Source organism: Rhopalosiphum padi, chromosome 1, assembly GCF_020882245.1.
Source record: "Rhopalosiphum padi isolate XX-2018 chromosome 1, ASM2088224v1, whole genome shotgun sequence".
Classification (NCBI taxonomy): Eukaryota; Metazoa; Arthropoda; class Insecta; order Hemiptera; family Aphididae; genus Rhopalosiphum; species Rhopalosiphum padi.
In genome coordinates, this window is record NC_083597.1 from 80,892,854 (window position 1) to 80,964,942 (window position 72,089).

Sequence of the window (72,089 nt, forward strand, 5' to 3'; positions counted from 1 at the left end):
TTCTTCTTCGCCTTTCTCTACCAACTACGTCGGGCAGGCCATCCTCCGCCTATAGCTCCAATCAGTTCAATCTAATAAAAGTAAATAAATAATAATATTCGTTCAACAACCAATAGTAGGGAGAAATCCTTTCAGTTTTATGTACATTTAATACACATACGCATAACGCAATAACATTATATTGTGATATCGGTATTAGAAAAGCACGCAAGTACAAGACGAAAAAAACGATTTCGTAATATATATTTTGTCTTTATTATACAATCTAATTTTTATACACATTTCTACGAGATAAATCACATCACAGTTGCTGCTGATGAGGATATACCTATATATTATATTTTTATTGTCTATATCGTTTTATATAATATAATATATTGTAGGATATATGCCTAAGCTGTCGAGCGAATTAAAATCTAAATGTATCAAACACACATCATACACAAAAATTATAATAATAAGTAACAACAAAAATATTCAATTTTTAATTACACACTATCTAAATCTATATCTATTTAATATAATATGTATATAATAATACTATTGGACGTGTTTTGTAAAGGAAAACAAAATAATTGACTAACTACGCGAAGTATCTATCTACTTTAATACTTATGAATTAGGCGTATAAATAATTTAACTCATTTTATCATGTATAATTAACGTAAACCATCTATGACGGATAGTTAGTAATAGTTAATGTTAAAACTAGATCACTTTCACTACAAAAAAAAAGGGCGATATTTAATAATAATAATACTAATGCTAATAATAATATTGTAAAAGTAATGTACAATTTTTTTTTACTGATACATATTTTCTATGCAAATTATGAAGCAGTATAAATACTATGTACAAAATGCAGTAATAAATTACACAGTATTGGTAATGAGTGTAATCAATACATCACACAGATTTCCATACGTATTTACGTTACAAAATATAATTTATAGTAAAAATAAATATATTTTAAAAGTGATGAAGACGTTCTAATAACATAGCAACTGAGCATCTTGGTTTATTCTATATATAGCACACCGATTAAGTCTGTAAAACAAAAACACAAATAATTAAAACATTGTCGGCAAAGCTAGCTTAAGTGTTGTAAATAATTATTAGCAAAATGTCAATTTGCAGTTCAGCCCGTGCACATCGTCATATTATCATCAATAAGTAAATGTAGTTTACTATAATAATCAATGATCTATCGTAGGTAAAGTGATGTTATAATTTATTAATTTAAACTGACAATTATTATAATAATTGTCTATTACAAATCCCTGCACGCGTACCTATTGCATGTATTGTATATTTACAATATCAGAGTTATTTTTTTCCTATGCATTGATGTTTTGTTGCTTAGGAGAATTGTTGTGCCAAACTCAAACATAATATACATTATACACGCGCGTTATCTATTCTTTGCGGGAATAAATACTAAAATCCCTACAATAATAATAATAATAATAATATAACTCTGATACTTCATGTTTGTACACGATTCATTCAACCTAACGGAAATATATTTGCTTAACAGTATAGGTGATTAGCTTCAAAGGGCCATCGTCTACCGCCAGCTACGTTGACTAACTAGACGCTCATTTGGCTACTTTAAGTAATATTCATTAGTCCGATTTGTCAGAGACATATTCCCATATAGAGTGCATGTAATGATTTGTCGGGTTTAGATTTCTCTGATAATTTATTTTACTATTGGTCCAGGTACATCATGAAATAATAAATAAATTATATTATTATTATGATTATTATTCTATTTTATTCGAGAGTTAGAGGTTGGTAAAATAGAAATGGAAAAATCCGTCGTCACTCACCCGTTGTTCATAAATGCGTCACGATGATCTCGTCGTCGATGTCGTCCTTCTCGTCGTCGGTCTCGTTGACGGTCTCGTCGGGCAGCGGCTCCGACTTCGGGTCGTCGGCCAGCCGTTTGAGCCGCCTGGCCTTGACGCTGTGTCGGATTTCGACGATTATGTACCCGACGAACCCGATGAACAGCACGACACCCATGACGTACAGCTTCTTCCGGGCGCACAGATGCGTGCTGTACGCGTACGCCACCACGAAGCCGGCCGACTCCCACAGCCGATAGTTACTGAACGCCGCTTCCTTGTTGCGCCTAAACAGCGTCCCGTAGATACCTGTAAGCAAACAAGACATTTTTTTATTAAAATTAAAAAAAACATTTTTTTTAATCATATTAATGCTAATAGGTTAAGACCTTATAGGATAATATAGGGCACAGGGTGTACAGCTGCTTATAATCAAGTACGCGTTGCGTCGCTGCGTGACGATAGGCACCGCGGTTATCTACAAGCGGGAGTGTGAAACTCGTGTGCATCGACCCGGGGATTTCTGTAGTTTTAAAATTTAAAGATCTGTCAAATTAATTTGCGTCATAAATAAAAAATAGTCATAACATAGTTTTTGACACAACGATATTTTTATATTTTCAATTTGTATCCTCTTATATTTTAAAAACGCCAGACGGAAAGAATAAGATGTTCGTATGGGTGACTATTATTCTTATGGCTGCAAACTTAATATAGTAATTATCGATTGCAATATATATTTTTTTTTTGTATAAATATTGCAATGGACAATAAATGTATCTACCACGCTGTGGTTATTGTTGTGGTTAATGGTTATAGTGTATATTGTATAATATGAAAGTTATCTGTGATACATTGGTTAAGCGAACATTTATTAAATATAAAAATGTATGCTGAATTGCATAATTAATTTAATAATGTATTAAAATGTATTGGACTAACTACGAGCCACTAAATTAAATTTGAGTGATCATTAGCTAACTTTTGAAGCATTGAATGTTTAATGATTGCTTATGCAACCTAGTACTAGTGTGTATTTTTTTATAATAATCAATATATTTTTTTTAACCTAATCCTTTGAAATTATAACAAATGAAATATTTTAATTTAATAGACATTCAAGCAAATGCGACCTAAGCAGAATGGATTGATTATTGATTTCAAAGCCAATATCACTTCACAGCAATATTACCTATAGTACATTAATATGTTACACGCGTATATCAGTGGCACTCTGCATAGCATCTTATAATAACGCGTCGAAAAAGTGACTTTTAACTTTGTTTTTTTTACGTACGTTAATTACGGAAAGTGCGAGTAGCCGTCTGTTAAGACAGAATAACTGATGATTTCTGTTTATATTTTTTAATTACATACAGCAGGTATACTATGTATTTTTGATTTCCTTCTAATAATGATTAATGAGCGTTGCTTAAAAAAAGTTAGTACATTGTTTTTTATTTTACTCACAATATGGTTGTAGCGTACAAGAATAACGATATTATAATTACTATTAATATATTATAAATGATGTATATACATCGATGTACGAATACGACATACGTATGTATAATAAATATGTTTTATGTACGATAATCCGCATACATTACCCATTGACGCAATTTGTACAAGAATACATAACGTTATTTATTTTTTATTCAATTTCCCCGTCAATTATAAAGTGTATAAAATTAACAATTTGAAAATTAATTACGTCAATTTTTTTCAACTACTAAATATTATTCTATAACATCTTCTTTTATTCCTGTTAATTATATATTAGTGTATATATTCTATACGCCCACTATTTCGTCAAACGTAATTGTGTAACATACAAGTTAAAGTACTTATAACTTATACGAGCAATACATATCATGTCAAATATTTCGAAAATATTCATCTTTTGTAGTAGGTACCTAACCAATATTAATTTACTTATAGTGTATAATAATTTAAATAGCATATCTTGTAATATATTAATATATATTTTAAGTTACATGAATATTAAATAATAATAATATGTTCGAATGATACATATAAATAATCGTTTTACTTAATAAATCATTCATTCTGACACATGGCAAACGATAATGGCAGTCAACCTAAGTAAAATCTTTACTGCATACTATAATATAATATAATATATATTTAATTTAAAAATGAAAAATTTAAAAACTAATCAAATAAATATATAATTTAATTTCAGGTATGTATATTCAGTAGTGTAATTAGGGCGAAACCCCCACTTTGGCTTTTATTTTTATTTTTGGATAATTACAAAAAAACATTTTGAAACTTATTACAAATTGTTTGCTGTTTTAATATATATTTATAGTCTAATTGTTTTGTTAAATGTAACATGATATTATTGATATTATGTTATATTTCTTGTGATCACTTTTTTTTTTTATTGTCCTTGAATAATACAAATGTGTACACGATTATACTCATAGGTACATATAAATGTGATACTTTTTATTTCATTATATTTTTGTGTTTTTTAAAATAATATTTTTATATAATTTAAAGTATTTACATCACTATATTTTAGAAAAATTTCAATTTACCTCGCGGCATATAAATATACAAATCATAGACTCATATAATAAGACAATTGATTTCTGCCACGACGACTATATTATTTTGTACCTGTATATTTATGTTTATTACTATACATTTAACTGCAGTATAAGCATACCAACATTCCTTCTATAGAAGTTTATTGTTTATATCAAAAAACAAAATATTTTTTTAAAATATCATCATGTTACTGATAATAAATCGGCTAATATTATGCGTATGCTGAATGAACAGCGTCGCATATTGTATTATTATATTATAATTATTATTGTTGCGTTGTGACTAGACGATGAGCACACTTGAAAAGACTAGGTCTAGTAATATATATTATGTATGAACTTTGTATATATATAATATAATATCCATGCGTGTGCGTGCTGGGTATGCCTTACGGGCGTGTCGTCGAAGAACAGATTATGTAGTTAATTCCCCGCGCCGTGTAATGTGGTAGCGGTTTTCAAGTGGTTGTTGGTATGGGAGTTGACAATCGTCCAACCCCTACACCCCATTGGATTATTTTTTTTAATTTTTTTTTTTTTACACAGTTTTATAAAAAAAAATTGTTTCTAATAACTTAAAACTCGGCATGTTTGTTTATAAATATGTATATATTGTATGTATGTAAATAGATGCATATATATTCCATAATATTCTATGTTTTATTACTACCTGTACTACCTGTATATCTTTCGATTATTGAATTATTGAATGAATAGTTTTTAGACTTTGCGTTGAGCAAATAGTTTTATAATATTTTTTTCGTAAATATCAAACCCTATTTGGGGTATAAAACATTACCTTAGGTACGTGCATGTTTATACTACCTATACTTGATGCAAAACCTTGATATAAATTGGTTAACGAGGAATAATTAATTGTAAGTAATAATATTATTTATTAGTATTGTAGTATATACATCACTACATGATTCACCAAGCGTCTAAGCATGTTCACGGTAATTTTTTTAATTTATTAATAAATTAATTCGAATTCTTGAGAACTTGTCTACTAGGTACTTAAAGAGTGATCTATGGTAATACAAACTTCCATTTTTAAGATAGACCCCTCCCTCTTTTTAACTGTACATTATTAAGTAGATAATTTTTCAGAACATTTTGTTGCACCTACCTAATTTAAACTGTTGTTTTATATTTTTATATAAGTGTTAAAGTTATGATTTTAAATCCGAACAAGTAGTTTTTCAGTTATTAAAATATTTATATTAAGTTTATATAATTCCTTCAAAATAATATTACAAAAATATAAAATACATGCCTATCAGATAATGTATTTATTATACTTGGGTTATTTTCTAAACTATAAATATTGATAGATTGATATAATCTATTAAAAGTTTAAAATTACCATTATAACACCCATACTATCAAACTCATTATAATGGAATTATTATCCTTGTTACACAAAGTTAAATTATTCATTTAAATTACAATTTGATACGTAGAAATTTTCTAAAAAAATATCAGCTAAATAATGTATAGTAGAAAATGGAGGTTGTTATTTGATAAACAGAAGTTTGTATCTTTTTAATTAGAACAAAAATCCTCAAAAGTTTAAAAATATGGTCTTTAAGTAAATTTAAAAATACAAAAACCATATTTTGATTTACAGCATTATTGGAGAAGAATAAAAGAGGAGCGGGCAAGTTTGACGAATAACCTAGGATATAATATACGTTATACATACAATATACATATGTAAACATGTGCAAGAGTATTAAAACTAATGATTTTTACTGGTTTATAAAATTAAAATACTAATGCAACATACAATTATCATAATTTATAAAATAATTGAATGATACGTTTTGATGAAATACTTTCGTGTCAACCGATAGATGAACATAATAATATGTAATAATATAATAATATGTATGCATATTATATACGTAAGTGCACTATACCTATTTATATGTTATTATTTTTGTATTGTTGGCAAATAATGTTCTGCAGTGTTCGTAATGACATTTATAGGAGTAGGTAGTATAGGTCATAGGACACACACACACACACACACACACATATATATATAAATTTTATAATGAAATACTGCATGCATCAATACGCACTTCAAGTTCGATATAAAATGTATAGTGCGGCGACAGTGGTGGCATAGGATAGGTTCTGGTATAGTCCTGGTGCGTGTATAGCTTGCGTGATTTATAAAAAATAAAAATACAGGGTGTACGACCAAACATTGACTATGTGTTTTGAATAGAATTTTAAAATGCGATACTCCATTAACGTGTATATATATAAGCCTTATTTAAATCCTAAAATGTCCATTTATACGAATACAATCTTGAGCGTTATGTTAATGGAGTTTCACTCCTTAAAATGCTATTTAAAGCATTTAATCAATGTTTGGTCGTACACCCTGTATTTTTTATTTTTATTTATAATTTTTACATATATATATATATAATATTTAACGAGTATGAATCGGTTTGGTTGAATCTATTTAATCGGAGGGAAAAATTGCACAACGCTAATAATTATTATTCCGCTTCTGTAGGTATTCAATGAGAAGTCACTAACTATTCCCTACTGTATAATATATGTATAATGTATATTGTATAATATACACTCGCGTAATTCATATAACGTCAACTTTTAAACTATTATGTTATTATTATCATTGGTATCTATACATAAAATAATTATTACTATTATTTGTTGTTGTTATTATGGAAACGACCGTGAACGACTTTTGAAATAGGTACCATTAAATGGTAATAATCGCGAAGGAACAGTGTAGGTTGAACTTGCGGGCCCAATACTCACGAATAACAACATTATAATAAATTATATAACTGCAGCAACAGCAATCTGTAGATCCTGAAAATCTAATACCGATCGCTTACGAAAATTTTGCAAATGTGTGAACGTATACGATTAATACTTCCATTGCGATGTGCAAATAGCAATATTTATTCAAATTATTTTCCGTATTTATTGTTGTGGACGTATTGCAATGTAGAAATTGTATAATCTAAGTTTTGAACTAAATATTTTGTTCAAAACTAGGTTTTTGGTTTTTGTAATTATTCATAGGATATAGGTTGAGAAGGTTGAGAGTTTATGTAATTTATTTAATAAGTAAATATGAAAATACAAAAATAAAAATTGTACGTGTTCTGTCATTCTTAAACACATTATAACACTAAAATATGTATACTGTACAGGTAATAATAATATTATGTTATAAATACATATTAATATTATGTTGCATTGTTGCACAACGTTTCGGTTTTAAAATATGCGTTTTCATTGTTTCTGTGAATTGGAGCTTCCTATAATTCACATGAAATAATGATATATTATGTATTTATGAATTACCTATAGGTATAAGTGTATAACGATTATTTTATTCTTTTAGGTACATCAAAGTAGAATTGGATAATATAATTTATATATTTGAATGTACTCATACTAGTGATAGCTATGAATAGCTATTTATTATTTTTGCTTTCTAGTTCAAAATTTTACAAACAAATAATATTCATTTTTTTAGTTACGCTTTTTGTTTTTTGTTTTTGAATATTTGACCCAATTCTTCTTATGTTATTAAACGTATAATTTGCATATATAAAATAGGTACTTGATAACTTGTACATAATATTTTAGAAATTTTATATGTATAAATATGTACCTAATACTATAGATGTGTTCCATACGTTGATCGTAAATTCATGTCTTTTGTCAAGTGCTGTGCGTATTACACTGTTTAGTTTTCTTTGGTCGATATTTAATACGTATTTTTTTTTAAAATTATACTTCAATTTTGTAGCAAATATTATTATCATAACGGCAATTTAATTTATACAACAAACTATGTACAATTGATCAATTGAAGTTACATCAATAAATGCGTAACATACAACACTTTAGTTGGAATTTATAATATAATATAAACTACAATGTTTAATGTTCTAATTTGTAAATGTATTTTTAAGAAAGGTTAACACAAACGTCCTATCGAAAACTTCATACTTATGTACACTGCCTAGCCTATTCTAATATAAATATATACGTTACAGCCATACAGCATGTCTTTATGACTCATGAATAACATCTTCTTATATTTTGGAAAATAATTACACTGTATTCAAGATTCAGATAATTATTATAGTTTGATTACTTTTTGATCTAAATCATTAAAAAATAAAAATATTAACATTTTTGAATTTTGTTTACCAATATTGTATTTTAATTGTATACACAACTGAGTCATTTTCGAGGTATTTATATCGCTTATGTCAATATTTTAAAATTTGAATAATTAATTTATACAATAAACATTCAAAAAGCAATGAAGCTATGTATAATTTAAAGTCAAGACAGAAGACGGACATAAACAGTTATAAAATATGGCAGAACCGACCACAGTGTTACTACATTATATTAAGTAATTTGTAAAATCAAGCGTAAAAAAAGAATTAACTAATCCTATATTCCTATTTGTTACAATAGAATGCAATTTATACTCTTAAATCGTTTAATTATGATCTACTATTATTATCAACTAAAATTAAAACGGCCCAAATAATACTCGTCGACTTAATCAGCCTTACTGTGTGTACCTACAAGGCTACACATATATACTATCGTTTTATTCGTATTAATATTATAATTTTATTTAAATGGCGATGGATAATACAATATCTTAATAATATATAAAGCACGTAGAGTTTGTATTATTATAACGTAATAAAAAAATAATCATTGGTTAGAAAATATAAATAATAATAGTCATATAATAATAATGAGACGATTGAGACTTATATATTAATCTGCTAAGATGTTGGTGAGCCCATGTATGTGTGTGTGTGTGTGTGTGTGGCCGAAGAGGTTGTTGATCGTACTAGAGTTGAGTAGAGCTAGGAGGTCAAAGATTAACGCTGTGGGACACGCGGAATACTTAGGTCGTCTACAATGGGTTTTACATATAATATATGTATACAACCAAACGGGCGCGCGCGGAAAATTCTGTTTGGCAAGTCATCAGACCTAATGGTCCATTGTAATACCTACGTCACTAACACCGTTTTTTTTTTAAATATAATAATGCAAAGATCTTCAGCAATTATTAATTATATTCGTCTCTTCTCTTGTTTAAGATATATAGACGTCGCATGGCTTTTTCGCGTCGACCTTGGTATACAATTTATAACGATTTTCAAAAAAATCAACAGCCAAGTGCATATTGTTTTGATTACCGTTTTTGATATTACGAAATCATTGGAAATTTGGGGGTCAAGTTACTACAGTTGGCAAAACAGTTACGTGCTTGTGATAAAAAAAAAATTTATTTTTTCATTTGCAATAGTCAATAATATAAAATATCATATAATATAATTTATAATAACTGATAAAAATATGTTGTGTAGCACAGATTTCAGTATACGGCGAGTTACCAGCAATAAACGATTCATGTAGTCGATAAAAAAAAGTTTATTATAATGCTCAATTTAATTGAAATTTTCTTATCGGCCCGGCATCAGAAACTATAATGTCTATATTGTTTGTACAAATCAAGTATTATCTTTGGTAGGTATTGAAATATTGCCTACGCATTATAAAGTTCATTGACCAAATTTTGTAGATAAATACCTATATCGTTATTGTATGATCTAAATGCAAATATCATATAATATGATGATATTGTTAAGTAAGGTTTTTTTTTTTTTTATTATTCAACTATCTTTGATGTTGTAAATAATCTAAAGATGATCAGTAATAAAAATCATGTGTTGAAGGTTAAAATAAAGATTCCTTGATATCGCTTATATAATATACTATATATAATAGAAGACGTTTTATCTGTAATTACACACGCACTCACACAATAATGGTTATAGGGTTTGTCAGCAACTTAATTTTTTTTTTTTGATACAAGTGTCCAATTATTCTATATACGTAGCATGCTCAATAAAAACTATAATATCAATAAGTATCTCTGAATTCCGATACGATCCTCAAACATAATTTAAAGAATTTTTTTGCTCGTACGATTATTGAATAATATAATTATGACAATCCACATTAGAAGAGTGTACGGACGTGAAATGCCTAATAGTAAGCAGAAAATAACGCGCGTCCGCGTTATAAAAACGGTACCCGGAAACATAGATACACGAGAGTCCGCAGAACAATAAGTAAAACACGACTGAATTTTAATTAGACATGCTGCAGCTACAGTCGTGGGTTTTGTCTGTGCGCCAATGCGGCACGAATGGACGCGCGGATATAGATGGACGGATAATGTAATGCATGGATATCAAAGGACGGACAGGGTAGATAAAAAAATGTGCTTTTACATATTATTATTCGTTTTTCAGTCAGACAAATATAGCGAGTTACGCGTGAAAAAAAAATTGAAAAGACTTGTCGCGGCAGCTGCTGCACCTGCATCGACGGTTTTGGCATGAACTATAATTTAAAAACGTAGGAAAAAATGATTTTCCGCTTTTGCGAAACTTTTACTAATATATTGCCCGCACGGTATGCATAGGGACGTGATTAAGGAAGGAAGCGCACCGCGCACGTCATCCCGTTATCAATAAAAGGCGCACCCATCAACATGAAAATGAATAATCATTCACGTCGTATAGGTATTTTCTATTTATAATGTCATATTATATAGCATATATAGGTATTATAATATAATACTGGCAATATAATTATTATGTCGTCATTTAGTTGAAAAAAAAACATTTTGAGTTTTATCGAATTATATTTGTTTTTAAATATCTACAAAATATACTATATGTAAACTATGCATTGCAATAATAACGCACAATGTTATTAGTAAAATGAGTAGCCTTGTCAATGTTTATAGAAAATTGTAAAACTAAGCCTAACGGAATAATTAATTTTGTATTGCTGTTTAATGATTATTATTAGTAAATATTTTAGCAATTGAGTTTATTATCAATGGCCTATCAATGTGGTACCTATATCTTATTCTCACAAGAATAATATCTGAAATCTAATAAACTATTTTTAGAAAAAGATCCATACTGTTTAATAATTAACCGGAAACGACTTAGCATTGGTTAGTTAATACATAAAGTTTTAGTCTATATTGTTCATTAATAGGATGTCCGTCTCCGAGAAATCGTATACGCGAATATAGATTAGTTTATTGTTTAAAACAATGCAAGAGGAGATAAATTAAATCAACGAACTGATTAATGACGAAAGTAACGTCAAAGTAATTTGGTCAACACGACATATTATGGACTATGGTAGCAGGTTAACTGATGCTGCACTGCTGCAATATTAATATGCGTAAACAGGGATAATTAAACAATAATACATTTATATTTAATGTGACTGTGGGCTTATATTTATTTTTGTTTTCGAATTGCGCATGGTTTTGATCTTATTTACGTTAGTTAAGTATAACTACTGTCTAAAAATTGGTACACTAAGTTAATGGATATTTATTAATTTATAAAAACAAAATATAGGAGAACGTGAAGGTTCTGGTAAAAAACAATACTTTTTCACATACCTAATATTCCAAAAAATTCAATTAATTTCGTTATGCCAGCGTTAGTTGTATAGTGACAAACTGATAATCAACATAATATCGCAATTTGTTACATGCTTTTGTACGTATTGTGTGTGGTTATATTATGTGCTAATAAAAATGTAATGAAAAAAAAAATATATCAAATTTCCTAAATTTATACCTTTTACAATAACTGCCATGAAACCAATTGTAATTTGTTATCGAGCGGAATAGTGTGGCACAGAGCTACAAAGGTATACCATAGAATGTTAGTCCACTATTTTGCGTTCATCAAAGTTTTACATATTTATAAGTCATAATATTAATGAACTACCTATTATTTTAAATTTAATTTTTATAGATATACATATTAAAGTTCTCAAAAATCTATGCTACTTTGGAATATTAAATTATAAATGTATATTGTCTTTAAAAATTAAATAAAAGACTTATGAAATGATAATTATGAAGAAAGTAAAAATATAATTATTTTTTTCGTAAATAATGTTTTGTAATGACTGATTTAAAAAAAATATTATTTAACTAAACGTTACCTAATACTTTTTGAAAATTGAGTGTTCATCTTTACTTTAATCATTCAGTATGGACAGCATGGCTGTATATTTCTAAAGAGTATGATGCGTATTAAATTGACACTTTGATGTGTGTTTTATATATTTTCAAAATTTATTTTCATATAATTATTTATTAAGAGACCTAATTAACCAAATTAATTTAAAATTTGGAGCATTAAAAAAAAAAAGGTCAAATGATACAAATTGCATGCGTTGTTATTATAACAGTTATTATACTCATGTCATGTCCCATAACAAATCTGTTATCACCATCATTCGTATTGTAGGTATATTTGCTTAAAAATTACACGGGATAGTGGAGTTAATACTATATGTTTTAGGGGAAATGGCAATAATACACATTATACTAAACAGGCTTATAGACATATGACGTGAATACCCGGAATATTTGTGGATTATTTAGTGAATCAACAGTAAAATATAATGTATGGACGGGACAATCGTACAAATGTTGACGACTATGTTGCTAGCCATGTACTAATAATTCGAAATTTGTGTTTGGCGTTTATTAGTTTCGTTTTCAAACTACAGAATATTATACGGCGCTCGTTTAACCTAAAGGTTATTGGTAGGTAGGTATATATAATTCATAATATCTGTAAAACATCATTACAATGTTTTACACGTATACTGTATTATAATATACACATCGCGCGTAATTTGCACCGAGACCATTAGTGACCATTGACGATCGTTGTTCTCCGTCTCTGTCTCTCGCTATATTATAATACGTATAGTTGAATGTCCGTCTCTCGTCCGCAGTAAAACGGTAGCCGTTTTCTCCTTGGGGGGAGCTGACGACATATATATATATGTATATATCGTATACGGTCGGATTGAAAAGGCTCCGAAAAACGAGTGCGTACTTTAACGAACCAACGATAATATACGCATATCGTTTAGATACACCTCTCGCAATAGTATATATTATTATATATTATAATGCATGCGCAACCTAATCCTTACCGTCGGCCACTCGTCCCTATTGTGCCTAACCTCTCTCTCTCTTTCAACGTCCGTTCCTTGTTCACACCAAGTCCGAATCGGTTTTAGTTTTTTTCATCAATTTTTTCCTACAATTTGATGTTTACTTTAATATTATATACTTTATGCCTATTACATGTCTCTATGGGCCCTATTTGGCTTTATTATGCACTCGGTTTACAGTCATAACAATTAACAATAATACGTACGGCTGCTGGACACCGGACACGGCACGCGTCCATGCAAAGTGTGCAATTATGACTGCAGCCGTGCGTAAATACATATAGGTAGGTACGTACGATATATATACGTTCGTATATGTATTATTGTTGCGCACTTGCGTATACAGCCGCGACACTGCTGGTCGTATGTCATACACACGCCGCGCGACGACGATGACTCGCGGTGAAAGTCCAAATCGAAATACGTGCTACTACAATATACTTGTAAAATAATTATGTAATATTATGGTTGATATAATTATTATTTTTTTACTCGTTGGAATATTTCGGCCGCCGTTTTAAATAAAACACGCGAACCATCGCTAAACAAATGTAATTTCGTACTAAGTCCAAAAATATATTTAGGTGGGTCAAAAAGTGGTGGAGAATCGAATTTTAATATTCATTGTAAAACATCGAAACTTATGTTCATAAGTTATACGGACGGTTTTGCGTGAAAAAAGGCGTATACATGTTGGATATGCGACCTGGTTCGAGTATAGAAAATTGTGAATTTGGCTTAAAAAAGTTCGTGCCTCCGTGGTGTAAAATTTATCAGTATTATGTGACATAATATAACAATATGTATTTTTTTGCTGTGTTATTCGTTGTTTTTAAAATGTATGTTTCTTGAAATTCGCTTAATTACTTTACTAAGAATATAAATGGAAATGGAAAATAGTAAAACAAATCCAAACTTAAACGTTAAACATCGTAAAAATACAAAATATCTAATTCGACTTCATGGAAGTACGAAAAACGATTAAACCTTATAAACATATCCCAAAAATAATGTATTGAAGCTATATTATGAGTTCCGAGCTTTGATTAAAATATTTTGATAGTATGTAATTTCGTTTCACTTTTTCCTCTCTTGTGAAGATATTAATAATAATATTAATTTCAGCAAACACATTTGCGCGCTCGTTGTTGTCAGGTGACATGCACACGACCTCCGCTACAACGTTGGGTCCTTGATGAAAAATCAAATATATAAATATACATAATACATATATATATATATATATATATATATACGAATACGACGCATCAAAACAATTGGTATAGTATCAGCGGGTGACGAGTTTAATCGTTTTTTCTTTTCCGAACGTCTTTGCGTACCTTTATATAATATAAGCACATAATAATATTCTCCATTTTAAATTGCATTATACGCACGAGAGTCGGCGGGTTCCCTCAAACGCGCTTCACTGTCGCGAGTTTCAAAAATTATTGTTGTACTTCACGTGCACAGTGCACATAATATTATCCTACGTAACACTGACGCATTACGATTTACAATGTATGCAGTATAATAAACGATGTCAAGTATGTATATTGTCGGATGCGTATAAAAAAAAAAAAAATTCCAAATTAATATTTGTTAGTCTTTATTATTATGGATAGAAACACACCGTTTCGATCACACCCATCGAACCGATAACATTTTTGTAACGTTTGAATCTGATTCTTTATTTTAATTTTGCACAAAAAGTAAATTTAACGGATTTAATTTGAATTATATTAAATTGATATTTTAATTATGTTTACACATGTCAACTTTCTCATGTTACACAATGTCACAATAATTAATATTTTTTAATTGGCCTATTAACTGAATATTTTAAAAAGTTATTCAATAATAATAATAATAATTATTATTATTATTATCGTCATTGTTGTTATCGTCTGCCACTATCAGAAAAGTTTTCCAGAGAATTTGCTAACTCAAATGAAGTTACAAATGAAAATATTATTTATTGTCATATGTAAGTATCATTGACGTATCTATATAGGTATACATTATATTGTTTTCGCGACAGCCTCGGGATTGTATGCAGGTATCTATCCGTTTTCCAGAGGTCAAAGGATAAATTAAACTGTCCACTTGTCATTTGTCGTTTATATTATGTATATCGGTACAATGGTCGACTTAAAAATAAATAAATAAAAAAGAGGACAATGCAAAAAATATGTATATGTACATAATATAGAAATAAACCGCCGTTATCGTGATGTTTTCCCCCAAGGACAATACGATGATGGTTTATAGAGGTAAATTAGTTAATGATGACGAGAATGATAATAATTATGATGATGATAATAATAATAACAATTGAACATCGACCGCTACGTCATTACAATATAAGTATGTATACATATTATATTTTAATTTAATGTAAAATAACCCTGGACAGTAGTGGCCAAGCCCGAAATTTACCAACTAGTCACCGAGTAACTCAGTAGGCTAGATTAAGCTTTTATGGATCAAGACGTAAAATTAACTTGAATTTCCATCCCATTTAAAACGGGTATTTGGACTAGTAAAAATGCTAAAACTCGGTGGGCCAGTGCTTACCATATCTAGCACTACTAATGGCCATTGAAAGTGATTTACATTTAAAAATGGATTACATAATAATCGATTCAAGGTTAACAAAATATACACGCATGTCAAGATATGTATGAATTAGCGAATAGTTGAGGTATGTTTGTTGAGTACATTTGCGCAACGATGAATTTGATTTTGGCAGAGAGTATAGGTACACTTATTGAACCAATTTATCAATAGTAATACCAGTACAGTTTTGGGTCGTTCCGATTCTATAGAGTATAGTAAAAAAGGTATTGATTGTGACATTGTTGTTAACAAACATCAACTTTAAAATTGCACAGTATTTTTATATAATATGAATTAAAATTGATTAAATAAAAACTTTTACCTACTTTATAAACCAAGATCATGACTGCCATAAAATAGCATGCAAAATTAGATTTTGTCATTGTTCAACCGTGAAATTTCGAATTGTCAAAATTATTAAATTTGTATTGCTAAAGTTTTCAATTGGCTGGGGGAGAAATACTATACGTCAAAACCTATGAAAAGTGATGATGTTGGTAATGCGTAATGTAATATTAGAAGAAATATAAATATATTTATCATTGAAGATTAAACAATAACGTTGAATATGTATCTATATTTTTGGTTATATAGGTATCTAATAGGGCTAATATAGTTATGGTACTTATTATCGTAATTAAATTCGTCCTCACATTATATACATTGATATAACTTCACATGATAATACGCGTGTGCTGTAGTTTCCATTTATATGCATATATTTTATAATATGATGATTTTTATACCTACGCATTTTATATTTTAATCGTTCAGTTCTTCACGTCGTACTACCTATATTGCAAAAAACCAAATTAAAATACGGGCCATCGTACCTACACTACATACGATTTATAAAGGGGAACGCCTTATCACTATTTTTGTACTTGACAAATTGTATATTTATTCCGATGCTCATTGTTCTGGTGAAGGTTAAATTCCAAATTATTTGTAAGTATACACCTAACGCCGACGACTCCTATGTTAAAATATTTTGTATAATGAATGATGTGCAGTCGCTATTGCTACCGCGCGGAGGTTATAATCGTATTTGTTTTTAGTATTAATTATATATGTACCAAAGTATATGTATACAATACAATATAAACATAAATTATAATATTTTATGCAAATAATCATAAAATATATTATATTTTGTTCCTATTAATAACTGTACTACATGCCACCTTCTCTTATTTATAGACTAAATCATATTTTAAAATTCAGCACCTCCCTGTGCGGTGTTGTGTACGATTAATCAAATCTACATTTATTACAATATGGCTAATGTCAAATGCATTTTTCACGCTAGATTTACTTACCGCTCATTTGAGTCTGCCAAACGGCGTCACCAACGCCCCACAGTCCCGATATAGTGAAGAACAGTTTGGGATTGTTGGGATGAGGCCGCCACACGATCAGGATCCATATGAGTATCGAATGGACAACGAAGCCCAGCGCCATCAGTGGCAGTCTTCCGATGTACTTCATTATGGTGCCGAACAGCAGCGAGCATATTGCGTTGACCACACCAAAGCATATCATCACGTACCCGACGGATGGAATGCCTAGGGCGCAGGACACATACGCCTGAAATGGACACGGAGCTTAGGTAAGTCAATATTATATTATAATACATAATACCTATTACAATATGGCATGTTAAAAAAAATCACATGCCTTTATAAATCTATTAATTAATATTATGTATTTTCTACAGATTTAGAAGAGAAAAGTCAACAACAGACCATATTTTTTCACCAATGGACAAATAATGGAGAAATACTATGAATATGATATAAAGACTTGTTCATAATTTTTGTAGAACTCAAGCAGGCCAGAAATATGTCAATAGATATCAACAATGGAAAGTGCTGAGGAACTAGAATATCCTAGAAAAACTGATTAAAATAATTTGAATATGAAACTCAAAAACATAAAGTAAATTCTGATACCAAGAGGAGTTATCATTACAATCTAAAGGTAAGTCTAGACTAAAACAGAAAGATAATTTGTCCCATACGTTTAAATTGTTCGTACAACAAAGTCAGTAAGTCATGAAATTAAACTCAATGATAACGATGTAATGTTAGCATACATGTAGATGACATTGTATTATTAGTAGATACCGAAAACTATGTAATTAAGGTCACAGCGAAATGAATAAAGTCTAGCCACAGAATGAGCCTTGTTATCAACAAAAACATATTAAATATCTACAATGATTAGACAAGTGATGAACAAGGAAGTATATTCAAAATTAAAATAAAGATTATACGAGAGACGAAAAACAATAATCTAGAAATACTGTACAATATTCCAAACGCCAGATAGCTCCTAAAAGCAAAACGACTGAAATGTTATATTTGGTGGGCTTAGGAAAATCGTATACGAAATGTCCGGATAAGAAATTTAATAAAACAGTAAACAACGGGAATCTCAATAGCAGTGATTACACCGAGAGAGGAAGAATAACTTATATGTCAACTAGTCAATATAAATGAATATTGTAATGTATTGGGATAGATGTAAAAGTTTGATTAAGTTCTAAAAAAAAAATTGTCAGATTGCAGATTAATGTCTTCAGTTTTCCTCTAGAAAAGTAGCAATATTATAAAGTGAATAATATGGAGTTTATATCCTTGAGTTAAATATACGTTCATATGATTTTATGTATATACTAAGTCAAAAGCACAGATAAGTATGTTGTATATATTTTTTTCATGCTTACACCAAAAAATATTGTTACAGTTTTATTTTTATGAAAGACATTTTATTTTGGTATTTATTTAATAGTAATATTATGTACACAGCTTTTATGTAAATAATTGAATTTATGAATCGAAATTGTGTGTAGTAAATTTGTAAACAAAATGAATAATTTACATTATAGGTACCTATTGGAACATTCAGTTTAAAATATATACGTAAAATGTACCTAATTAAGTTTGTGTCTTGTATCACTAGTCATATGCAGCGGTCTTACTAGCTGGAAAATCATCGAAATATGTCTTTTACTTACCTTAAGTCTCTAATTACCAATATTATTACGAATTATACATATCGAAATAATCACGATATCGACGGTGAATAGTTTATCATAAGTATAATAATATAAGACCTAAGTATCGAACGCAGTTCATATACGCGTATACCTATATATTATTATTATTTGTATAATGCATATGTGACTATAGTGACTACCGACATACAAAAATAATATAATATCATTCGTGGAAAACTATAAAAAATCATTCAAATGTATTGAAATAATTGATTGTTGTGGTTATTAGCGACTTAGCGTATTATTCCGGTATACGTACATATTATATTGTAGAGGTACCTACAAAATGCATTATTATTATAGTACCAAGTACCTATAGCTGGCAGTTTTGTGGCAATAAAATTATATCGCACGCGTACCTATCCATTTGCATAATGTATTATTGTTAGGTATTAGATTCGAAAGCTCAAGCGCTATATTATACGAATCCAAAATGTACAAATTTGCAATAAACTAAATTGTTGGTCAGTAAGTTGGGTAGTCTTTCAAAATATGTAAGATGGATATGTAATAATACACGGGCAATGTGTGTAATGAGTATACGTTTTTACTTTTTACCACCTTGTATCGTACTAATATTATTATAGTTAGTGTTGATTGTGTTGCCACCACATTTTATGCTAATTTCATTAACCAAATAGTGTTTTCACACATTGTAGATTTTTTTTTTTTTTTGGAACGTTCAGAAAAAAATACGTATGACTGCATCGACATACGCGAGCCCAAAAATTCTACTGTAATAGGTAGTTAGTGAAAAGCGTGTACGTATATTTATGATGACCATCCAATATTAATATTTTGATCGTATTTATTAATGATGGATACATTCATACATAATTAAATATAATATTTCATTTCAATTTCCTTTATACCTGTAATTAAGTTATTATATTGATTTACCTAATTAATTGATCAAAAATTGTTTTTTTTTTTTTAACAAATATATCACAATATTAAATATACTCGATATGTTTGTATATTATATATTTATATTATATTACAAACGGTGACATAAGTGGTGAATAAAAGTGAGCGACCTAATGTCCCCTAAATTAGTGCCAGTCAGTTTTGATACACGATGTTTACTCCAATTATACTTCGGTCAACCCTATATACAAGTATTATGTTTAAATAAAATCATCGAACATTTTACTAAAATAATAATAATAGTCGAGAAAGCAGTATACACTAACTAGTCCTTATAAATAGATATAATAGTACAGTATCTTCTACTCAATGTCGATGATGATGATGATGATAATAACAATAATAATAATAATAATAATAACAATATAAAACCACGTGTGCAATGACTTACCTGTGTAAAATCGGCTCCGATGAACGCTTGTTCCATTCCAATCCAAATGGTGATCGGTATGAGGAGCTGTTGGTACGGTTTTTTCAGCTGATAAGCCGTGGCCGACAGCAGTTGAATACCGGACAGTTCTTGGCTATCGGCACGCCTCTGTTTCTCTCCGTATCTGTACACAGAACAACGCGTTCAATTATAATTCATAATAATAATAAATAATAATATTTAAGTTATATTATACTGAACACTTGGGAGAACGATTTTTTAATACATTATGATAGTCTCGATTTTTCAATTTTGGTTTTTACATGTTTTCATGATAGAGAAAACTATGAACTAATAACATTCAGTAAGTATGTCCATCGCCTGGCAGATCGTATAGTTATAATAAACTTATTATTAATTGTCCCCGTTCACTTCGTCACCCATAAAAATACATCCATGTTAATTTTGGTTGCCCAAATGTGAACATTTAACATAACGCGAATGGATAAACAACATTTTTTGATATATTTCACTATTTTTAACATTATAATTTTCTAATTTTTTGTTACTTTTTTTAATAGCAACATGAATTTTAAATTTCGTACCCCAAAATTTGGAGCTCAAATCAAAGTATTTTTATCAGAATTTTAAAATATAATAATATAATTTTGAAAGAGTACTACTTAAACTTTATAGTTTAGAGGGGGTCACATTTTATAAAGTATCTCTGTGTTAATATATTCCGTTTAATTAAAATCTAAAAACTTATAAAATAGTAAAAATAAAAATCCTTGTTTGTAATTACTTCAGAATAATACACATAAAATTATTCTCAAAAACGTTAATACTTTTTGGTATAACGAGTGATAATTGTGAAAATAATCACCTGGTGTATATATATATCATATTATAAATAAAATATTAGATGCTCCATTCGTAAAAAATGTATTCGTTTAAATTCGGTTGCCTAATACTAATATAACGTAACGCAAGTAGATAAACAATATTGATTGAAATCCACTCTCATTCTTAATCGATTCAGCCGTACGCTGTCCTTGCTTTTTTGGTGTTGTAGACATTTGCACTCGCAAATATTCAACTCGTGCGTTACGCTCTACAGATGTTTCAGCAACTTTTAAAGTAAAAGTACTGCCGCACTGGTCTGATCAGTTTCCCGGCTCGTGTCTCGTTCCTCGGATGTTTCATAAGATTTAATGGCTAACATTGCTATGTCTGGTTGATATTTCAATATTTGATTTTTTCGGTGACATTTAAAATAATTTCCATTACTTAAAATTTTTTGATAGATGATGAGGCGTCTAAAAATAGTTTAGTTGTGATTGACACAAATTGTATCTATATTTCCGACATATAAATTTAACACATTATAATATTCACTTAGATACTATAATTTCTAATAATATTTGACTGTATTTTTTCATCTTTGTTGCAAAGATTACCCACAAATCAACACAAATTGTATTTTATATAAATAAAATATGTGTAATATATAATTGGTTTTTGGAAGTGGTAGTGAGGCGATTGAAGCGTTATACTGGCTATTAAACGTCTTCAGACAACGCACTCCATTTTACAAAAACCACGTAAAAGGCAGTCCAGTGGTTTTTGAGTCTGTTGATCTCAGACGGATATACCAACATCCATTTATATATACACATACATATACAGATAAAAAAAAAATTATTAAACATATATTGTACTTTTAAAACGCTGTATGCGAAACAACAATATGTGTGAACGGGTTTTTTGGAGACCCCGTCATCGTATAATATTATTACATTCTTAAGATGCCGTCTGCGAAACAAATAACACAATAAGTCTCTTTTGTAATGATTCTCGTATGAATGTATACGATACAGTGTATAGTGTATAGGCTTACGAATATATTTAATAAATTTGTTCGCGTTGTCAACGAATAGGATATATTATTATGACGCGATGTAGTGACTATTAATTATTCTATTCATCGAAACAGTTTTTTTAACCACCTCACGATCACGCGATCAGATGTTTGAGATATAATAGTATATGAACACTTGACGGGACCACCGCGCTACTATACAGTTTTACGAACTAAAGTCGTAATTATGTTATAGGTATGTCGTGTAGAATATTGTTATGCCTTCTATAATATGATATATTTTACTCGAATTATTTCTACGTTTTTAAATCTAAACAGAGTCTAGTATAATGATTTAATTTTGATTGAAAAAACGACCGGGAATATTTCTACAAATCGGTAATATACCTAATAATGATATGTATACACGAAATTTAAATAAGACAGTTATTTGAATGACACCGAATAAAAGCAAACACTTACTATATTTATTTTAATTTTTATTACTCAAACGGCTGTACCATGTTTTGGCAATGCCATTTTTTTCTGCAAAATGGTAGGTTAGGTTACACATGTAGTAGTTAACATATGAATATCAGATTAGATAACATAACAATATATTATACAGGAACACTGCACGTATTACTCGTGCGTACAATTATTATGTCATAATTTATGATATTGAGCCTTCTAGATACACAATGACGGTAACCGAGCTGCCGGTATGGATGTCGTTTTGAAGTTGATATCTTTCATTATTTTTACGTGATTCAAATATTATAAAATAATCATACAGATGAACAATGCATAATATTATAGACCTCATTGCAATATTATTATTATTATTTTAAGTAAACGAGTTTCAACAAATTTTAGTAGCTTCTATAGCGTTTTAAGTTTTAAAAATACTAATAACACGCAATTTGACTGAGACAGTTGATCTGTATTGGATATTACTTGGTATTTTTTTAAAGGTGGTTCAACTACTCTTTAAATATTTTGACATCTTTAAAATGTAATCTCTGAAACTTTTGTTAAAATCTATCGAGCAGTTTTTGAATCAATAAGCTGAAAATATAAGGACATTGTACTTAGTTGTACATTTGAATAACAAACAATAATTGAAATATTATTTTATTACATTAACAAAAAAAAAAAAAAATCTATAGCAACACATAGCGGATCGGACGATTTATACAAATATTTTGTTTTTAATTTTATTTTTGTAACTAATTTCTGTTTTTTTGTTTTCTCTATATAAACAAATAATTATTATTTTATTTTCGTGAAAGAATAACCTATTGATGTTGTAAAAGTAGTTCAAAACACCCTTCGAGTCTCTAGACATTTATTAATACAATTTCCATTGTAATGAGTTCAAGTTCTGTTCATAGTTTCTGAGATTAGCCCTTATTAAAAGACTTATTTACGGTTATAAATATTTATAGATAGTTTATATATACAATAAACCCACATTTAAAATTGTTTGATTATTGAAAACGAGAAGCTTAGAAACATTATTATTTTATGATTTGAGGGCATAGCTTTCGATGTCCTATGTTCCCTATTATATACGGTATGTTATATCGTTATCTATATAATATATATTATTATTATTATTGTTATTGTATACATAATAAATCATTCGTTATAGTAAAACAAATTTTCAATTTTTCTATCTAACTGTTTGAATCAGCTATATATCGTAAGTATCTATTGTTATATATTACAATATTATTCTAAGGAAGTATCTATCTAGTGAATCGAGAAGAATTTATTTTTAACCCAATTATTGAAAAAACAAGTATTTATTTATTATTATTTTCAACTGTGATAGTGATCGATTAAAAAATATATGTAAGATACAAAATGTTGGTTTGGTAATTTCAAAAGTTTGACTAAAAAATCAAAATTTTACGAGCAATTTAAATATATTGTTATAATCATTATGAAGTATGAACTATTATTTGTGTAAGTATAATAGACATAGACAAAATTTGATGTAACTTTGACATAATTTTGAATACATTTTAATAATAATTTCAATTGTAAATTTTTTATTATTTATATTTTATAATACGGTGAACGCCATTCTTAAAATGACTCTTGAACCGTTATACGGTCAAAACGTCTGACCCACTCGCCACTGTATGATTATTAATTTATAATTTACGCTGTGTAGTATTTTTATAATAATTAAAGTATATGTATATATATATATATATAAATATATATTTTATTAACAGGTGAGTCAAGATTTCAGTAGCGATTGTGGTAATGACAGGATAATTCAGTGTTTAGTTACAATAGTCGTTCAGCATAACACGTATACATAAATATACAAATATGTGTATATTTTTTGCAACATTATCGCATTATGTTTTTTAACTATTACTTTCAAAGCATCTAATTAAAATTAATATATATATATATATACATATTATATGCGTATATTTCAACACATAAAATAAATGAAACATACATGAGAAATTTAAAATTCACTTGAATAATCTCATGGTGAGAACTATAGAGAAGTAGGTATGTTTTTGTATATAAAGTTTATGGCGTATAATCGTGTACTTAATTAGGGAAACATGTTTTTAGTTATCGAAGTGAATAAATGATTTCAAGCGATTCTCAACCAAAATAAACATTTACTTTTACAACCGCGACAAAAAAGTAAGATTTAACAGTTGAGTACATACTATATGGGTGATATATAATAATTTATGTTAGTGTTTATAATTAAGTTAATAATAAACAAATAAAATTATGCCGTTATAGATACTCAAACATGATTTATATTTATTATAAATAATTTAAAGCAAACAACTCAAAAAATCTTTAACGGTTCGAATAATTGATATCATCACTATCACTAATATACAATGTATATAAATATAAATAATTATAGACATTTATCAACAGATAAAGTAGCTATAATTATCAAGTCTCGATAACTAGGTATAATAATACGATATGCTAAATTTAATTTCTTACTATTGATAATACAATAATATTAGAGTGTTATCTAATTGATATTTTTACAGTTAATGATAATGCACAACGCCATTAAATTAAGTTCACTAATTTTCAATAAACTATTTTTTTTTTTTTTTATAGTAATGAGTATAAGTTAGATAAATATAGAAAATACTAAAAAGTTGATACAAAAATCGCGTTAGGTTTATGTATTATGCAACTTTGTTTTAATTTTATAACTAGTATTATAATAATGTCCATTACCCAGTTTTGAGATTAAGTAGTAAAATTATATAATATTAGGAAAAAATCCTGTTTAAAAGCCTCTACATATTATTATTTATAGAATGATGCTAAAATTATGTGAATCACGTAGTGTTGGATTTCTTTGTGGTGGCTATATAGGAGATCGTTAGTTGTAAGTGTAAGCTCTCGACGTCTGAAGATCGGTGTTAACTGTTAAGTAAAGTATATACATATCATACTACATGTATTCGCGACTAGCCTGTCCAGTGTTGGATATACGATAGTGCACTACGTTTATTATTTGATGTTCGAGTGTCGGCATATAAGATGATAATGAAGCAGTTTCGATTTTATTGGCTTATTGGGTACTTCTTATACGGATATATTCTTTTATTCTTTTAAAGTATTTATATATATATATATTACACAATATGTATTATAGCTTTCGTTCAAAGAAAAATATCGTTATTTAAATATCACGACGTAACTCAATGATTATTATCTATAATTATTATTATTTATCGTGTGCATATGTAATATGCCCGGAAAAATATGTATTAGTGAATTACAATGTTTACGGAAATAAATTTAGTTGTTATTAATTTGTGAAATATAAATAGATATTATATAGTTTATATTTTATATCTGCAGTGGATAAGTCGATATAATAACATGCTATAAACACTTCTATTGAAAAGCCTAACAAATATAATAACGTTGTAAAGGTACGGAAATCATATAGTGTATAGGTATAATTTGTGTTTTGGACGACTTTTTTTTTATTATATAATATTTAACTACACCAAAGTCAAGGAAAACTAATTTTGCGTCGGCTAACAACAAGTTAGTTTATTACCTATAGGCGATATATATACATACATTATAGAAATATTATATGTGCATATATTTTGTTAAACACATAAGTAACCGAAAAAATGTCTTATTGTATTTCAAAACACTATTAACGAGTAATTGTGAATATTTATTGGTTTGTTTAATTATATTATATATTATATACCTATCCATATATTTAAATTAAAGATAATATATACCTTCAAGAATTTCTTAGTTGTAACATTATTGTGCAGGATTATAGATTTTAAATATTAATATATTATATAGTATACAGGAACACAATAATCATTAGATATATTATTAATATATACTGCTGAAGTGAGATCCTCCATTATTGAGTTTTTGTTTTACGCTAAGCAATTTCCAAACTTAAACTTATAATGTTTTTTATGTATAATGTACTCAACAAAAAATATTTATTAGCTATTATTATTACGAATTTGAACGTAACAATCAGTTATTATGTAAGTGATTCATAACCGAATTCGGAATCTTTATATAATATAATATTATATTATTATATATATTTTATGCTGTATAGGGTTTCATAAAACATTTTTCAAATTTTGCACGAGCAGTGAATACCTTTTATTATTGTATTTTTTGAATCATACTACCAAATAAGTATGTCATAATATATATATATATTATACACACACACATACACACAAATATAAATATATAATTTTTTTAACTACAGACGACTTTGTGTTTAGTATAAGGTGCTATGCGAAATTGTCTGAGCTTTTTTAAGTGTCCGTAGAAAAAAAATGTGTATAATATATTATATTATTTATTGTCACGAGACTATTGTATCCCATACATATTATAATAATAATATGTAACTATATTGTATATGATAATGTATAACACCTTCCTATTTTCGCTTTCATAATAATATTAACACAATAATTATTATGTCGTTCGGTCACGATTTCTCGGACAACATAAATGGAAGCCTGACACACGATTTATAATTTACACGTATTTTACCATCATCATTATAACACAACGCCCGCGCCTAACCGACTTTGAGCGTTTCCGCGTCGAGATTTCGATCCGGTCTGCAACCATAATCCATATTATTATATTAAAATATATTAAGTGTCCATATTTTTTCTACCCTCCCTTTGGGATGTTTTCAGATAATCCCTCTGCATGCAGTATAAACACACATACACGTTGTACGAACATGTTCGTGGGGCCCATTATCTCTTTGAAGAATAAATAAAATAATTAAATAATATTGCAAACGTGTTTGTTAGTCTGTATTATAGGTGTACAGTTTTTTTCCGTTTTTGAGACTCATATATAATTGTAAACAAAATACATACCCATGAACTTGCATATTTTAATAAATACTGGCCATCTCACAAATATATATATGTATATGTCTATCGTTCGCAAATCCGTCGAGGGCTACATTTTCGAATCAGTGCGAAAACCACTCTGTACTCCCAACCCCTACCACTTTCCACCCATTACCTATACGATTGCAAACAATGGACATTACAATCATTATCATTATTATTGTGTACACGCAGTGCTCGTACCTACGACTTTCTCCGTACATATAATAATATTATATTTGCCTATTATACCTATTCACATATATAAGCTGGCGCATACCACACATATTATCGTGTGTTTATTATTATTTGTTTTTTGTTTTGTTTTCCTTACTTTATTTACTATTGAAGCGCGTTCTTGTGCACGCGAAATTATTTAACCCCAAACAAAGTCATATTCGTCCATTGGCGTTTGTATATAGATTATAGGATTGCATGTAGCCTATTTTTTTTAGCTGGTTATACAGGTATGCATACACGATACACGTATGATGTCTTATAAAATATGCTTTCAGAAGATTTTCTCATGATTACGAATCGACCTCCTTCCCGTATATAGATGTAAGGAAGTGCAGTAAATCGTAATATTATTATAATTAATGTATATATATATATATATATATATATATATATATAACAACAAATTTAAGTGTTAACCTATTTATTAATCTCAAAACTTGTCAACTAATAACAATATTTTTGTTTTGCACAATATATAGGCTAGGTATAAATTTATACTCAATATTGAATACAAACATTATATAAGTAAGTATCCTGAAATCATATAATAATTACATTGGTAAAATCGACCTTTTCATCTAAAGTTGAACATTTTTTATGAAACTGAAACCAATTTTATAATAATTTAATCTATGTACAATGATCATATTATTTAATTGTTAAGAATTTTTTTTAAATAATAAATTGTATGATGAGTTATAAATGGATATTTTATTTATTAGTTTGTGTATGAAATTAACATAATTTTAATATATATATCAAAACTGCTATTATTTGGTTAAATGTCAACAATATTAGAATAAAAATATATATTTATATATATATATTAAATCGCATTACTCAAAATGGATGACCGAATAGTAAACGACGTTAAATTTGAACTTTAATTTCAAGAAAAAGTGTTTACAACTTTACTACAGTATCAAGGCTGTTATATTATAATATTATACATGTACTCTTATCGATGTAGTAGCCATCAGCCATCGTCTCGTGAGCACTTTTCCTGTAGTATAATAATATTATGTCGTGCTGCGGCGTGTCGTTTAATGAAAATATACTCGTATTTGCTGCCAACCGTTATCCCGTTTTCGCGGTCATGTGATTTCGTTGTTTATTTTTATTTTTTCACCAAATCCGGATTACCTCTAGACTCCGGATTCGCGCAGACGCAATCAGAAGCGTAATAATAATAAATATATATATATATATATATATATATATATATATTATAGTATTATATAGGTAGTGTATACAGTGAATTTAAATTAGTGCGGGCACGCACACCTCGGAGCGATAAAAAGTAAAAAAAAAACGAAATTAAATAAATAGTCACAAAAAAAACGCGACAAGATTAAAAAAAAACCTCGTAAATCGCGATATCCCGAGGCAGGACGTCTATTCCAGAGAACGCGTAACTCGAAGGCGACCGATTATAATATATTATACTATAGTAGAGTAATATTAGTAAACTGTGTGGCGTGAAGAACATTATATATACCTACTATATATGTATATACCTACCAATGCATATATTATATGTATTGATATACTTATATTTTTATATTATTTCGATTTATACACAGCAATAATATGTTTTATACAGTAGTAAAAGTCAAGTATAACCGTTCAGTATTTGCAAAATTTAATGTAATCATAACATTTTTTAAGTACATGCGTGGGGACCCTCGTGCCTGCACGTTCTTGTAGGTAGGTACATATTATACTGTATTTCGAACCGTATTAGATTTTAGCTAATGAATTAATATCATCGCACTATATTGTATACATATATATGTATGAGACCAACTAATTTTAGTCTAAAATTACTATATTTTTTTACAATGGAAATCCTTAGTTTTTCTATATCTAGATACCTACTATAATTATTTGCAAATTATAATTATATATTATATATATGCAGGCATTAGTTTGTATTCGTATTATTATTATTATTATTATTATTATTATACAGGTAATTGAGTAACACGTAAGTTTAGCATATTGTAACTTACGTATCTCCCCCAGTCTTTTTTTTTTGATAAACTATAAGTACTTATAGTAGTCGTAGTAATTTTACGTGTACATATCATTATAGGATAATTATTCAAGCCGCAAATTAGTTTTTGTTGTATATAATTATATTTATATTATTTAATTATTCGTGTCATAATATAATACATACAATTTACAAAAAATTATCTTGGACCGAAGAACTATCTAGGCATATTATACTAAAAAAAAAATTGTCCCAGTTTTTAAATATTTATAATTGAAGCAATTTTAAGTATGAGAATATACAGTTTATTTGTTTGTGTTTCTTTTTCAGTATAGAGGTACATGATAAAAATTGAAAATTCAAACAACTTGGAATTTTTATATTTTAATACAAAAAATATTTTTATTTCTATATTGAAAACAAAAATATTTAAATAATAATGTTTATATTTAATACTTCAATAATTTATTGTAAATTCATTACACTTCTACCTATACAGTACTACAGTCAACAATAGGCGGCATAAATATATAGTGGGTTTGTTGCTTTATTAATATTATTATATAATTTAAATTTTTTTTAAACATTAAAACACGCTGTTATTATTTATACAATTTATATATGTACTAGATAGGTGATTGAAAATCAAACAGCAGTGGTGCAAAAATCAAAGTAATAGACTTGTGTTAAAACTAAAAAGATGAAATCGTTTTAACAAAAAATAACATTCCGTGATATTGGTCGTCTTTTGGGGGATTTAAAGGTGATTGTTCGATAACGGTATAACCCGCCAATACGACGGGCACATTATTTTAACACGAGCCGCGTTACGATCGTGTCGAAAAATCAGGTATAGACCACCGCCAAGGCCAAATAACTTTTCAGGTTTATATAATATATGTGTGTGTGTGTGTGTGTGTGTGTGTGTGTGTATTAGATATTTAAAATAAGTTACGAGAGTGCATAATACAAAGACGTATTGTTTTACGATAATAAGAACGCGCGATGCAAACGAGTCGTATAGTATATACAATGCAAGATAAGTACGTGTTTTGCCTTGTTCGCACTGAGGTCAAATCTGACTCTTAAATCACAATAATATCCTATCCGGTTCCGAAGATATATATTTTATTGAAATATTATACATGCGCAGTTCGATTTACATGGGTACATGGGGATACTAAATACTCGGGTGTTTGGGAGTTTTGTACACATAGGAGGTTTGCTGAACAAATTACGCCGAAAATTTGAATTGGCGCAGTATAATGTTTGGTATTATTGATAAAACGCGATGTAGCTACGTAAATTTTATATATGAACACGAACAAATGTAAATTTAAATATGGCATTATTAATAATTATTGCTGTTTGGTTTACTACATAATGGATATACTGGGTATAGTTTAGTCAGATATTCTATGTGTTACGAAAGAATTACGAGAATATCATCATCGTGATTTTTCGGGATCACTAGTTTCTGATTATTTTGTATACATCGTGTGGGTTGATGATAATTGTAAACATTCATTGATCACTTCGTGTATCATTGTATAATTTAAAATAAAAATTATTTTTGAAGTTGGTTTTATGTATATATTTATTACTCGAATGTCCGAATCAAACATAAGAATCATCGGGTTCACGCAAAAATCTACTCGATTTTTAGTTATCGCGAGAAACTGTCGAAAATTTTCATTTAGGTGATCGACAGTACAAGAGAATGATCGTTGATCTGTTCGAGTGAATCAAATGCATTTATCGACGAAATCGATCTCAATCTCTTGTCGGCTCTGGAACTGGTAAGTTAGTTATATGCATATACTCGTCATCGGCTCTCATATCACACGCACTATAGTTAAAACTATCATGTGACCGTAATAAATATTATTCCTATTGTAATTTGCACTAGTAAAGTAATATTGTGTTTTGTGTTAAGGTGTGCCGCTACCGTATGCGACTGCATAATCAATATGTAACGTATTATATGTCCTATTGTATTATTCACAAACACATACAAAGTCGTTTTTCCAAAATTGAAAAATAACGTAGTTATACTCTATCCGGAAATCGCCAAAAACTTTAAAATAAATAAATAAATATATAAATAAAATAAAAAATTTACCTTGAAAGTGGGTCCAGGAACAGGGCTATTATGATAGTGGCCAGTACGATGCACGTGAGGTATATGGTGCTTATCTCGAATATTTCTGAGTCTGGCGGCCTTTCCAGATTGTCGATGGCGTGATTACCCATCACGCAAAAATTTGAACCGCACAGTCGCAATTCTTCTTCCGATAGCATCGTGCTGTTGTCGCCGCTACCACCACCGTGGGCACCGCTAGACAATACTGTACACAAACGAAAAGTCCCGTTACGTCAAAATAATCACGATGACGATAATTCGATAATAATATTATATAGTTATAGATTATAAATAATAGTACGCGGGCGATTTATAGTCTCGCAAGTCCTTTCGTGTCCACTTATACCCCGTGCGTTTCGGTTATCATATTTGTATTTATTTGGAGAATATTTTACACCAATTAACCGTGAGATTTTCAAAAAACGTAATTTCACTGTACAACAAATCAATCGAACAATGCTTAGATTTAAGACGATAATACAACACTGCTACACGTACCTACTGGATTTCAACAAAATCGCCGTGATAAAATGTCATTTATACGCGAATGTATAAAATATTATGTTCTAACGTGGAAATACGTTCTTGGGTTTGATAGAAATTAGGACTGCGAGTAACCGTTATTCAGGGTTATTGCGAAATGTAAACAGATGTCGGAGTTAATCGATTTCGAATAGCGTTAGCAATTATCGGTAGGAATCGCATTTGCGAAATAATAATAATAATGTTCGAGTCAGAGAATTCAAAAGGTTTATATTGTTTTCATTTATGCTTTTATTCGTTGAATGTCTTCTGATTTGACAACGATACTGTAGGTCGTATATAATGATTTCTGTCAAGTATAGGTATATACATTACGGCCGGGATTCGTGACACATACATTTTGAAAGAAGGCTCGCCGTAAGAGCGATTAAAGTAAAATATTTAATATAATATAATAGTGTATAGTAATACAATAAAACGATAGTTGCAGTTAATAGATGGCGATAGAGTGGTCCGTAAAAGGGGAAGGGAACAACGGTGTCGAGAACGAACAATATATACACGTATATAATGATTATTATACATTTCGCCTTGACATTTGAAAATGGGATGGTATGAGACGTTAAAACGGGAGACGGCGAATATACCTGCAGTGGACTGAAAAGTGTCTTACAACAAATGCAAGTAATTTAGTAATGTATATAAGTGTATATATGACCATTATATACGTATGACGTATGTATATAATATGATATATAGTCTGAATATATATATAAACGTGTGTGTGTGTGTGTATCGTATTCATTGATTTCGATTTATAGTTGTGAGTGTGCGGCGAATTATTGTTTGCCCGATTCAACGATTTAACACGTCGCAGTTTACGGCCGTGTGTGCCTACATCTTATATTATTTATTATGACAAATAAACGAACGAGCCACCTATTGTAATATCACTAATATCGTATACCTACATGACCACTTCGATTATAATTATTAAATTGATAAAACCGCAATATTGTAGTGGGTTGGTGTTTAATGCGGCATATCGATCAAGTGTCACCGACTAGCAGCGTATCGGTTACATCTGCAGCACTCGCTTTTATGTGGTGGTGCTGAATCAGGCAAATTCATCGCGATATTTTTCAGCAAGTTACCGTAATTAATATAATGAAGTTCAGCTAAAAAATGTATTTCTATCGCGTATAACTTAAAAATCGCAACTGGACCTCATAATATTATAAATAATGCGTTATGTAAACGGATAAAGGGGATAATTAAACAAATAAAATTTAGGATGGAATTACATACATCATAGTTATATGGCTCTGAGAAGATGTTTGAGTGAAAATGACCATGTAGGATTTCTTTTTATTTGGTAAACTTTTAACGGCAAATTTAATTTTCGATAGATTTATTTAGGCGATAATCTCTACTATGATGTTACCGTAAAACGTTTCGAGTTTGATATAATATTATATTTATATACATACCCAACGAAGAGATGAGGTTTCCCCATAGCTCGGCCGTCTGCCAAGCCAGGAAGAAGAATCCGAAGAACCGGACGACGATACCGTCCACTTGCTGGTCCGTGAGCTTGGCGTATACGGCGCCGGTCTGCGTGAGGTACGTCGCTTTCGCGGCCCACATGGGCGCGGCGCCCAGGCCCACAAGCACGCCGGCGGGCACAAGCGTGTAGAACCGCGGATAGAACTGGGCACCGATGTACGGTATGTAGCACAGCATGGACAGGCACAGCGTCCACTTGACGGTCAGCCGCTTGATGAGGAACGTGGGCACGAATATGCAGCTGAGCACCAGCGCCGCGTAAATGGCGGACAGGGACACGGTGCCCAGGCCCTCGCGGGCGTTGATCGAACTCTGCAGGTTTGCTGTGCCCTGGAACGCGGTGAACTGGACCATGAACGCGAGGCTGATGGTGGACACGTTCTTGAGGATCCGCCACTTCTCTTTGGGCGACATCTTGAACTTTCCCTTGGTCTGGTCATCGTCGCCGTCGCCGTCGGTCATGTTGCCGAGCGGCGGCTTGGCCAGATCCCCGTCGCCGGACTGCAGGTCATCCCGCTTGAAGCCCTGGTTTTCGTAGCCCCCGACCACCGATATCGTGTACACGGCCACGTCGGACGACTGCTTGCCCTTGTTGGCGTTGGCATCTTTGCCCTGCTTGTTGCCAGTGCCTTTGGTCGATTTGCGGTGGTGGAACAGGCTGCTGTCCACGCCGAAACTCTCGCGACGGTCGGCGGACGCCACCATGTCGGCGTTGTCGCTGTCGACGCGTTGCCTAACCGCTGCGGTTGTAGCTGCCGCTGTCGCTGCGATCGACGATCAAAACGACCTGCAGAAAAGATAAAAAAAAACCGATGAGTTATGATTAGCAAATAACGATACAGAAACAATAATAATGTAGTTATATATAAAGTAAGTTATAGTGTAAACTGTTAGTAAAGGCTCGGAGTTTGTAACAAATGCTTTTTTGGCACCGGCAGATTATATATTTTTATTGCAGTGTTAAAGGGCTCTTAAATAGTTTATATATAATATTTTAGGTATAAATTCGTTCCGTATCGTTCCGATTGAATTGGAGTTGAGAATTTTTTTTTTAGTTTTTTTACGCTTAAAATAAATACTTAAAACACGTTTTTCGACGATTATATATTACTTTTTTACGATTTATATTTTGCTAGAAAATTCAAGTCCTATTGATAATCACATATTAACGTTCGTGAGTATAAATGTTGTAAGTACGTTGACGCGTGCAACGGGAAAATTATGTTGTGGCTGATAACGAACATCAAAATACTCGAACTCACGCGCTGTGGCAGAAAACGTATACCCACCTAAATAATAATATTATAACAGGTGCTGCGTATATACGCGATATTATTGTGCGTAATTTTCTTAGCGTTCCTTCTGCTCTGCCGAACCGACGGCGGACACACATGTGTGGCGAAATGCCGTTCTGTCGACGGTCGCGAACCGGTTTTTTTGCGAAAAAAATATATCGCATAAAATACGCTCTCGCGAGGCGATGCTACACGTTATGCGCGCACGCGCACCGCTCTCGCTCGCGTGTCTGTGTGATACGTTCTTCGGACTCTTACAGAGATACGTTCGTGCGCCCGTGTATCGGGTTTAAATAATATAATAATATTATGTGTATTGGAATAGTAAGTGTTGTGCCAAAAAATAATAATAATAATAACAATAACAAAGAAATGAACAACAGCGCCGTTGCAGATATGCAGAGGGGATAATACTATTAAAAGCGCGACGCGACGGCCACACCCCGCCCCCCGACACCGCTGCACCACTCGCCCGCTGCGGAACCCGATCGACGGGGACGACTTGAGTTTCGTATAGTATAATATCATAAACTTAGGAATATTAAACCGCCTAACGCTTTACCGATACTGGTTACTGGTTAAAAAATAGTATATTCGTATACCTTTAGTGTAGTATATGTACCGTAATAATATATATATTATAGTCTCGTGATAGGAGAGGGAGGATATTAGCGGAGGAGACGTCCGCAGACACGGGTTTTTTAAATATCCGCTCAGATAACATAATACATATATGCTATAGTAATACGATTTGTAGCTATATTATATAACTATTATATTTTTGTCATATTAGCTATTGTTGTTTTAGGACTTACAAAAGTCAGATGAACAATGTTGTACGTTCGACTATATGTACATTGTTATACGCTATACACGCGCTTACGATCAGATAATAATAATATATTATGTAGTATAGGCAGATTCCGAACGGTTGATAGTTTTAAACGTGAACGTGTACTTTTTTTTTTTGTTGATAAAATTACAAAATCTGTTTCTAATAATGTATAAATTTATTACTTTGGATATGTCAGTTTTCTTTTTGAATTTTCTATAATCAATGGATGAATATATATAATATATGATATACTTAATTAGTTTGGTTGAAAATGGCAAATAAATTATGTATATGTATAGGCAATATCCTAAAAACAAGTCAAACGAGCATTTGCTTTAAAAAAAAAACCAAAAAGCGTTGACTGGTTTTATGCGTAAGCTAATTTACACTGTAATAGTATTATATCTTGAAATGTGCGTAGATCTGTAGTTAAGAATTTAAATAAGTATTTACCTTAGTGGCGAGCGCCTACAGATAAATAGGTGGATCGCCTCGAAAGTCAATAATTTAGTGATGAGTAACCGTTGTGCATGATGAATAATAAACAATTATAACGTTAGAGTGCCTAATAAGTATTGACAGACGTAAAGGTTAGCAAAAAATGTTATGTTGTACTCGTGGTATAACTGTTGACAAGGAATAAAACAAAACAAAAAATCCAACGAACACACACACGGGCGTGACTTATCAAAAAAACCGAATCGCAAAGATACACGTAGTGGCCATATGTGTTGTAGGTATATCAGGTGATTTATTTAACATAAGACATTTATTAATTCAAAAACTATTAACGACTATGTAAATATTTGTTTTACATAACTTTAAGTAGTTAAAAATACATTTTTCTAAAAAAATAATATGTTTTTTATCGTTTAAAATGTTTTTGATTAACATCATGCATTTTGAATTCTTTATTCCAAATAGAATATTTTTTGATGTACACTTCGATACATACAATTCTAATTTTGAATGAGCAGTTTGTGAGTTATGAGTGATATTCAAAAATTAGTGAAATGTACAAAATATTAGTCCACCTAATCTTCTGCTTATCTAAACTTGAAATATTTCTAATTAATGAACTGTTCGTGAGAAATTCGATTTTTATCGATGTAAATAATCCTAATAATATCTTGTTCTGGAATATAGAATTTAAAATGTATATTGTCGTTCAAGAGAGTAATATACCTTAAAAAGGATAACGACAAAAAATAACAAAAATATCACTGTTTTTTTCCAAAAATGTTGTTTTATATGACTTAAAATTTTTTCAAAAAAATTATTTTCAAAAATGTTTTCTGAAATAATAATTTATATATCTTCAGTTAATGGATCACCCCGTATATGGCACATTATATACGACCCACGCGTGCGAAAAAATATTAATCTACGTGTAGCGGAAAACTTGCGCTGGACAAGGTTATACTTTCTCCCATTGTGCATTCCGGGAACCACTAAACACACACACACACACACACACTTAATACGTACGTACACGTTTCATTCTGTGTATAATTATGTGTATATATAGGCGTACCAGCTGGCAGACGATCAGGGGCTACGGGCGCCGAGGTTCGCACAGTTTATTATTATTATTTTTATTGTTATTGGAGTCAAGGCGAACGCGAGTTGATTTTTGACTTTGAAATTTCCGAAATTCATCGTCCGATATCTGGGTCATATACGAATTCATATATTAATTATATCAACATTGTATGTCTTATCGCGATATATAAGTTGTGTCTAATATATTGCACACGTTACGCGTTTATTTACCACATAATATATTTACGTTCTAATGGATATTTTTAGTAAGTGACTGTTAGAGTATAGTTATTATATAGGAGCATTAGCAATTCAACATTAACATTGACTAATTTTATCGGATAAAAATCAATTCAAATTGTCAAAAAATAAGTCACGTGTAGCTAGTATCAACTAATAATCACCTTTTATATTAAAAATATCATCTATATCCTTTATAAACAACTATAATATAATATTATTCTTTTTATACATATTTATAAAATACATATAATGTACTATTTATTTAAATAAACGATACTACATGGAAGAAGTAAAGCTCACTCGGTTCCCCTTTGGTTACCAAAAAACGAGGAAAAGAATATATATAATATAACCCATATGCACCTATAGGTATATGTATATGGTTTAACCCGAATATTGAAAACACGTACTTAATCATTTTTGCGAAAGTTCATGCAAGTATGTGCGTATACGTCAAAACGATCGCATGCGAAGTTGCAACTTCTACTCTACACACGACTCATACCCGGACTTACGTATAGTTACGTAACCATTCAAACACTTGACGGAAATTAATAATTCAGCGTTTACAATATTTGCATAAATGATAGCTCAGCAAACGAACTTGCCATCTTAATTTTTTTTAGAAACGGTATAACAAACGTTTTAATTTTTTTTTCATCTACTTAGTTAAACCTACAACTGTCAAGTATAATAACCGTGATTCATATTATAGGTACACTCTGTGGTTTCAGTGATGAAAGGACAAAATTACTCTCACGGTCTGTTAATAGATCATGATGACTTTCCTGGATAGTAAGTATAAAATGAAAAAAGGTACTTATGTAAAAAAAAAATATTATATTTTACATAATATTATAATTTATCAAACTGATAATACGAAAATAATATAATATAGAAGAATATAAAAGTGTGGAGGGTAGGTGTAATAATTTCTATACTTTATAAATTATAACGATAGCTTATCGATAAAGCATAAGTACTATATAAATTTGATTTTTTGATCCAAAAAATATTCACGACTTTTCATTACTGATAAAAATAATAATAATAAAAAAAAAAAACAGAATAATGTACATTGCTACATTGGATAATAACAGTAAGTTATGCTAGTGTTATTTGAAATATTCGTGTGTCTGTATGTATCCGTTACGAAGTTACGATGAGCGAAAATCACGTATTCTTTATGTTTAATAAAAAAGGACAAGACCTACTAGTTATAAATACTTTTAAACAAGTGTAGTGCAAAAGTATATACAGTAAGTTAAATTTTCCAATTGATAAATATAAATAAATCGTGTTTTTACTATAGTCATGCAAGTGACGAAACTTTAAAACGACAATTAATTAGTAATGCTTGAAAAATAAAAGCTTTGAACTCCATTTGCAGTGTGGGAACTTACATAGGTATTTTTGACCTGCTAAGTCTAGTGTTTCTATGGTGTTTCGTGGTACATGCAGTTATGTACATTTGTATAATATATAATATAATGTATCTGTAGTACGCGTTAAGTGTCTGAAATCGAAATGCCCATTTTCGGAAACAAATTGCGTAATCGGAAGTCTAGAAAACGGACTCGACTTTTTATCGAAGACACTCGCGAGCAATGAGATTTTCTATTTACAAGCAGTTTATATATATATTATCGTGTTTGGCACGCGGACATAATAATATATTGTATATGTTATACACGAACAAACAAGTGCGTCGGGCCAACGGTATAGGTACCCATGTTGTTATTGTTTTTTACGTGGTTAATGATTAACGCGTATTTACACTTGTCATTTCGTCAATACATTTTATGTATATATTATTATATTGTATGAATTCTTTGTAGACATTTCGCTTAACGAATGACACACGATATATCATGAAAATAATATGGTCATTTTACAATTTCGTCCCCATCTGTAATATCGTATTTGTGGTATATATATATATATAAGTATAGAGAACAAACTCCACCTAAACACTCGAAATTAGTAAAATATATAATATTTTTTAGTAAAACTATTATGTATTAACCGATGTATAATTTTTTATAAATCAATTTTAAAAACTATAACATGAGTAAAAAAAGTTGAACTTGTAGCTAATCATAATGTATAACATAATTATATACATATATATGAGTTGTTCACTGCAACGAGAGTGTAAAATATGTAATTTAACCTATTCCTAATGTATAATAAATTAATAAATAATATCGCTTTATTTTTAAATTAATTTTACTCTTAATAGCTGTAGTTTTGACGGTGGAATATATAAGTAAACATGGTTTCCAAAAAGATATATTAAAATGCTATGAAAAAAATTACTGAATATCTCACGCGTTTAGTAAACATGTACAAAAAAAATAACAATAAATTATCATTTTAATAGTGCGGCGTAATAATAATTGTTGTATTGATCGAAATGCTTCAACAATATAATACTTGTACCTACGTTAATCAGTGTAATTGTAAATTTTAACATCCATCGTAAATTTCTTACGGCAAAAAATAATTAGGTATACTGCTTTATTACTAAATCAATACATTATAATGTAAGATTAAAAATCATCAACATACAATTTTATTAGTTGTTGTTAATTTGTTTACATCTCGTGCGGTACCTATATGTTTCAAATTGTTTATGAAACAAGGTTAAGAAATTGAGCCCGGTGGCGCTGAAAACTGCTTTCTAAAACCATCATCACAGCTACGTATATAATATACCGTATGTACAGACGTACAGCAGTATGTACCTCTACGGTAAATATGTCATTGCCAGGACGAATAGGGATGTTATGATAAAATCGTTCTTAGGACACCTATTTGGCTATGATTCAATAAATACTTAAATTTCATAACTGATGTTTGCTGAAGCGCGACTGTCTGAATCAAAATAATAATTATATATACTATCCACGCCGATACAGTTCTATCACCAATGCATGTGCATATTATATAATGCAATAAGTAATACAACGTATACGAATATACCTTATTGCCAATATATCTATAATCAGTAACATATGTTATTTGTTAAGTTAAAACGTCCATCGAAAGTGTGTTCTGAAAGTCAATAGCAACAACAATAAAATAAGTACGCCGAGTAATAATGGATATTATATTAAATAAAAAGTTTTTACGATAAATTGTTTTGATAGCAAATTAATTCTTTTTTTAGACTTTTAACGCTATATAGAAGAAACTACATGTATTATACTATATATATATATATATTGGTTTGCACGAAGACGAAATCCGAATACAAAACATATTATACTTTATAATGTGATTATTGAAAATCAATTTTTAGAATGCAAAAAATAATAGATAAGGTGTGCCAAAAAAATGTAATTGCGCACAACTTATATAATATGTATACTTAATACTATACAGTATGTTGTTATATTATTATATTGGCGAAATAAAAAAAAGGAAAAATGAAAAAACGTAAATGTTGTTATCCAATCTATGCGTCATAATCAATTAATTTATCAGTTTTGCGTATATTTATACATAGCTATACAGAATTTTAATAATACGAATTATAAAATAAAAATAAGTTATACTAAACATAATGATTTTTAATTGTAATAAATAATAGTAAATAAATATTATACGAGCGATATTTTACATAATGTACCTATGTGTATTATAATTATATGCGTACCGCTCGAACTCGTATCGTGATACGTGATATCTACGAAAGAAATCGAATGAAATATTTAGTCAAGCATAAAATACGCGAAAAAAAATCAAGGTCGACTAGCGCCGAAGTACTCAAATCGGTGAAAACAAAAAAAAAACCAACCGTTGCGGAAAAATTATGTTGTATGTATAATGTATATTACATATATTATAATATGGCGCCTGCAGCCATGTTATTATAATAATATAATATTATGTTTGATATTATAATATACCTATCGTTTTACAAAGTGAAATGTTGTATGCGGGTTGTGTTCAAAAGAAACAATTATTTTAATAAAAATATGTTTTATTATTCCCGTCAAACGATATAATGTCTTAAAAATATTAATAATATTGGACATTCAGTGTTATCAAAATACGTACATTATTATGTAGTTAGTCAAAACTACTGAGCAAATATACAAATGGACTTGAGGAATACCTATGATGATGGTCGAAACAAAAATACGCGGATAAAGCTGGATACAACAAATGTTTGTATATATATTATAATGCGGTATAAAGACGGGTAGGTACTTTTTTTAATTTTATCATCGATACGCTCTGATTTTCATTTTTTTACACACACGGCAGTTTCATCGACATTTTTTATTTCTGATATAAATTAGTTAAGTAGTAAGCACTGAGCAATAAAAATTGTCATATTGTCTTTAATAAGTATTAGGTACCTAATTTTTGGTGTTTGTTAATTCAAAACCATTAAAAAAATGTGTTAACTCGACCTATTTAAGTCATATCGTTTAACATGCACTTTGCAGGACGAGAAAAAAATACTAACTCTATGCTCCGATGACTGTATTATTCGATATTAACTGCAAAATGTATCTGCGTCTATGCATAAACACATTATTTAATTATATAAGTGCTAACAAGTGAAAAACTATGATTGGCAGTCAATGGGTGTCGAGTAAAACAAAGAACTCTGTTGTGTTAAGCCAAAAAGGGGTATCTCCAATTTTAATAAAAATGATTTTATTGATTATGTGCAGATGCCAAGTTTATATAACGATTTTCTATCAATTTCGGTTGCTAAAATATCGTAAGAATTTAGTTTTAACGATATGTGCTATTTATACAAAAATATACATAAAACTCCAGAGGTATTTTCACATTAAAATCGAATGGATATAGCAAAAAGAGTATGTAACATGAAAATCATTAGGGTTACATAAAATTAATTTATTTTCTCATTAACTTCAATAATATTATATTCAAGTTCTTTGTTAAAATTACAGTTTATAATAATTTGATATTTAAGATATATACCGGCAGTATATTAGGTTGTTGACTCTTATTATATTACATTTGATTGATTTAATACGGCAGAATTATATATATATATAATCACATCTGCATAAATTAGTATATAAAACTGATCATACAAAATACGTATATTATTATCCTTGCTCGTAAAACCTTTAGAATATAATTAATATAGATTAATTAAATTTTAAATAAAATTATAGATAATTAAATATTATAATATACAATAAGATTTACTATGCCTATTATATACGTACCTATATAAATGTCTTCATCTTTTTTTAAATGATAATTTCTCTTTATTACTGTAGATTATTAATTCAATTTTTTTTTTAAAGAAAAAGTAAGAAGTAAAAAATAGAATTATTATGGCATTGGACTTAATTTTAACAAAGACTAATATTGTTCCCATAACAATAGGTTTAGAAGATTTATGGTTTAGCATAAATTTTAAAATAGATGTAATATTTAGTCTGTATTGCTATTAATATAGTAGGTATACATGATCAATAATTATTTTATATACAATTTAAAAACGCTAATATTGATTTCTTAACATTCAAATTATTATAATGTATAGAAAAGAATGTTTCAAATTTCAAAAAACTACTCGTTACGTAAGGAAAAAATCATCGATTAACATTAACAGTCTAATATAAGAATAGATTATCATTTGAAAAAGTCTGTATCCATACAAAACACTGCTCGAATATCAAAAATATAAAGTGTTGTTTATGATAATATTATAGTCTTTATTAAACGTACTTAGATGTACATAAAAATGACAAAAATCAAAAGTCGACGAATCGCTCCACACAATATTATACTATTATATTATTATATCTTCATATCTACATACGGCAATTCCGTTATAAACTTGAACCGGCCTCGAGAGTTGAGGAACCTATTACACATATATTAATATATTATTATTACAATATCTACTCATATGTAAACATATTATATGCATCGTCGTTGTATCGTAATAAAGTTGTTTTTTACGGGACGTCTCCGGCCGGCGCCGATATAATTATTATGATGTGTAATGTAGATATTTCGACGGACGAGACATAATATTATTATAGTTGCTGTAGTTTTGCACAACACTCGCACTAGGTGAAGGTATATGTGTAGTATGTTATATATTAAAATAATATACATATACTACGCCTTGAACTTGACGGGACTATACGCGCGTCAGCCTCTTCTCTTCAGCTTCGACCGTCCGCGACGCGAAAGTGCATTGAAGACGTGTTGAGAACATTAAAAAAACACGTCAGTTGCAGTTTGCTCGTGAATATCTATCGTGATGCTGCCGACGGCGTATTTCCACTATAGACTCGAATATACACTATGAATGCAAATATACGATTATATTGCATTATATTTGTATTATTATATAGTAGGTAAATAATAATATGTGTTAGTGTTGCCGAATATACTGAAATCATTTGCGATTCGATCAAAAAACACGCCCAGGTATTACTGACGCGACCTAGGTTTAGTAAAAAAAATGTTGGTTTACGAAACTTAGGAGAATAACTACACCATGTCCGTTTTTCGTAAGATCGCAGACAAAATAAAAATATATTATAAACTTAAGAAAATATTCCCAATATCAAAATATTATGTAGCGCACAGAAACTTCGATATTTCACGAAAAATCATCATGCAGTATATTCCGGTTGGGTTCGTTATTTAACGAAATAAAATCGTATTCGAAGAAGAACGGACGAGATTTTATTAGGTTTTTTTTTAATCTCGGACAATTATTTTAGAATTACTATTTTTTTATTTCATCGCGCGTGAAACAATAATTTATCGATTACCTAATTACGTACTTATTGAATTACTCGTCAAATGTAGAATACTAGAACGGAAGTAAAATAATTGCCTTATAAATGGATAACGAGTAAAACGAAAATACAATCAATGATGTACCTAATGTATTGTTTAAGCACTGTAATTTGATGTATTAGACATTTTTATAAGACGTGTTGTAGCACGAAAAGTATATTTTTTTTATTACCTAGACGATCAGACGCATAATAGTGTAATGTTCGGAATATTTTATGATTTTTGTAGTACGCATTCAATTGTGATACGCCGATTCGGCTGATGCATTTAGATATTTAATATATCTACAATACGCACTGAATAACTAAAAAAAATGTTTTTAAGTATAAATAAATTGAATATTTAATACCGAAGCGGCAGTTACTAAAATTATATTGTAAAGCCGTAAGAGTCTTATCGACGATACACATACGGACAAGATGATAATCAATAGACCACGAGAAATCGATAATATGAATCGTATAATATAATATATTATCATATCGTTATAATTAATCTAATACATAAATTGTCCATCGTCACGAATTATTTTACGTTTCGCATTCAATGGGTATATGTATGTTATTGTTGTTTTGAACAGATTAAATAATGCAGAAACATTCAAAGTTTGTGTTATAGATATACCTACATATTGTGCATATATATACATATTCAATAATAAGTAAATACTGACGCAATACAAATGGAAAATATGGGCATAACGGTTAATATGAAAAATTGTAGTCCTATACGAAAATGTCAACAAACATAAATAATTACGGAATTAAAGCGTTTGTATTAAAACTATAAGACTAATAATTTTGGGATGACCCGCCTATACTGGGCAATTCCTCACTACGCCTTCTGATTCTTTCCTTCAAATTTTTTTATTGTACGCATTGTAAATTGTGTACAGATTATGAATTTTCGAATTAAAAAAAAGAAAGAAAGAAAGAAAAGGATAGACTAATAATTTTTTAATACATATTTAAGATTATATGTTTAATTTTAGATATTCAATACATAGATATAGTCGCCTAGCTGGTACCTATATTTAGTGTATCGTAATCGTATATACTTACGCATTGTATGTGGAATATTTTAGTAATTGATAAAACGAATTTCGTTCTAATGCACTCTGACGCGCACGCACACAAGCACATACACAGTCGACGCAATAACCCAAAATGATATAAAAATACTCATTTTTATATTGCTTTAATATTTTATAGGTATGTAGTAATGACTTGTTCCGATACGTGTAAAGATATATTATGATTGTTATACACACATGTGTGTGTGTGCAGCGCGTGTGCAATTATACCACATAATGGATACACATATTTAATAATGAGTATGCAACTATAATATTATACAGACCAAGAAAAACCATTTAAAACTGCAATTTATGCGCACAATGTTGTTATTATAATAACATTATAATGTATGCTGTGCGCTGCAGTTCTCTAAGATAGTGCATTAAAATAATAGTATTAATAATAATAATAATAATAAAAATAATAATTATTGTGCGTCCTCATAATATATTATGCTGCTCGACGACCGCGGAGTTGCTCAATACCTACACGGTTTCGGCCTCACGACGGTAACTATCATGTTATAGATTATTTTTAAATTTTCGACGGAACGAACCGAGAGGCTCTGCATCGGAGATCCACAGTAAATCGTAACATAACAATATATCAAAGGTACCTAAGACGAGTGTGTCGTGTGGAAAAAAGACCGACCGATAAGAAAACGTATGAAATATATAATATATAAACTACGTGCTCGTCGGGAACGCGGGCGAGGCGATGTCCCGGAAAATAGAAACGCGCGTCCAGGCGGACCGCGGCGGAAACCCGCGACGCCCGTCACCGGTAGAGAGTGGTGTGACGAGGGAGGATTTTTACGGGGTAAAAAAAAAAACCAAATATATATTTTTTGCGCTTACCTCGAACGGGGCCCGTCCTGCGCCGTACGTTGGGCGGCAGTGACACTCCGAAGACGTCTTCAGGGCGTCATCGCCGTCTGCGGTGCCTCGTGTGGACGACTATGACGATTTCGCACTGCTCTCGTACACCTCTGTACTCTATTATTTGCGGGTAATTATATATATATATATATATGTTATATACGTGAAATCGGCCGAGTGACGCGCGGAGATAGATATTTATTTATTTATTTCTCGTTTGTCTTATATATCGCTACGGCGGCGGTGACGGATACGCGGATCGATCGCGGACGAGAGATATCGATGTGTGTTCGTCGGCGGCGGTGCGTTGTCGGGACGCGAATTGTAGGTCAAGCGGAGGATACGCACGCGGACGGCGACAAGCGGTACGGACGACGCGCGCAGCACGACAGACGTGCTCGTACAACAGGACGCGACGAGCGTACTCATATACGCGGTCGACTGCGACGACGGTACACGCGACCGTACACACTTACACGCTCACACACACACACACACACACGCACACGGGTGCGCGAGAACACTTCGATGTACTCGCGGAGAGAGAACGCGACACGAGCGCAGTGCGACGACGGCGACGGCAATACTAATAATAATAATAATTCGTGTAATTGTATAATTTTAATTGCGTTCGTCTGTATAATATGTGTGTGTCTCGTGTGCCATACGATAATAATATGTATAATATTGTATCGCGATGCGACGGTGCTGAAACAATGATGAGATACGCGTATGTGCGGCGACCGACTGTCTGAACGACTGATCGACTGACTGGCTGCAGACCGACTCGCTCCGTCCGGTTCGTCGTCGTCGGTGGTGGTGGCGGTGGCGAACTGGCGAGATACGTCCGTCGCTAAGTCGTACCCCTTTTTTTTTTCCGTTCCGTTCCGTTTTTTTTTTTTTCGCGCGCGAATATCCGTCGTCACCGTTCCCCCCCCGACGTCCCGCCCGTCGGCCATGGCCGCGCGCGCTCACGTGCCGCCGGCGTTCGAGCGCCGTCGATGACCGTCGCGACCGCGGCCGAGGAGAAGTCGGTCGGACCGGGTGGATCGGTGTGACTTCATTGTGATTTCGATAGAATGCGTTTTTAATATTACCATACTATGCGCGTGCGTTGGTCTTTTTAAAATAAAAGTCTGTCGGTCCAAAAATCCGTTTTTAAAATATCATTCACGAACCTAATTGATCGCATAACTCGCGAAATATAATCACGACCCGTCGCGGTGTACGAGTAAATAAGACCGCGCGATGGAATTTCTCCATCCCGTGACCGCGATGACGGGTTAATAGATACCCCAGCGTTAAATTCGATGGTTTTACGACGATTGACGGTGCAATTATTGTTTTCTACAAACGTTTTTCCGCGGATCCAATCGCGATTCTTTCGTTTGATGCTATAGGTAGGTCTTCGAATACGAATATAAGGATGAGTATATTTTCTTATGTTTTGGGTCACAGGAAAAACAAATTAATTCGAGAGGTCGTATACCAATACAGTTGTACCTGTACATTAAAATAATTTTGATCGCCCCATCCACCATCACTTCTTTGGTCAAACTTCAGATACGCGCCACTCGAGCAAACTCTTCTATTATAGTATAAGATACACATTATTTGTTAATCCAGTCCACTGGAATATGTAGAGTAGACATATAATATTTACTATTTATTACTTACTAGTCACTTGTAAAATGTCAGCATTATCGTTAACAAATTTCTTTTTAAACTTTTTTACTTACTGGTTGGTTAATTTCATAGATAACGTTCTGACAAATTAAATTTACTGTTGAAATAGTTTAACTTTTTCGGATAAATTTAATTTAATCTATCAATTTTAAATTAAAATATTTTTGAAATTTTAACTATATAATTTCTGTTATGTTTCTTGATAAAATAGCATTTTATAAACATAGATAGATAGGGCCAAAATACTTTTTATGTGACCCGCGTATTAATTAAGAAAGAAGAATTAATTTTTTTTTTTTAAATAAGTTAATATTTTTTTTCTATATAATAATATTAGATTTAATGAGTTAAATATATTGTTTGTCATCTATTAATTTCTACTTAACGATGCTATCAGACATATGTTCATGTAATTTTAGTTAATTATTTTCATTAATTTTTCAATACCTTCTTCTATACTTTTTTTTAAACCAATCAGATCGTACTGAGATTTGTAGTTAACGTCCCGCAACCTCCGCGTTTCGAAATTTTCCGTCCACTGTATTCGTCGAAAATACATATTATACCTGGATGATGCATGTCATGCACTCAGACGCACGTAACTTAAATAACGATTACGATTTACGGTATAATTTGGTTTCTATACATTATACTTACTTCCAATACGCTTATACGCGTAGATTCAGCGCGTTTTATAACATATATATATATATTAAATGTATGTTATTAATTATTATTGTCGGAGACCGGTTCGTATTAATCGAATAATAAATAGACATCGACGTTAATAATATACATACATATATACACATGTATCTTACATCTATATAACTGCTAAGCAGTTCACTATATTATTACAGTTAAATACAATTGAAATGATGATTGTATATTTAAACAGTCGAATTATATATATATACAGGTATGAAATGATGGCGGCGGCGTCGTCTTCTGCGATGTATACAGTGTACAGGTACTGCGACTATAATGTTACTAGCGAAGAAAAAGTTAATTTTTATCGAAACCAACTGTTGCAATATCCACGTAAAACAAATATTTAAAAAGTATATAATTGCTATTATCTGATTTTACATCGTCGTCGTTGTCATTACATCGAATTTAAAAAAAAAAGTTGCATTGCAGACATACCCTTTTTCACAGATTACTGCAGCAATATTTTAATCGATTTAATACTATTATTATAATATAATTCGAGAAATAATTGATTCGTTAACTTTTCATTGAAATGTATGATATAATATAATAACAACAATTGAAAAAAATGTCATACCTTTATGTGTAATATAATATTTATTAATATTTAGGTGCAGCCTTTGAAATATTCTCATAAACATAATATATAATATTAAAAAGAACATTTTTTATTTTGATTTCTACAATCATAGCGTGTTCGCGCATTTAATAACACCGATGGGATATGAATGGTATGATACATATTCTGAACACGGCAGAACAATATAATATTTTTCAAACTTTAATATCTTTTACCGTCTAGTGTGTATACAATAGATAATAAATATTATAATATTATGACATTATGTAGATGAAAAAAACAGCACATCGGATGGCATATATATGTGAAAGTGCGCACCGACAATATATATTATTATTATATTCAAATGATAATGATGCGGTGTTGGTAATAATAAATAATATATTATATGGAGCCTTTATGGACACCTGTACACCTGTTTGAATGACCATCGTGTTCGTACAAAAAGTCATATAAATCTACTAAAATCTATGACGATATTATTCTCTTGCATTTTAAATAAATATTTTTTTATTTATTTTATTTATTAATAGAGTGACTTAAGCGAGCGGAGATAAAGTAAACGATTTTCATATTATCGTATTGTTATCTACTGCCTCACTATAGCCCGAAACTCGAACGATAGCGTTTTTTGACGTTTAAACCTTTCCAAAAGTAACCACCAATAATTTGTTATACATTTTTATCAACTGCATCAGTTATTAAATTTAATATTTAAACGATTAGTGAAAACTATTAATTCATGTAATTAAAATACTAGTACTTATGTCATATAATATAATATATTGTAGTTTGTGTATTATACTTGTAATTGATCTTGGTGATTACCAAATACTATTTAGTGTAAGTTGTGACATAATACATGCGCCTTATACCTATGAATTAATGCATATATAGTAACTACTTGCGATTTCCGTAGAAAAATAATAATTATGTATTTTATGTTTTAAGCGATCACGCTGTAAACCTCGTTTATTGTAGTAATTTATCAATAAATTATCACAACGGTTTTTACGACTCTGTCGGGAATTGTTGTATAAAATAGTAAATATTAATATTATAACTTAAATTTAATCAAAATGTACGTGTTTAATAGTTTTACTTTTAATCATAATGATAATGTATTAAGTACAATATTATACATGATTAGTTAATCATTATTAATTACTGTTTATGAGTATGATAATAGTTTTTATTTTGTTTATTAATTGCATCCACAGCTTTATGAACATAAAAGATAACAAAATACAGCGTTAAACTTAAATTATCTGGGTATTTATAAAGGACATTAATATTTTATTTTTTAATATGATGAACTTATGTTATTCCAGTTCTAATACAATTCATAAATGTAATGATAACCCCATAATAACATACGATTGTTTTATTAACATGTATATTATCATAATTCCTATGTATATATAATATAACAATAATATTTAAATTATATTAGGCTGATTAACTTAAATTGAAAAATCAAAAATATTAACTCGGAACCGATATATTCAATAGGTCAGCGTCATAATTATTATCCGTATTACACACACACATTTATGTACTTATACATATTTATTATTTTCAACTATATATAATGTAACAATAAAACATATCATATAGAGTTCATCGGCTCACTGCAGCTAACAATGAACAATAAAAGTTATTTAAATATTCAAGTTTTCTAATTATATTATTGGAATCTAAGATTTAGTGCCACAATGATGTATGGTTGTCGTTGGATGACAATTTATTTTTCTGATGCTTAAATAATTCAAAATAGAAAGCTTACAAGTATAAAACTATAAACATGTGGATATGACTATAATTTGTGTTCTTGCTGGTATAGTTGTTTTTCCAGTAGGTAACACATATGTATTGACTAGTGGATACCAAAACCATTTAAAATTTATGTGTACACATCATAATATATCTAGACTTATTATCAATCCTATATAATGACATTTTGCACAAACACTTTGTAAAAAGCGACTTCCTAACTTTTTTTCAAGATCCTCATTTTTTCCTTGCATTTATTCAAATTTTTTATTTTTATAATTAAGAAAACAAGAAACATTATATTTTTAAATATTTGGATTTTTTTTTTGTTATTATAGAGGAGTATTTTGTTGTGATACAATTTTTTTTCAAATTAGAACCTCCCTTTTTTATTTTAACTTGTTATCCGTAATTTGATTTTTTTTTTTAATTTTTGATTTAGGTTTCTTTATAGAAGTTTTATCAAGACTTTTTGATTTATATACTTTGTGTACAAATTATAGTAATATAATAGTCTATAATAATAGATTTAGAAAATATGGAGCTATGATAATTTTTAAAACTTTAATAATTAATGTTAATTTATTAAAATTTAATAAATTGTAAAAATTAATAGTGTATAAAATGTATAATAAATGAAATTACCTAATACACTAAATATTACACTATATACTTAAATATAATAAAAAATAAAATATGTTTTGATTGAGTGATGTCCACCTTCACCTTTTCCACACAGAGGACTCCATTGGACGTATGGAAAAATAAATCGTTGTTATTTTAATAAAATTGCATACGGTACATCGATATAATTTTAAAATTTCAGGTTGTAAACTGCAGTTGGTAGGTACTTATCATCTGTGAGTGGTATATTCGTTAGACAGAATAATAATAGCTGTATAATATAATAAGGACACGATCGCTGTACTATCGAATTACGGTCGCCTTACTATACGTAATGTTATATACATACGACCTACCTTTATTATATTTAATAACAAAACGAAAACAATGCTAACCTGGATTTACGTACCTATTGAGTTTATTTGAGTTTAATAATCGCAGAGGAAAAGAATCGCGAATCGGAATCAACTGGCACTACACAAAATTGCATAAAATAATAAATACCTACCTAACCTTACATGTTGTCACGTATAATAGTATATATTATATTATTTATTATTATATCTATTATAAATGGATAAAATACAACCCATAATCGTGTCTGGTCCGAGAAAGAACGATTCTGCCGCGATTTCTAACAGAGCGCATTAAGTACGTATCTACCTAGTATAATATGCATTTAATGATACACCTATCCTACATAATATTATTATTCTAATTTATAATACAATATATTTTAATAATATGATGCCAATACGCATTCCAGTTTAAGCTGCGAGAACAATGCGGTGTATTCGTTGTTATTGTATAATATTGTAGTATGTACCCACTACCCACTACCCGCACACCAAGGCGATAATTTGATTTGTGGAATATAATTTTTTTTTATGACTCTGACTGTAGTTGTTTGTAATTCCGACGACCTTATTTTAGTAAACGAATAAATGGAGCGCGGGTCGCATAGCTGTAGGTTTATAAATAATAACATATTATAATAATATAGTATCATAATAATAGTTATGCTAAAAGTATAATAATAAAATAAAATAATTAATTTTAATTTTTAACACACATATAGCACACTGCCACAGCAGCAGTTTAGTGCGCGCGTGTGTCATTTTCGAAATTGTGCAATTATATCGCTTATACGGCAAAAACAAAACAACAATAATCAATTAAAAAAAAATTCATTATTTTATAATCATTACGTATTACCGTCGGAGCTTATGATGTCTAGTGGGTATATTTTATTCGAGTACAGTGTACATCGTACATAAATACGATAGTAGTTTAAACGCATGATGAATCTGAATAATTATAGCATTACCTATACCTACGATAATTAATAATTATTTCCATCGGTACTTATACAGTTATACATAATAATAATATTAAAAATTATATGAACATTGAACTTTTCCCACTTTTTCCGACGTCACGATGGGTGAGAATCGAAGAGAAACCGAGATTATAACACACTCGGTAACATGATTTCGAGGGATGAGAACAAATTGGATTTTGCAGTTGTGGACTAAACGTTGAGTCTTTTACTATACGCAATGATTCATTTATTACTTAATTATAAAATATATTTTAGACATGTTATTATAATATTATATATTGACCCATAATTTGCATTGGTATATACTAAGAAATTCGATGAATGATAATAAATTATGGATAAAATCGTTATAAACGTTAACACAAGTCAATCGTAATTTTTTTTTTTTTTGGTCAAACACTGCAGTTAGTATTTAAATATAATATATATGAGTATAGCTATAGTAGGTACATAATATTATGCTGCCTGAATACCTCTACAACTGAGCTATTAACTAACTAGTACACTGGTATGGGGGGAAAATTGAAACTGTATGCGGTTTTCACTGGTTTCCTAACGAAAAATTGGCCGATATTTTTTTGTTGGAAACGCGGAAGGAGGGTGAAAGTCAAGTTAAAATTTTGCACCCACTGCAGATCTGATTCTCTGCGGGCGCTCCTATGCATGCCTACATCATAATATGGTACACAATTGGAAAGTCACTACCGATTTCACAGCCGCTAGTCAATAATGTTAGTTTTTTTTTTTAAAACTTTGTCTTAAGTATGTCTACGTTTTGCATGTCATTCAAAAATCTAAAATCCCTTTGAGCCAACACATCTACTGTGCCGATACAATTCAGATTGTTTTCTCACGAATAATAGCATCATTATAATTCAGCAAATATTGATTATCTTTAGAAACGGTAAATATATTTGGTTACCAGCTACGTGCACACAAATACACATATATAATATATATATAAATTAGATATACCTATAGTCTATACATGCAATATACCTACGTATTAATAATGTATATTTTATTTTCTATTCGACAGATGAAACAGCAAAAAATGTTCACGACCACTGCTGTATATGATTAAACATTAAGTCTCAGAATAATATATAAAATTTAGATATTTAGAATAACGGTAAAAGATACAAACAATTTAAATTCACAAATAAATAAATGAAAATGTGTATCCCTGCAGTTATAAGTTCACTGACTCTTACTGATGTCTTTGATTTATTTAGCGGATAAACCACCACCCAATAATTTTTATGGCAATGTTCATTCATCATTTTCTTCAGTCTAATGTATTAAAATTTAATCGTAAAACAACAAAAACATGACTCATTGCAATGTATATTTTACAGAGCAATAGCTATAATATAGATTATTGTATATATGTAGGTTAATTAATATTTTTTTTAATTAAATGATCGCTCCCGTTTAACTGAATCGTTTGAAAACGTTATTGACAATTTGCAGTTAACTTTAATTCATTTTGTTCATTTTTTTTTTTTTTTGGAAACTTGACTTAAAAACATATTCTTCTGTTTCCCCAATTGCGTATTTTGTATAAAATCACATATTTCGTTTCGATGAAATCTCATAATATTCAAGTCGATTATTATTGGAACCCATGCAATGAAAATAAACGCGTGAAATATATTTGTATATTATCAATATACAAAGCGGAATGTGCCCACGTTTACGCATTTGTCCGTCCAGGTAGCACATAATATAGTGTTTTTCGTGTTCGCTCGTGCACGTAGAAAAATAATAATTACTACGACCGAATAGGTACTAGTGTACTGCACATCGTAGTCTTTGCCGAAAAAAATGACTGTTATTTCGTCGCATTCAAGGCCGTCGTTATTATATCGTTTTAGATTAGTCGGCGAGAATACAACGTAAAACGAATAGAGTACCTAAAGGTCAAATATTGAAGAGCATAATAGTATAATAATAATATATAGAAATGTTTTAGTTTTTCCCCGCGCGCGCCATCGGTGTTATCGTGGCGTACACAGTTATTATCATACGTGATGTGCATTGTCTACAGTCGATTACAATTTTTAAACGGTCGTGCTAAAGAATAATAATTATTATATACTGTAAACAAGATCGTATTGAACCAATTAGTACATAACATAATATACAATATTATATTTAAACGTATTACATTATATGTATAATATTGACATAATGTATGTCGTGTTAAACTGCAAATGCCATCCATTAGTTTATTCTATTATACATAATATACGTATATATATAAAATAATAGACCGCAGTCGCTGTATCTAAAACTTGATAAGGAGTATTATAACTGTTTCTGTCAAAAAATTTGATTTTCTTTTCCAAAAAATCTATTTATAGGCATACGGAAACTGCGCCCAAACGATCTTTTTTTTGTTGTTGTTAACTGCTTAGTTTTTCCGTTTGTTTTATTAATTAATCTTTTTTTTAAAACTACATCTTACTGGTTTTTGTGAACTTAAGTTGCAAATGTTAATTTAACAGAAGTAAACGTTTTTTAGAACTCGTATCGAATATATTATAATAAAATACAATAAATTGCAACCCCTATTTTTTTAATCACTCATTATAGTACTCTTGTGAAGTCATATTTTCCTAAATTAATTGTCATAGCCAAAATAAAAGTTTGTACATTTAAAAAACCTATTTTCGAAACTTAGATAACATGTAGATCGGATAACACGGAGTGGCAGAAGGCAAAATTTACATACTTACGTCATAATGATAATAACGATATCGATATATATTTTTACGTATATACTTGTATACGAATGGGCTGCAGCGAAATAAATATATTATATTACGTTTTGATATGTTTTTCAATAATATATGCCGAGTAATTATGTTTAAACTTCAATATATGTAGTATCATACGTATTATACTATTAGAATGGTTTTAAATTATATTTGACGAAAGTAAATTGTGAACTTAACTCAAAATTTACAGGTACATAAATGCTGTTTTATAAATTTGACTCTTTTTTAAAAAAAATCATGAAAATTCTTTATTGAGGAAGTATTTATGTACAACTTTTTTTTTTTAATTGTAGTTACCCTTGTAAGTTGTTATTATAATACTATTTTTTTTAGATTATAAAAGCAATATTTATTCTATACTTGACTTATTTATTAATTTAAGATTGGAATTTTTACTTTTTATAAGCACATGTTTAACTCTTGACTTTATACATGACAATTGGTACTTGGTAAAATATACCTGTAGTTATGTTTACAATAGCAAAATTAATCCCTGTTCCAAGTTTAAATATGCCTATAATATCAAAATGAAACGATGGTGAATTGTAGTAACGCGCGTTTAGGTACGTTTAACATTTTTCACTCAGTTCGCGATTCGTGAATAATTCTGTACGAAACTGGTTTGCATCGACTGTTCGCGATTAATTTACTTTTTACGCCGTTCGTATACTATTATTTTAGTCCAAGCGAGGACGGCGACACACAATTGAGAGGGGCGTAAGTAAAATACCTATACTATCGTGATCGTATATAATATACATCTAAGTAAACTTCGGAAATGTTTAGAATAAGTTTCCTTCCGATATCTGTGTAATACTGTAAAATAGGGTCATTTACATTTATAGGTATAGGTATTTATCCGCAGTGTTATGCATAAATGCGTATTAAGAATTATGTCACATGTTTATCGTGGTGAAAAATAAATAAATAAAAACTCGTTTGGCAATATAACCTTGAACATAACTGTACATACACCCATTATAGGTTAGGTAGTTTTTATTTATCTCTTTCTTTCTGTCTCTCTCTTTCTCTCGGAACATTTATTTCCTCAAGTCTCGAACGCAGACCACCAGACATACAACTCAAGACTTATAATAATGTATGTAAATAATATATATATATATATATACATGGACGTAACCACTCCAATGGTATGTTAAATTGCGAGATAATAATTGTATGCGTGCCGACTTTGTTGATACCGTATTTGTGTGGGCAGAAAAATCGTCTTTGAAATATTTAATATAAATTCTAATGTGGCAGAAAAAAAAACCGTTGATATAATATTCATCGTTGTTATAAGTCAATATTATGTATGAATTTTTTTTTCTTTGGAACTAATTATATATAATACTATGGGCTTAATACAGTTTCGCTATGCATGACATGAAGATCAATAATATTATGTATAAAGTGGATTATATTATTTTGCCGCTAAATAACAATATGCAAGTGTGTCAAAATTAACAAATGTATTGAATACCACCCAGTACGTATATTATTATTAATTATGATCGTGATTCATGAAAATATAAAATATAGGTAAAAATCTTACATATCATGCATAAATATAAATATAACGAAAATAGATTATTATAATATGTAAAAAATAAATTACACGTTACATATGACAATTTGCAATATAGGAAAACCCTTAATAGACTAATCGACATAAAAGTTCATAATAACCAATAAAATACATTACGTATTCTATAGAAAATGTATATATATATATTAAATTAAAAAAATATACACATTGTAAAATGTGTTAGGTACATAGTTCCGCTCAGAATTTAAAATTTTGATAAATAATAAATTAGGGTGATATTTAACTGTAAAAAAATATATATTATATTCATAATTACATTTTAAATTCTATGTTATAGTATATTATATACCTATGGTGTTTTTTTTTTGAGAACCTGACAATAATCATTCATTCAGTAATTAAAGGCTATTTAAAAAAAATTTATTTATAAAATTATTTATTTAATTTTTATTTTCTTTAGATCATTTAAATAATATTATTTAACATGTAAATTGCTTACTTCTATATTAACAATAACTGCCAATCATAATATATTATAATATAATGATCATATTTAGTTTTAATAATTACGAAATATTTATTGTATATTATATATATTTATGTTTAGGTACCTATTGAAAAATATTGTAGGTTCACTTAAAATATTGTACCTACTTAGTACATTTGTAAATAGTAACTAAAATCAAATTGCCTATTTAATAATTTAACCAGATTTTATAAATGAGATTTTTATAAGATTCTGGTAATTTTATACAGTCACAAAAATTAGAGAAGTGAACACTTTTGTAAAGTATACCTATGTTCAAAATACAGATTAAAAATCGCAGACTTTTTATACTATATGATAAAAATACAAAACAATGGACGCAGACAGTTTAGATTTATTAAATATATTTTGTAAAAACAATGAATTACAAATAATTATGTCATTCTCATTATCCAAATAATTGACATATTATTATTATTATTGACATATTATACACAACTTTAAAAATAAAAAATAAAATGTTAAAGTAGGTATGAAATTATGTTATTATAATGTTAAGTTATTACCTCAGGTAGGTACTTGGAATCCGATTGTACGGCATTGTAAATAGGCAATTTAATACCATCTCTGCACATCCTACCGAAAATTGTATAGTTAATAATATGCTACAACTAACACGTTTGTTTATTTCTATTATACCTACTTATTATATGACAACTTGACAGCATCGACTATTCTCTACTGTTGCACTCAAAGCTCATATATATTATAATATAATATTGTTATTGTAAAATGGTATTAATTTAATTGTAGACTATAATATCATATAATAAAATACGCAGTATTATTAATATATAAAATTAATAATTTCCTATTACTAGCTAATAATTTAATTGGCCAAAATTATTTTCTTTAGTAAATACTTTCATAAAAATAATATTCTTAAATAGTTACACTGATAAACTGTTTACTATAATAGTCGAGATGAATATTCAAAAATTAATTTTGTTAGATACCGTTTTACTATGCCTGTTATTATTTATAAATATTAATTTAACATAAATACAAATTTGAAAAAAATAACGCAGAGTTTTAAAAATAATAATAATAATACTTTACGTAATTTTACTATAATATAATACGAGGGATTGTTTCGCAATTTATCAAAAATTTAATTTAAAAATTACTATCTGTAATTTTAATTTGAGATTATTATATCCTGTATCTGATTAATAATGTTTTTTTTTATATTCGTACATTCCAAAAATATTGCAAACCAAACATAACATCACATTTTTTATACAAGTACTAATTCGCCATCTGGTGGAGTGGGGTGATATGGTTTGTCTATAATAAAATTATAACAAATTATGTGGGTAAGGAGAACTCATTTTATTTGTAGACATATTTCTTACTAATATATTTTTAATTTTTAAGTTTTCTGAATCTATAATTATAACTTAAAAATGTCCATGACATTATTTGAACCGTAATAAAATAGCAAAATAATAACTGATTTTACAAAAAAAATATCCACCAAATATACGGTTTACTCTAATTTATATATAATTTTGTAAAATCCATATCATTGACGCGTTTCTGTGTTTTATGAAAGACATTATTATACACTGAATACATATGTTAATGATGTTATTTTAATGATTATACCTAATTATTTAGTTGTTCTTGCAGTATTAATGATTAACAACGTTAGTCGACTTATTTAATGGGTAGGTATATAATTTATGTGATTCATAATAATTTAATTTAACGTTTCCGGTTAAGTGATATAATGTAGTTTTAAGAACTTCTATTACAAGAAACAACATTGAAGCTTAACATTTTTTTGAACGTGCATAAATAAATAAAACAATGCAGAAAAATACGATCGAATCATATAATAGTTTTATCATACTAAGTATATCCAGTGAAAGAATATAATTAAGAAGGTATAATTATTACTGTTTTTGAGCTGAACTTATAGAATAGTTCTCATCTTGAATACTGAATAGGTATATTTTAAAAATTGATAAATACAATTTTCTTCATCTTATTTATCTATGATCATCTTGTGTTCTTAATTAATAAAATTAGAATATACATCAAACATTTGTCGAATTTTCAATTCGAAGAAACCGTAATTATAAGATATTACATCATATAGATTATAATATAATCATTAACCATGTACATTTAGTTTTCAAAATTAATTTCATTATACGTCAAATGCTTATTAGTGGCTTCGATAATTATTAGTTTTTGCTTACGAATTGTCAAATAATTTTACATATGGTTTTTTAGGTCGAGGACGGATATTATTTAGACTAATTAGACGACGCGAAGTCTTAACAGACAACTGTAGTTCAAAGCCGAGCATTAATTATAATATTTAATATTTACACATTTTAAAAATTCGTGGAACTATTTTAATATTTTTTAGTCTTTGTGACATTTTGACGTTAATAAAACTCTGAGAAATAATTTATAATTTAATTATTATAAATTAATGGTACACTTTTTATTTGGTTAATATTTACGTGATATCATTAAATACTTATCTAATTCTAATACTTAAATATTAAATGAGTTGTAATAATATTATAATAATATTTTAGGGGAAAAAATATAAATAACCAAAACCGTATCTGTATAAACACATAGGAAACATAACCTGTAAATTTCGAATTTAAGATTTTTACGGTCCGGTACAGCAGATACACTAGCAAATATGAAGAAAACAACAAATCGAATAACATATTGTACCTGGCAACGGTACTATTACTACAAAATAGTTTGCAATTTTTGTAATTTTGAAAAATATTTCGTAAAAATTTTAATTTAAAATAAAAACTTAAATCAGATCTTGTATAAAATATCCATGCATTTTGACCCAGCGAATAACTTTTTATCTACAATTATTAATATTTATTTTAGAAAAATTATAATATAAAATTTAAAATTAAACGGTTGAAATTTCAAATATCTACATTTATTCGTTTTTGAGTTTACACAAAAAAACCTGTTTTTTCTTAATTTTAATTTTTTTTATAAAATTAAATTTTTATTTTTGTCCTCTCAAACAAGCTCCAATTTTCTACCAGAAACTACCCTCAGTTTTAAAAATGATAAGATTTTTACTCTTCCAAAAATTGATTATTGACACGAATAATATACACATTCTAAAATTAATAAATTCATCGTTCTCCTCAGAATCAAAAATAAGCAATTAACTTTAAAAGAGCTTTTATTGAATTAAAATCTACATAAGAAATTTCAAGAAATTAAATGTGATACATTTTGGATTTCCATTTAATCTTGATGTCCAGAATTAACATAACTATAGTCATATATCAATTCGAAATCTATTAGACTCTATTTAATTATTCATTTGTGTGAAATCAATAAAACCACATTTTTTGCTCTAATCATCACAGAAGACAAATTAATATCGGCTAGGATTGGATGTCAGAGGAGTTTTACACAGTTTGTTCAAACATTTAAGCACAAGTCTTTCATTTAAGTTTAAATTTATCAACTTTTTTTTTTTAAATTATAACTTGATGTAGCTAAGTTGCCTGTTATTCTGTATATTAAAAATTTAAACATAACTTTTGTGTATATTAAATACGTCCTTACAGGGCATTTAATTTGTTAGTTATCAGTCTACAATATCACCACGGCCATACAGCATTATTAGATCTGGTTCTTATCTCATCGTGGTTAATTTGGCCATGTATATAATATACTATATAGTATATACGCCATCGATCATGCGTGGGATCGGTTTCTTCTGAGTATAAGCATGTATTTACGAAACAATTACGTACCGCGTGTTATATTATTGTTGGATCTAAGTGTACGTATTTTAAATAAATATATACGTCGAGGTTGAAGCGTATATTAGGCAATATCGACGTTTCGGTTTGTGGGAATCTACCAAAAATCATATCAGAGAAACAAACATCGATCTTGAAGACACTGAATTTTTGCAATACCAACGGGTATACACAATCTTATGATATTATCACGTTTTGGAATATACGTGCACAAGCTACGTTTAAAATCAAGAACGCTAACACGCTGTTCATTCTGGTACCAGCCGACTCTATACTGCAGACATCCATTAATATATATAATGTTTTCACCTAAACCCGAGGCGTCGAAAACACATTACATCGCACAACCTTCGAAAATTGTTCGTACTTGACTTTTACAATAATTCCGAATCCACGACTTGAGCGGTAAAATTATTTCCAAAACTAAATATACTGTAGCTACAGTGCGGCGGTGTACTCGTATGTTATTCCATCTGTACATATTATACCCATGAATCGCATATGACGTAAAAATCATGACACCAGTAAAACGTGTGACCTACAAAAATATTTTTTTCGAAAATTTGATAGATTTATAATATTATGTATATAGTTTTCGATCTACGTATGATAGGTGAACGGGGGAAGAGTATTATGTATGTTAAATATATATTATGGTTATTAATATAACTGATTATTAATAAATTTTAAAATACAAATTAAATGTATGGTTTTTAATGATTATGATTCATTTAGCATAATACTGTAGTAGGATGAACGTGATTTTACGTGCAGACTGTGGCGTGATCAATTTAAATGAAAAGATTAGGAAACCATAAGACCGATATTTTAAAAAAATTTCTCGTATTTGAATCGTAATAATCGTCTCTTTATAAGATATTGTTTTAAACAACGCTTTCATCGAAAATATCTAAATTCTAAATCAAATAATTTTTATTCATTTTAAGTAATTTATATGTTATATACTTAACTAGAACATCCTGAAAATAAATAATGTGTTAATTTATAGTATACACAAACATTTCTATCATAACTGTGGGGTCTATTATTATAATACATAGGTATCTTACTCGTGTTAGTCGTGTGGCTAAGTCAGCACTGTGAAATCGTCGATCATCATGGATATGAGAGACGTTATCCTGAGTCCAAAAATGTTTATCGTTAGGGGTGTGTTTGAATTGCACTTGTACTCATAAAAAGGTATTTCGATAAAAAAAAATTATGCATTTGATGAGGTTAAAATTTAGAAAACATTAATTTCCCTTCCCATTTACAGTCTTAGAACTGACAATAATATTAATCATTGGTGTGGTTAAAAATGAATTGTCTTATATGCATAATTATTTTAGTTTGTATATATATATTTATCTGTAATAAATTTGATACAATTTGTTAAAACGTTTTTTAGCTTTTCAATACTTATATTTTGTAGTAATCATAACAAACCGAATTCAAAAACTGTAACCGGGTAATTAGTTGTTGACCATGTAAGGGTACAATGTATTTTTCAGTTTCGTTTATTTTTTTCCGGCATCGTGTAGTTGAGAAGGTCTTATGTGAGTATTCTACATTAAATCATAAGTATCTGTTTGTAATTATGTTGAAACATCAATAAATACAAATATATTTGGATAATAGCGTCATTCGTTTCATTAAGAGATTTTGGTAAAATAGAATAGTTTTTTCGATGTTCATGATATCTAGGTATAATATATGTTTTCATAATCAAGTTATGTTGTTATTATTTATATTATTAATTGTACAATTTCTGCAGGAACGTTGATAATTTCTTCCCTAATAATTCGTAGTAGTCTATAAATACTTTGATAAGCTGCCTTTCTCTTTGCTGAATCTAAAATCATTTTTCGAGGTGAATTGAGTGGTTCTTCATGGTTATTTATTAATTCACATCCAAAAATTATCCGCGTTATTTAAACAGTATTCACGAGCCAATATAATGCTACCAAATACGGTGTAACGTTCGTAAACAGGATTCGTAACATTTTTTACGTTTATAAGTTTATTTTTCAAATATCAAATACTTTTGTTGAAACATTTTTTTTAAACGAGTGCAGTTCAACAATTACCTAATTTTAATCCGAGTTCAGTTAAGCCATTCCTTTTTTTTTTTTAACCCACGTGCAATCCGGTCATTTTAGGTAAAAAGTACAATTCCGACTATCCCGATCGTGATACGGTAAAAGACTACCTAGTCATAGATGTTACAGTTCGGTAGGCAGCACACATAGTGACAAAAGGGCCATTGACATAACCTGAGGGGCAAATCATTCAGCGGAAAAAATCGTTGGTCAATGAATGCATTGACTAATGAACAATTACGGTGTAGTTAATATATTAGCGTTAAAGTATGATTTGGTGTTATTTCATGAAATATCTAGGTAGTTACTCCATACACGAACCAAATTAGAGCGATATTTAAAAATTGAACTTAAACTTTTAAAGTTACTTGAAATGTTCACCAAATGTTTATATTAGGTATGGTTTTATTATAATTATTGATAAAAAGTATCCACATAAGTAATCTTAATAGTAATTTTAAAGTTAGAATTTTGACAAAATACGTAAAAATCGCAAAAAAATGTAAGCTATTTTGTAGTTAAATATTCATAAAAAAATTTATTTTATGTTTAAGTTTTGAAAATTTAATGCAAGATTCCTCTTGTAGTTCATACTAAAACCATAAAATATAAAGGCAATTATTTTTTATAGACATTTTAAATTCAATTTAGTCAAAATTACTATTATTAAAGGTAAACAATGATGTAAATTTTTATTAAATTTTGAGTTTTAAAAGTTGATATAATATGGTATAAATATATATTATTATAATTATTCAATAACTTTACTTGTAGAGTTAAATTATTAGCGACTCTTTTCTAAAATTTCGCGATTACCCGGTTGCGCGAACCAGTACCATTATAATAATTATAAGTTATATAAGTTGCATACGTATAATATATAATTATCATATATATATATAACATGGATGTACACGGTGTCTGAGAAAATGAAATAATCAAGAATTCCGCTACAAGAAAAACCTGCAACCCGATAAACAGTTTCGATAGTTTTCAAACCAATATCTTGTTGTTATGTTCGATAATATGTCTTTAGATGCTATTAGATTTATTAATAGTATAACAAAGAGATGCGTATTCCTTTGATCGTAAGTAAATCGATTCGTAATCGATAAAATCTGTACTCGTTTTGACTTCATCGGTTTGCGGAATTTTATGTTTGCAAATATTTTATTGGTTACACTTTTCAACTCGGTAAATGTTAATTGTTTGCGTCAAATACTTTTCTGAGAATTCGCGGAATCGTATGATTATATTTTGTTCGTGTACATTTTGCTGTTGAGTAGATGCTATTTATTTGTTAAAATATTAGCAAGTTAGTTTTGTAACACGTATATAAACACCTATGTATAAACATATTATTTCTGCTAATTTTCCATTGTTTTCTTATGCCAGTCAAAATAATAATTAATTATTTTTATCATATATGAAATATGAATCATTAAATAGTGATTATTATTTTTGTTTTGTGTGTACTTTCTATATATCGTAATGTTTTTTATATTATATTTTATAGTATAAGATTTTAATACAGTTCAAGTTTGATTTGGCCATAATATATTGTATATTATAATTCGATTTATCAACTTTATCTGTCATAACGTTGTAATGTTCACGGTCTTTATACGCATTGTACAGTGTACTTGAATTACACAAGTACCTACTGCATTTGCGAACCAAACCACACAAAACCACAGAGCCTTGGTATTTCTTTTTTAAAATTTCAGTTTTAATTATAATATTTCCAACTTACGACGTTATGATTAAATCGAAATTAAGTCGGCTGTTTCACACCTTCGCCGACTATCATTTTGGAAACGTCTACCGTTGCATTATTGTCACGCAAGCAAAGACAATAACCAAGGACCCATTCAGTATAGTTTTTTAAATTTTGTTTTATATTTAATTATACACGAGCATACACGATTCATGATAAAAAAAAAAAACAAGCCATTACTGTGTATTTGACCATTAAAATTAGTCATTTCCCGGTAATATTGTTTTCTATATTATGTCAAGGTTTACACGACGTATCTGTATGAACAATGGTCGGTTGGGTGCATATTGAAAAAATATTATTATTAGACATTAATTGTTAAAAAATTATAATATTATATGCAAATATGAGTATTAGACAATAATTGTTCGTTTTTGTATAACTATTATTTATTATTTTATCAACGCGTACTTACAGAAGCAATTTTCATTTAGGCATTTGACAACAGAAAACGCAATACCATTGACATAACCCCATTTTCATTAATGATTTGACCGATAAAAAGCAAAATCCAATGAATCATCAATTTTTAAATAATTATAATATTTAATTAAAACATAAAAGTATATAATTTAATGTATCAAATGTTCAGTTTATAATTTAAATTGTCTGTAGGTTTTGTAATATGATATGATATCAATGACATAATGTTATAATATTACTCATTATTAATAGGGGTATTAATATCATATACACCACAACAATAATTATTGTAGACCGTGTTATACTATAATATATATATATAAATGTTAAATAGGTAACTATTACAATGTCAGTGCAGAATATTATTTTTCCGAATCACAACTACTCACGTGTCAGCGATTTTTGTACGACAATGCGATTCAGACGTACCTAATGAATCGTGAAGAAAAGTATCGATCTATGCGTTTTTTCACTGTGGTTTAACACTGCACTTGTGCAACTATGTCAATTATGCATACATATAACCAAAACTATGTTACGCTTGTAAACGGATAGGTACACACAATAAATATAATAATAATAATAAACACTATATTATATTGTGCGCACGCGTGGGTTTTCCTACAAACGTAAGTATATTATGCCAGGTGATTCGTTTAATGCAAGACACTCATTATTTCAAAAATTATTAACGTTTTAAGACATGACTTCAGGACGTCACAAAACAAAATTTTTAAAAATCAATTATATTTTTTTAAATTTATATAGTATTATTATTTTTTAAGTTTTTAAATATTTAAATGACAACGTATGTATTTAATTTCATATTACGATAACTTTATTATTCAATGTATAAAAATCAAATACTGAACGAGTTCATTAATTAGTTACAAGTATATTATTTAAGTTAAAACTTAAAAAGTAAGAAAAATGTATTATTATTGTTTTGTATAACAACTAAAGTATTGTAAAAAAATATTTTCAGAAGATTTAATAGTTTTAAAATAATGAATAGGTACTTAGTTATTGTATGATGAAAATATAAAAAAAATCAACTAGTATAAATATATTGGTTTTCCAACAGACTGTTGACATTAGTATTATTACTTGAAATTATAATTTATTATTTTTGCATGTTAAACGCTAAACGGATCGTTTATCATTTTTATTTTTGAATATTGTTTCCAAATTTTGTGTCTTATTCCAAGGTGTTTCCATAAAAACAATAGAAAATAATTATTGACGCCTAGGAAACATTTCTCGTAAATTTACAATATTCACAGTCTTTGCTAATTATACACATGTCTTAACATACACAACAAACGTTTAACGAGAATACGCGTATTTAAATTTTACCGACATCAGTGAGTAAATAAAATGTAAATTATCCTTATATATTAAGTTCACAAATTACTAATTACCGTTCCTACGTACAGTAATACTTTTCATCAATGTTACTTGTTACAAGACATTTGCTTCAGCATAATTATACACATATGTCTTACATTTTTTCAATTGCGAAACCCAATAATATTTGATATTATTTGTACGTACATATTTTAAGTTATTGTTAATATTTTTAATTCTGAAAATTTAAAATTTAAACTATATCAATTATATAAAATATTTTAAATATTAGTTTAAAAAATATTACATATTCTGTTAATCAATCCGATTTTGCGTAATAGTTAGTGTAAACTGTAAAGTTATAGTATCTATATACTTTTCTATACTTTAGGTTACTTTCCTATACTTTGAATTTTGAAATGGTTATTTATTTATTTTTTGGTATTAACTTTTCAGTATATTACCCCATCAGGTTTTGTAACCTAATATAGCTTAGAAATATTAATTTTAATGTTTTTTTTTCAATATTTTTGTATCTGATTTTGAAAGGTTCACTGGTGATAATGTTATGTACAATTCATTTTTTAATAAAAATAAATCGATCTTTCCTTTTGAACTTTGAAAAATTATTAAAAAATTGTTACTAATTATATATTATTAAATAATTTCAATATATAATAGTATTGAATAATGTTCGTATTATTTTGGTTTTAATATAAAATATTAAAAAAATACTTAGGTTGTAACTTGCAGGGCATTATTCAAGCAGCACATAAGGAAAAAGTATGAATAAATGTAGAAAAGTTTCAAACCACGCGTGATGCGTGAACGTGATATAACCGTTTTTTGTGAATAAATAGATTAATAACTATGAAAGATGACGATTTATTCATCATAACTTTATTGCTTTCAAAGAAATTGCGCATCACAGGAATGTTATTGGGTGTGTGTGTGTGTGATCAACTCGACAGTCAATCAGATTGTTATATTTTAATTTTTACAATTTCGTTCCATTATTATGCTGTGTTCTAGTGCGTGCAATATTCTTCAACGCGTCATTCATCTGTCAAATGTCATACTTTTTTCGCTACACGTCACATAGTTCGCCGCATAAACCATGTCCTATCTATATAATATATATTATTACAAAAACCTTTTTTTTTTTAAAACGTAATTTTGGTTTTGCGTATAACGATCACCGTATATACACGCATACAAATGAATATATGTTTTAAAATTGTATGCTAAAAAACAACGATTAAAGACATAATTATTGTTTATTGCAGAGAGAAATTATGACAGTAACGCATTTTTTTGTATCAACAAAAAAATCAGCAATTATATTATCTCGCCTATGTTAAATAAAGAAAAAAGCCGCAAAAACTATTAAGAAAAAATATTACAACAAAATATTTATATAATAACAGTAAATGAAACATTTATTCTTTTATAGTATGACACCGGCAAATAGTGACCAATATCAATATACAAAATAGCTATATTTAAATGTTTATATTAATAGAACTTGAAGCATATATATAGTATATATTATATACTAAACATTAAACTGATATTCTACTCGTTAAATTATGTTTTAACAACATAGAACACACCAGACTCACTCAGGTTTTCTTATGGCTAAAGAGAACACCTCAATTCGCCCAACATGTGGAACCAATCTTACTATCAAGCACATCAATTCCGACTGCCTAAAATATAATCAAGAAAGGGTCAAACATAGGATATCACAGCACAACTTCGATGCAGCTCTTGGGCCAAATCATCAGAAAAATACAGATATATTTAATTTCCTTTAGCAAACCAATATATATAACTAAACTTAAAGTTAAATAATTTATAATGTATTATCAAATAACCAAATATAAAAACATAACGTTTAAATACATATATATAATATATTAATATAAATGGTATGTAAGTAAACTAAACTTTAAAATAAAATAACTAATGGCCCTTATTGCTACCAAAGTTGTAAATAATCAATAAAAAAATGTGTATAATATATATACATACATAATCACACTCATCTTCTTATAATATATATTATAACTTATAAAACTATATAGTATATAGGTAAATATAAAAATAAAAAGTTAAGTCTTGAAAAAAGGTTTGGTAAAAATAATTTTCTGATACCTAGCATATTTTTATAAATTTTGATAATTCACCACTCTTTCTCCCGTTTTTCTCTGTAAAAATAAATGTAATAAATTAATAATTTTTGAAATTATTAATATTATTACAATAAGTTAATATCAATTGTTAAGCAGATGATATTTTTGTAAATGCATTGATATATATAAAATGTTATAAAATAAAGTTAAATGTTATATAATGTTTGATATATTTCAATATTTGTTTGTTTTTAAATACACTTACGTCACATTAAGACGGTATTTTAAAATTCATTAGATATCATTTGTACTACATAAAAAGTGTCCTATGATGATATACAAACCTTTATTTTTTAAACGAGAATCCTTTTTTTTTATTTTAAATTATTAAGCAAATAATTTTTTAAAAAATTTTGATGTATCGTATTAAAAATTCGAATAATAGTCCCTCAATTATTTAAATGTCTACTAAATTAAGAATGATTTATCTTCAAAAATAGTTTTCTAAAAATAAAATATATACATTAATATCAGATATAGTATTTATTATATACATGGATCTTTTTTATAAATTATAAATATTATCTTTAATATAAATTACTTTAATGTTTAGATTACCATTATATTATAACATTTCAGTCAACATTTTCAGAGAAATTCTACAAAAATAATATGTAGTAAAAAAAAATGTTGTCATTTGAAAAACAGAATTTTCTATTCACACAGACTATAATTAATAGTATTAAAAATATTTTTAAAAAAAACTTCTAACAAAAAACAGTTAGCTAATATTATTTTTTATAATTATTATAATAGATAATATAATACTTTCATTTCAATAATATGCAGATCAGAATTCATAAATACGGAGAAAGGTTTGATTTATATTAGTATATTACACGTGTATGAACACGAAAAATATGATATTTTCGATGTGATGCCCTCTATTAATAGGTACTTAAAATGTATAATAATGTTTGTTTAATACATTTTTAATTTATTATTACTATTGTATTTTTGTTTTTCGTAATATCATCGTTAGTGAATGAATCAGTACTTAAAGACGTACGTGTGTTTGAACCATCGCTGCGTGGAAGGTGTATAATGTATCTTAACTGCGTAGAAATCTACGAATAAATAACGCATGATAGATGCTAAAAAGAACATAAACAATGCATTTAGCCAGATTGTTCCGGTTGTCAGCGTTTAAAAAAAAAAACAATGGCGAATTCGAATTTGTAATTGTGCTAATTATTATTCAACATAATATCCGAAGTTTGCCGGAAATTCAATATAGTCGATGGCAGTATACAAACCATTTAACGCGTACCTAACAATTTATACCTTAGATATAATATATACATATATGAAACGCGCGTTCTCCGTTTTATTTTTTTCCCATGCGCCCAGAAAACGTTTTTTTCGAAATCTGCTTCATAAGCCAAGGACATGGTAAGGAAAAAAAAATACCTTGAGATGTTTTTTCTTTCAATTTTAAACACATACCATATATTCGTCGAGAAGGTCAGAGATGCGTGTTCGAATCTTTTTCACGAATTTTCTTTTATTCTTCTATTCTTTTCCGACGATCAAGGATCGACCATCGAGAGTTGTGACGGTATCGGTAAACCAACCTGTAGGTATATATTATTATAATAATATTAAACGTCTGTATGGAAAAAAATAGATGTAAAAAATCCACTAGCCGGGCCCCTCATGACTTTACAATAATTATATTTCAATAGCAATATCGACAGTAAAATTATGTTAAGAGCGTAACATTCGTACGAAATCGTTTGTTTGAATTGTTAAAATAATGTGCGGTCCAAAAACAAGACGCGAGTGATGTTGATATATAAGTGCCCATTATTACTATCCAAGAAATAGGATTCAGAATAATTTGTTAATTACTATTCAGACATAAATCAATATTGCAGCGTTTGAAAGAAGGAATAATTAAAATTATAAATAGGCAGTAGTGTATACTACTTGTACTTGT

The 72,089-nt window shown here is 29.0% G+C and overlaps 1 protein-coding gene across 1 annotated transcript; it reads right to left on the minus strand.

Annotated features, from left to right (window-relative positions):
* Positions 1-231: 231 nt before the first annotated feature.
* On the minus strand, positions 232-47,765 carry LOC132929642 (UNC93-like protein). Its single transcript, XM_060995145.1, has 7 exons — positions 46,918-47,765; positions 34,172-35,034; positions 32,178-32,403; positions 20,548-20,710; positions 17,488-17,755; positions 1,833-2,159; positions 232-1,047 (listed from the first exon to the last, which is right to left on the minus strand). The coding sequence occupies exons 2-6, from the start codon at positions 34,950-34,952 to the stop codon at positions 1,840-1,842; spliced, it is 1,758 nt and encodes a 585-aa protein (XP_060851128.1). The 5' UTR covers positions 34,953-35,034; positions 46,918-47,765; the 3' UTR covers positions 232-1,047; positions 1,833-1,839.
* Between the last annotated feature and the right edge of the window lie 24,324 nt (positions 47,766-72,089).

Bases quoted from the DNA above. Each gene is read 5' to 3' on its own strand.
- LOC132929642 (XM_060995145.1), bottom strand. From the start codon at position 34,952: ATGGTGGCGTCCGCCGACCGTCGCGAGAGTTTCGGCGTGGACAGCAGC. The intron at 32,404-34,171 runs GTATGTATATAA...GTTTGTGTACAG, and splicing joins AAACCTCATCTCTTCGTTGG to TATTGTCTAGCGGTGCCCAC. The intron at 20,711-32,177 runs GTAAATTTTTTA...TTCTGTGTACAG, and splicing joins TTCCTGGACCCACTTTCAAG to ATACGGAGAGAAACAGAGGC.